This window comes from Vombatus ursinus, unplaced genomic scaffold (assembly GCF_900497805.2).
Source record: "Vombatus ursinus unplaced genomic scaffold, bare-nosed wombat genome assembly UNPS02014894.1, whole genome shotgun sequence".
Lineage (NCBI taxonomy): Eukaryota > Metazoa > Chordata > Mammalia > Diprotodontia > Vombatidae > Vombatus > Vombatus ursinus.
In genome coordinates, this window is record NW_020954672.1 from 1,297,584 (window position 1) to 1,362,037 (window position 64,454).

General features: G+C 45.9%; 3 protein-coding genes and 1 long non-coding RNA gene across 11 annotated transcripts; 3 read left to right on the forward strand and 1 right to left on the reverse strand.

The window, feature by feature from the left end:
* Nucleotides 1–17,466: 17,466 nt before the first annotated feature.
* ARHGEF40 (Rho guanine nucleotide exchange factor 40) lies at nt 17,467–43,197 on the forward strand. Of its 2 annotated transcripts, none has more exons than XM_027843148.1 (24): nt 17,467–17,534; nt 20,359–20,556; nt 21,118–22,366; nt 22,506–22,670; nt 22,851–22,971; nt 23,394–23,490; nt 23,577–23,657; nt 23,780–23,896; nt 25,156–25,251; nt 25,413–25,528; nt 25,775–25,901; nt 31,873–31,995; nt 32,132–32,275; nt 35,463–36,073; nt 36,281–36,515; nt 36,982–37,068; nt 37,854–38,066; nt 38,860–39,030; nt 39,748–39,925; nt 40,077–40,181; nt 40,431–40,574; nt 41,094–41,236; nt 41,832–41,888; nt 42,013–43,197. In XM_027843148.1, exons 1-23 carry the CDS (start codon nt 17,532–17,534, stop codon nt 41,871–41,873), a joined length of 4,566 nt encoding a protein of 1,521 aa, XP_027698949.1. In that variant the 5' UTR covers nt 17,467–17,531; the 3' UTR covers nt 41,874–41,888; nt 42,013–43,197. The 2 variants fall into 2 exon arrangements, with proteins under 2 accessions (XP_027698949.1, XP_027698950.1); XM_027843149.1 differs by having other exon boundaries at nt 41,106–41,236.
* A 93-nt stretch (nt 43,198–43,290) lies between these two features.
* Nucleotides 43,291–57,262, reverse strand: ZNF219 (zinc finger protein 219). 4 transcript variants are annotated; one of them, XM_027843151.1, is made up of 6 exons: nt 57,210–57,262; nt 56,737–56,895; nt 46,835–46,920; nt 45,103–46,534; nt 44,706–44,837; nt 43,291–44,344 (listed from the first exon to the last, which is right to left on the reverse strand). In XM_027843151.1, the coding sequence occupies exons 3-6, from the start codon at nt 46,838–46,840 to the stop codon at nt 43,731–43,733; spliced, it is 2,184 nt and encodes a 727-aa protein (XP_027698952.1). In that variant the 5' UTR covers nt 46,841–46,920; nt 56,737–56,895; nt 57,210–57,262; the 3' UTR covers nt 43,291–43,730. The 4 variants fall into 4 exon arrangements, with proteins under 4 accessions (XP_027698952.1, XP_027698953.1, XP_027698955.1 ...); XM_027843152.1 differs by lacking the exons at nt 56,737–56,895; nt 57,210–57,262 and adding an exon at nt 51,657–51,690; XM_027843154.1 differs by lacking the exons at nt 56,737–56,895; nt 57,210–57,262 and adding an exon at nt 51,407–51,479.
* On the forward strand, nt 45,969–49,094 carry LOC114028829. The gene is made up of 2 exons (XR_003567412.1): nt 45,969–46,056; nt 47,694–49,094. It is a non-coding gene; the product is annotated as an uncharacterized LOC114028829 (long non-coding RNA).
* Nucleotides 53,677–57,729, forward strand: TMEM253 (transmembrane protein 253). Of its 4 annotated transcripts, none has more exons than XM_027843155.1 (8): nt 53,677–53,971; nt 54,192–54,313; nt 54,787–54,897; nt 54,990–55,046; nt 55,290–55,400; nt 55,531–55,677; nt 56,011–56,038; nt 57,494–57,729. In XM_027843155.1, exons 2-8 carry the CDS (start codon nt 54,206–54,208, stop codon nt 57,556–57,558), a joined length of 627 nt encoding a protein of 208 aa, XP_027698956.1. In that variant the 5' UTR covers nt 53,677–53,971; nt 54,192–54,205; the 3' UTR covers nt 57,559–57,729. The 4 variants fall into 4 exon arrangements, with proteins under 4 accessions (XP_027698956.1, XP_027698958.1, XP_027698957.1 ...); XM_027843158.1 differs by lacking the exon at nt 53,677–53,971 and adding an exon at nt 54,461–54,647 and having other exon boundaries at nt 54,265–54,313; XM_027843157.1 differs by lacking the exon at nt 55,290–55,400.
* Nucleotides 57,730–64,454: the final 6,725 nt, after the last annotated feature.

The following is a 64,454-nucleotide window of genomic DNA, read 5'->3' on the forward strand; positions in this document are numbered from 1 at the left end:
GGAGGAGGGGAGAGAATTTGGAACTCAAAGCTTTAAAAACAAATGTTAAAAATTGTCTTTTCTTGGAACATTAATGCATTGTTGGTGGAGTTGTGAAATGACCCTACCATTTTGGAGAGCAATTTAGAACTATGCCCAAAGGGCTATAAAAATGTGCATACACTTTGACCCAGCAATAGTATTTCTAGGGCTGTATCCCAAAGAGATCAAAAAAATGGGAAAAGGACCCATAGGTACAAAAATATTTATAGCAGCTCTTTTTGTGGTGGCAAAGAATTGGAAATTGAGGGGATGCCCATCAATGGGGGAGTGGCTGAACAAGTTGTGGTATATGAATGTAATGGAATACTATTGTGCTATAACAAATGATGAGCAGGTGGACTTCAGAAAAACCTGGAAAGATTTGTATGGACTGATGCTGAGTGAAGTGAGCAGAACCAGGAGAACATTGTTCACAGTAACAGCCACATTGTGTGATGACTAACATTGATAGACTTGGAGCTTCTCAGCAATGCAAGGATCTAAGACATCTCCAAAGGTCTCATGATGGAAAATGCTATCCACAGCCAGAGAAAGAACTATGGAGTTTGAATGAATATCAAAGCATACTATTTGCTCTTTTTTTTTTTTTAACTTTTGTTTTGCTTCTTTTATCTTATGGTTCCTCCTATTGGTTTGAATTCTTTACAACATGACTAATATGAAAATTTTTGACAATTGTCTTTTCCTATAACTAGGGGAAAATAAAATATTAAATAAAAGCTAAAAAAAGGTAAAAGAGAAAAAATACGGTATAGTGAACAGAAGAAGGCCAGCCTTGGAGTTGGGAAGAAGGATCCAAATTCTGTTTCTGACATGCTTTAGCTATTTGTCCATAAGCAAATCCTCTAACTTTTAAGTGCCCCAGGCAGCTCTCCACGATGATCATTTGGAGACAAGTTAGATCCAAGGAAGGGAAGGAAGTTCCCACACTGATAAAGTTATAGAAGTGCATATACTTACACATGTGCATGCACAGAAACAAACATACACCTACACATACACACACAACAAAAACAACAACAAGAAGAGGAGGAGGAAGAAGAGGACCTGGGTAATTATGAACCAGTAAGTTTTTTTTTTTTTAATATAGTCAGCAAATTATTTTACAAATTATTCTAGACAAACTAGAAGAAGGGAAATGTGTGAACATTGTCCATCTTGAACAAGCTGGTTTCAGAAGGAGACAATGAACAGACAGATCATTGTATAACTCTCCATTTCTTAGCACAACAAATATCTCTATGCCCTTATTTTTGAGGGGCAGAGGTGCTCCAACAGCACCTTTTGATTTGATCAATAAAAAGAGGATCTGGTAGGGATTAGTCAGCATTATGATTATGATTATTTTAAGATCTGGCACATAGTAGGTGCTATATAAGTACTAGCTATTAAATTGTTATTATTATTATTATATTTACAGTCGACAAAAAGAGACTCACAAATATTACTAGACATCAATTCTTCCTGCTTCAGAATCTGGCAGAAGAGAAGAAAGGGCAGAAGGTATTTAATATAGTAATAAGCTATTATAACAAAAGCTAGAATATGATAGATACAAAGGAATCTTCTATTAGAGTTTAATATGAAGGAAGGAGAGATCATTTCTAATTGAGGTGGCTATGGGGAATGGAATTAGGGAAGACTCTGTGAATAAGGTAGACTTCTAGCTGAATCTTGAAAGAAAAGAAGTGTTGCAACAGGTAGAGATAAGTGGGAGGGAGTCCATTCTAGGCATGGGAGATGGCTTTCAAAAATAGAGGGAGATGGAGTGGAACCAAAATGGTGGAGTAGCAGGAGAAGTATAACAAACTCTCCACCTCGAAGAAAAAAAGACCTCAAACAGATCTAGAAAATGCATCAGAATGAATCATGATTAGGAAATCCAAGAAAAAAAAAGTGAGTCATTTTTCCAGCTCAGGTTAGCATAGATAGACAGACAGACAGACACTAGGAAAGGTGTTTGGCCAGGAGCACACCATGGGAATATTCCAGTGCAGGAGAGGTTATTTAGCAGATGAAGTGAAGGTGTCAGATCCAACACAGAGGGACTTAACCTTGTGCACAGTGCAGGAACAAATGTCATGCTGCTCACGACCCAGTTCTAAGTCATAGAGCTGACTTAGGAGGTAACCTGTCCCAAGCTGTCATTTCAACAAGAGGAATAGTTGCAGACCCTAAGTTGTGCACCGAGAAGAGAAAGTTCAGAAGCAAGCAGCTACTATATAACTTGGACCCCAAAAGTAGAAGGATCTCAGTTCCAGCCTCCAGCCCAGTCTGAAGCCTACAGAGAAATAACCAGGACAGGAATCCCAAACCAAAGGGAAGCCTAAAGTTCTATTACTATGAATAAGAAGAGTTTTCCAGCTGGCTGCCAGTGGCAGAGTCCCGCAGCAGTCTACTGGAACTCTAAATGTGGTATGTCCACAGGCCTGTTGCTCAGACTCAAGTCAAGGATTTGCAGAACTCAAACCAGGGGAGCATCAACTAGATTTTGTCCTAGATAAAACCATGTTGGGAGCTTTGAAAACCTGCAGGACTCCAGCCTGAGCTATCCTTGAGATACTGTAACAACACAACACTCAACGGGCCCCCCCCCCCCAAAAGGAAGAAATAGAAATCCCAGTCAGACATTCCCTCCTGAAGTATGCAGAACCTAGCCCTTATGTAAAGTCCAAAGTCAGAAAGTAGGCAGGAAGAATGAGCAAACAAAAAAGAATCCCACTATGAAAAGCTATTACGGTAACAAGAACACTCAAGACACAAACCTAGAAGAGAACGACTCCTAAATCTCTAAGCGTCTCTAAGCAAGCTGCATATTTAACTGGAATTCCTAGAAACTGTGAGACAAGAATTTGGGGAAAAAAGAGTTTAAATTTTTTTTATCAATTAAGTGAGAGTAGTAGAAGAAAAAAAGTTAAAAAAAAAAAGAAATGTCAGTTAAGGAAGAAAAAAAATTAGAAAAAGAATAAGCATCTTGGCACAAGAATTACAGAACCTTTTCCAAGTAACAAACTATCTAATGAAACAAATAGAAATTAATGACTCCATAAGAAAATAGATATTAAAACATGTGAGGGACTGTCTGATGTTGGCAGTTGCCAGTTGGGCGCTGTGGCAAGAGTAGGGTAAGATCTGGGTATTTTTGGAAGTCGAGGCAGGGGCTATGGTAGGCGGAGTCGTGGTGAACTGGGATGGGCTGGGTACGGAGAAGCCCTGAGGCAGTGGGTAGTGCTATGTGAGATAAGCTGGGTGCAAGGAAGTAGCTGGAGCTTGTGCTCCTGAGGCAAGGGGCGGTGCCATGTGGGAGTGGGACAGCAGAGGACTGAGTTCCCTTTGCTTAGTCCCCTCCCTATATGCAATGTCAACCCCAGACGCCTCCATCTTGTGACCTTCCTGACTTCCTGGGTCCCTTTGTGTAGCACTAACCCCAGACCCCTCCTCCCAGTATCTGAGTCTGACTTCCTAGGTCACGTACTCTGTCTATGCACTAATCCCAGATGCCTCCTCCCTGTATCCGGTCCTAGCCTCCTACGTCACTCCCTCCCCCTTGGTGTGCTAAACTCAGACAGCCCCTTCCGGTATCTGACCCTACAATCATTGGCTAGTAAGCGGGCTGGGGAGGAGGGGCTAAGTAGGTACTTAGGAACGAGTGTGGTCAGATCACACTCTCTCTCTCGGCTCCTGCTCTGTTGCTCTGGCCTTGCTGCTTGGGCTTGCTGTGATGGCTTGCTGTGATGGCCTCTGAATAAAGCTCTGGTGTTGGCGCCTCCCGATGGCTCGTCTCTGTGTGTTTATCCGGCTGAGCACCGAAGACTCGGAAGTGAATATGACTCTGGTAGCCTGCTCCTTATAGGAGGAGAGGGTCGGCGCGGCCGGTACAAAAACAAATGTAAAAGACTGAAAAAAAATAGAGGAAAATGTGAGGTATCTCATAGCAAAAACAAGTCCTGGGAAACAGACCAAGAAAACAAAAAGTAAGAATCATTGGACTACCTGAAAGCGATGATCAAAATAAAAAGTCTTGACATCATATTTCAAGAAATCTTAAAAGGAAACTGCCCAGATCTCTTAGAACCAGCAAAAATCCACTTAGGACTTAGAAATAGAAAGAATCCATTTGGTCACTTCCTACAGAAACCCCACTAAAACTCCCAGGAACATTACAGCCAAAATCCAGAGCTTCCACATCACAGAAAAAATATTGCAGTCAGAAAGAAAGAATTCAAATACTAAGGAGCTACAGTCAACATAATATACAATTTAACAGCCACCACCATAAAAGAGCAGAAAGTTTAGAATATTATATTCCAGAAGACAAAAGATGATTAAGAATATGATTAATATGATTAAGAATAATTTACCCTCCAAAAAACTAAGTATAATCATATAAGGGAATGAAATATAGTACATTCAAGCATTCTATGAATAGACCAACTCTGCATTCACAAGTACAGAGTAGTGAAAAGAAACATAAAAAAGTAAACATGAACAATCATAAGAGAATAGACAAGGATGAACTGTTTACATTCCACTATGGGAAGATGATACCTGTGTTCCCTCTGAACTCTACTATCATCAAAGGTCACAGGTCATAGAGGTATTCTAATTAGATGGAAGGACTGGGACTGGTTCTATTATGTCCTGATGATCTTAAAAGAAGAGAGGAGAAAAGGAATACATTAGGGAAAGAAAGCGAGAGAAAGATTAGGGGAAATCATCTCACATAATCATGTACGAGTAGACATCTACACAAACAAGGAGGAAGGAGTGGAAGAGGCTGGTCAAAGCAAGGAAGAATATACATATACACACATATTTAAGTACCAAAACACATTTTACTCCCCAAGAAAAGAGGAAAGAAAGGGGAAAAGGGAGGAGGAAGAATTTAAAAGAGGGTAGATTAAGGGAGGGATTAGTCCTAGGCAGAGTTTTGCTGATTGAAAAAAACTAAAATTTATTTTTTTAAAAATAGAGGGAGATGGAGCTTTCTACCCAGAAGGCCACCTCAGCAGAAGGCAAGCTAACTAACTGCCATCTATTTAGATCAGCACAATCCTGAAGTTCACACTAAGCCACATAATGATCAAGAAATACAATGAGAACTTACAGTAAGTTGTTACTTCTACCCCAGAACTGTACAAAAATTCATCCAAAAGCCTACAGGCCATAGTAAATGGAAACCTTCCAGCAAAGTATGTCAGCATGATCAGAAACAGGACACATATGGCCTGCAAGGTGTGTCTAGAGACAAAAAATATTGAGGGTTCCCTTGAGGAAACCTCGGGGTGGTCAGAAAGCTAGAGAGTAATCAAAAAGTTCCAGGGTGGGGAACTTAGAAGGTCTGAGGGACAGCAGCAACTGACAAACAGCATGGGTGCCATCCGGTGTGGAGCCAAAGTGTTCAGATCAGGATAGCCTAGACCCAGGGGTCTGAGGTCCCTCACACTCTGTCCTAAGATGCCAGAAAGGTCTCCGAGTATCTAACACCCCAAACCTGAAAGATCCAGAGAGGCCTAACCATGAGAGATAGAGGTCAGCATAAGAACTCAGGTAACCCTAGAACAAAAACAACCCACCCAAAAGTGTAGAAGAGGGTGGAAACTGACCCTGGTGTAAAGCCTCAATCCAACCACCACAGTATAATTGGCCAGGTCAGAAGCCCAGTTTATCTTGACTTTCTTCTACTGAAGAGAGGCAGCTGCCAGATAGGAAGAAAGAAGTGGAGATGAGGCCTTTATTAAAGCAATTGGCAGGAGTGAAAGACCCCATTCAAGGTTCCAGAAGGCAAATAGTTGCACCCAAAGCCTACCAATGAAAGCCCCCTGTTCAATTCAACAAGCATTTATTAAGCACTCACTGTAATGCAAGGCATTGTACTAGAGGCTGCAAGTGCAAAGGGAAAAACACAATAGACTTGGCCTTCAAATAACTCACAGTCTGGCAGAGAGTCTGTTTAATAGGACAACATTTGCCCAACTAAGTAAATACAAAGCAATAAAAGTAATTTCAAAAGAAAGAGAGTGCAAATAGCTAGGGATATTAGGAAAGGCCACTTAGGTGGTGGCACCTGAGCTGTGCTTTGAAGGGAGCTAGGGATTCTGTAATGCAGAGCTGAAGAGGGATAGCAGAGCTTATGCTAAAGCCAGGTAGTGTTCAATTTTCAGGATGAGTGTTCAACACCTTGGAAGCTGGCGAATGCTACATTTGTTATAGAAACATTCAACAAGATTAATCAGTCTTGTTTATTGTCTAGACTTAAGAAAGTGATGGGGAAAATGTTAATAGTGCAGATTAAATTTAGAAGTGAATGAAAAGTTGAATGCACTTTTTTTTAAGGGTTTATTGTTAAACATTTACCAGCACACCTCTGAAGATGGCAGACCACTTGTGCATATAGAATGTCATAGGGGTAGAATGTGAAGATGTAGGGTTCCTAAGTCAAGAGAAGATTCTAGATCTAATGAGGAATAGATTCCACTGGGCCCAAATGATTACTGAGGTATAGTGGGAGAATTGTTCCAGGAGTGTTCAAAGGAATAACCCACTTGAACAACTTGCCTGGAGTGCTCCCATGTTAAGAAATGTTGGGTGTTGGTATGCTTAAACCTCAAATCTTTTTCAAGGAAATCAGAGGAACATGAGAAACAGTCTAGGAGTGACTCACCACTTTACCCAATATGCCCTAGCCAGACTGGAATGAGAACCTTTATGGTACCTAAAGTCTTGTGGGAGAAATATTTCTCAGTCTCTTGCTTCCCTACCAGGATCTAGTATGATCAATGTTGAAACTTTGAAAGAAACTGATTTGGTGAAGTATCAATCTGGAAGGAATTACAAAATATAAAACTACACCTCACCACTGCCAAGGAAATCTCAAATATGACATTTCTATTACATGTCAGGTAAGAATCCTGCTACATTTTGGCTTATTCTCTCTAGGGCCGGAGGATGGAGGAGATTTAGAGATTTAGAATTATTTTGTCACATAATTAAAAAGAATTGTAGAGAAAGATCTACCACCTAGCTACGAGTTCAAAAGGAAAGAAAGCTGAGAGGAACAAACAGCATTACAATGTTTGAGTTTACGGTCAGGAATTCTATCTAGGAGATAAGAGTCCTGCTATACTCTTGATGTCACTGGAAACACAAGAAACATAATCAATAGAGAGTCAAACCTTATGAAGGAATTGAGAGAACAAGAACTCTACCCAACCATAAAATAACTTTGGAAAATAAGCTAGAGTTATGATTCTGAGGAAGGTGAGTCTGAATCTAGGCACAACATTAGGGAATGTCAACTGCCGTGACCTACAGCAAACAACTGCTGTGGTAGAGGAGGCAGCTTACTTCTGTTACACGTCTCCGCTCTCAAGGAAACGGAGGCTGCACAGCTCTTCCCCACGTAAGGGCAGCAGATGGCCCTGAGAGCCTTCTGTTCTCCTTGGACCCACATCTTAGGCTACGAGCTAGTAGGTAACTTGTCCTCCATAAATAATATAAAGACAAAACATCCGCAAGTGGCCGTCAGTTACAACATAAGCTCCCAGACTATCTGAATGGGAAGTTAGGTAAGGTAAAAGTATGGCACATCAAGGAAAATGAGTAAGGATGTCATCCATACAGTCTACAGGTGCCTCTGGCACAATCCATCATCCTGAAGTCTAGGAAGGATAGCAAGCAAATGAAGGAGCATACATGAAGTATACTTTATCTGAATGTATTATTCATGAACATTACATATTGTATATAATCGTATATAATGGCCTAGATGCAAATATGTCCAAGGAGAACAAATATTTTGTATGAATGTAGTAGGGAATCTGGAATAACTTATGGACAATGGAATCAGGAGGTTATCTTCCCTCTTTTTGCATCAGAGGGATGGCAGGGTTGTACAGGGCATTCACAGAGATGACCTTTCTGCTTCTGACTACACATGCCTAATTGAGGGAACATGGACCTTTGAAATGAGATGAAGTGAGTCTCCTCATTGGCTACAGAGCAGGAAGAGCTGATGACTCAGTGGATATTTTAAAATGAGTAATCAGACCCTCAGTGCACTTTTCTCTTCTTTCTATAAATCACATTGGGATTGCCTTAAGTTATATCCTGTAAGGAGTGGAGAATAAGGCAAAGTTTCCTGTCCTATACTCCTCTCAGGAAATAATTTGTCTTGTGCCCTGTCCTGACGACCATGTGACCACGAACACATGGCTGCTAAAGTACATGTCCTTGCTAGGCAAGTCTAAGCCTAAGTCTTGCACTGTTTCTCTTGTGTTTGTTCTTTCCCAGTCTTAAGTGAATGATTCTTTTTCCTCAAATAGACATATCCAAGCTTACAGGTAGGTTACCTTGTAAGTTGGAGAGGTCTGGAGATACTGAGTCCTTTCCATCAGAGCTAATTAGAGTCAAGAACAAGAGTCCTCAGAAATTACTCTAGTGCTCTTGAAGAAGATGACCACCGGGAGCAGCTAGGTAGCACAGTAGATAGAGCACCAGCCCTGGAGTCAGGAGAACCTGAGTTCAAATCCGATCTCAGACCAGACATTTGACACTTACTAACTATGTAACCCTGGGCATGTCACTTAACCCCAATTGACTCGCCAAAAAAAAATTAAATTAAATTAAAAAAAACCAAGATGACCATCAACAAGAAGATAGGGCCAAGACTTGCCCATTTAATCAGAAGACATGGACCAAGAGTTGTTTGAACAGTGCAGAACTGAGATAAAATGTAATAAATGCCTATTCAGCAATTCCAAAACTGTTTTATATACTGATGAGGTTGAAATATCAGCTTCTCAAGAGAGTATCACTATAGTTATAAGAGTTACTAAATCATATTTTAAGTCTTTCTGTCAATACGTATGTGTCCTTTTGTGTCTCCCCACAGTCCTTTGTAAACCCTGTATAGTATTTCTTTTGTATGTCAAGAGTAAATACCTGTTTCATACCTGATTCATACATGTATTATACATTGAGAACTTTTTTACTTACTGTTTTGGGGAAGCGTACACATGATCTCAAATCTAAGTTTTAAATAAATCTTGCCCAGATCAACAGGATGGGAGAATATAATAAACCAAGAGTATGTGATAGGGAGATCAGACCCTTCTCATTAGGTCAGCTTCCCCCAAGAATCCCTATCAATATCATACCCATATCACTTGCAAGGGTCAAGAGTATAGAAGAACCTCTTAATGGAGAAGGAAAGGGGCAAAGTGCTAAAAACCCTGGGACCCAACAGTGATTCTTATTGTTAGAGAAAGATTGAAGGATTCTGTGAAGAACTGCTGACTTATATAATGATGATAGGGTGAACATGTCACTGGCACATGAGAAATGAGAGAAAAAGGAGGTGGGGTAGAAGAAGACACCTACCATACCATCCCACTCCTAGAATTTAAGAACTTCGTAAAGGGCTGTCCTCCCCACATGTAACATAGGGTATCACTGTATGGCTTGAAGGGAGGCAGAACAGACATCTCTAGCCTCTTCTCCCTCCACTTTTCTCCAAGGGAGACTTTAATTCCTGCCAGGAGGAGAAGCAGGAGACTGAGGAAATGTGTATACCCTTTGACCCAGCAATAGCATTTCTAGGGCTGTATCCCAAAGAGATCATAGAAATGGGTGAAGGACGCACATGTACAAAAATATTTATAGCAGCTCTTTCTGTGGTGGCAAAGAATTGGAAATTGAGAGGATGTCCATCAATTGGGGAATGGCTGAGCAAGTTGTGGTATATGAATGTAATGGAATACTATTGTGCTATAAAAAATGATGAACAGGCTGACTTCACAAAAACCTGGAAAGACTTGTATGGACTGATGCTGAGTGAAGTGAGCAGAACCAAGAGAATGTTATATACAATAACAGCCACGTTGTGCGATGACTAATAGTGGTAAACTTAACCCTTCCCAGCAATACAAGGATCTAAGACATCTCCAGAGGCCTCGTGATGGAAAATGCTATCCACATCCAAAGAAAGCACTATGGAAGTTGAATTGCTATTTTTTTTCTCTTCTGTTAAGTTTTGTTTCCTCTTTCTGATGGTTCCTCCTATTGGTTTTAATTTTTACTTACAACATCACTAATGTGAAAATATGTTTAATAAGAATGTAAATGTATAGCCTATATCAGATTGTGCTCTGTCTTGGGGTGGGTGGTGGGAAGGAAGGGGGAGAAAAATTTTAAACTCAAAAGCATATGGAAGCGATTATTGATAAATCAAAATAAATTAATATAAAAATTTTTTTAAAGTCCTCCAGAGTTGTCTTGGATTGTTCTATTACTGAGAATGGCTAAGTCACTCATGGTTGATCATCTTAAAATATTACTGTTACTTTATACACAGTACATTTTATTTTGCATCAGCCCATGCAAGTCTTTTTAGTTTTTTTTCTAAGAACACTAATGCATTGTTGGTGGAGTTGTGAAATGATCCTATCATTTTGGAGAACAGTTTAGAACTATGCCCAAAGGGCTATAAAAATGTGCATATGCTTTGACCCAGCAATAGTAGGGCTGTATCCCAAAGAGATCATAAAAATGGGAAAAGGACCCATATGTACAAAAATATTTATAGCAGCTCTTTTTGTGGTGGCAAAGAATTGGAAATTGAGGGGATGCCCATCAATTGGGGAGTGGCTGAACAAGTTGTGGTATAGGAATGTAATGGAATACTATTGTGCTATAAGAAATGATGAGCAAGCAGACTTCAGAAAAACCTAGAAAGACTTGCATGGACTGAGGCTGAGTGAAGTGAGCAGAACCACGAGAACGTTGTACACAGTAACAGCCACATTGTGCAATGACTAATATTGCAAGATGTAGCCCTTCTCAGCAATGCAAGGATCTAAGACACCTCCAAAGGTCTCATGATGGAAAATGCTATCCACATCCAAAGAAAGAACTATGGAGTTAGAATGCAGATCACAGCATACTATTTGCTATTTTTTTTTCTTCTGTTGTGTTTTGTTTTCTCTTTCTGGTGGTTCCTCCTATTGGTTCTAATTCTTACTTACAACATGACTAATATGAAAATATGTTTAATAGGAATGTATATGTAAAGCCTATATCAGATTTCGAGCCATCTTGGGGAGGGTTGGGGGAGGGAAGGGGAGAAAAATTTAAAACTCAGAAGCTCATGAAAGTGATTGTGAATAAATCAAAATAAATTTTTAAAAAGAAAGAGTCCCAGATCTCACCCAAAGGGGAAATTCCCCCAAAGTCTCTAGCATATGGGTGGGTAACCTGCAGCCTTGAGGTCACATGTGGCCTTCTAGGTCCTCAAGTGCAGCCCTTTGACTGAACCCAAACTTCACAGAACAAATCCTCCTTTGTTCTGTAAAACTTAGACTCAGTCAAAAGGCCACACCCAAGGATCTAGAAGGCGACATGTGACCTCTAGGCTATAGCTTCCCCACACCTGCTAGTGTAACAAACTAAGGATAAGGATATGATAGAGACTGCCAGCTTTTCTCATGTTGGCTTCTTCCCAGAATCTTTCCCTTCAGCAATCTCAAGTGGAGTTGGTATCACACATCTTCTCTCTTGAAACTGGAAGCCAGAATAACCTGAAGTGACTGTACAGCCTGAAGAGTCTGGTGTTCTCTTCTCTCCTGTTCTGATCAACTCTGCCCTGCCCCTCATGCTGGCATGGAGCATTGATCTCCACCAATGAGGAGAGAGTCTTTGGGACCTGAGTCACAACATATTTGTCCTTATTCAACAGAAAAATGAGTCATGACAGGACCTGAAGGGAAGAACATTTGCCAGAGAAGTATGAACTCAGCACTAAGTAAGTGATTAAAGATTAACATAGGTTTTGGGAACTAATGACTATTCATTCTGGGACTTCTTTTTTCCTCCTTTTAATAAAGCATCCCTCCATACTGTGAGTTGGAAGTTGGCTTCAGTACCTTCCTGGGTGGGGTCTATGAGCCCAGAGGATAAGAAAATTCTCCAAAGTGTACCTGGGTCTTCAAGTCATGAGAATCTTTGACATGCAACTTTTGTGACTAGATTGCTGACCACAGGATTGCTACCCCTCCCCTGCCACTATTCCTAGTTCTATCTGGAAGCATCTCTGAACCTCAAGGGTACTTTGCATGGTGGGAATAGTGGGAGAATGATAGGAGTTGGAAAGGCTAATGGAAAGAGGTGTGAGTATTTTTCCCTAGCTTCAAAAGATTCAATAAGTGTTGACAGTATAGAAACAAAATGCCTGAGCCCAGATGGTGAAGAGGTAAATGGAAGCAAGTCATTCTAATTCTGATAAGAGTGAAAACCAGTAGCTCTAATTGAGAAAAAAAATGAGAAAGGGGGTCTTCTCAGTCACATAAAGGGCCCATTTGTTGGCAAGGTATAGTCGTGGGCCCAACAAGGTTTATAGATGTAAACAGAACGGTGGTAAAGTGGTCCTCTGGCATGCTGCCTTACGTGTTTTCTCTTTACTCCCAATCGGCCTTTGAGACAAGAATTCATTCCTCACCATGTAAAGAAATGGAGGCACTTGGCCACTGAGCACTGAAGGGCAAGGGCAGCTGACTGCCAGGAATATTGGTACCAACTAACTTTGGAGAATCAGATCTGTTAGTAGTGCCACTGAGAGAGATTTCCTTGCAGCTATTCAGGCCTAGGACCAGAGAAAGCTGCAGCCATCAAGCTGGGATTTCCCAGACCACAGAGACAGGGAAATTGGATCCCAGTAGCAGCCAGAGCAGCCAAGCAGGAAGAGGTGTAGTCTAGACTGGTTAGTGAGCCAGGAATCCTCACTGCTTAGTGGCGTTTATATTCATCAACCCTGAGAAAGGGGTCTCTTCCTCAATCCTTCCATGACCTGTGGAAGCAGAGAGAACAAAACTGTTACCCCAGCTGCCCCAAAGATATGGGACAGTGTTTAGGGAAAAGTTTTAGAGGAGATTGAGCAAAGCACTCACAAGTGCTTTGCTTGACACTTTAGGATTTGGGGGGAGGTGTTAAGGATGAAGGAGGGGTTTTAATTTTTTGTTTTTTTATAAATTCAGAGACATTTTTAAAATTAAAATAATTTAAAAATTAATTTTATTTTACTATGTTTAACGATCCTTGTTGCCCCAGAAAAGTTCATTGCCTGAACTTGAGAATTAGTGAGGGACAGAGTTAGTTTTAAAAAAAATAATAAATTCAGGATTAATTGTAAAAATTAACAAGGAAGTGTCTTTTGTGAAATGTGTCAAAAGTTGTGAGCAAGACTGAGACAAAGGATGGGCTAGCACGCCACCTGGTGAGCAAAATGATGAATTACTCTCTCCTTCTACTTAATGGTAAAGGAACACCTTACCTTTCTGAAGAAAGTGGGATAGTAGAGGGGTGTGGAATGCATTCATTATTGTCGCACCCCAAGTGTCACCTAGGATAGCCACCAAAAGTGCACAAAGCCTGCACCAATTTCATACTATCACCCAGCTTATATTGATGCCTTCTGTTTCATTTCCATAATGTCCTTACCCTCCCTGGTAATAACTTAGTTTTTTAGGTACAGCAAAAACAAAATAGCATATTGACAGTGTCTAACAACACATGTCTCATTCCTTACTTCTCCAATGAAAGAAGGAAGGAATATTTTCTCTCTCTTCTTTGGGACCAAGCTTAGCCATTATAATTATATGGTTTTCCATTTTGCTTTATTTTTCTTTCCATTTCCCCTGTTAAAATCATTGTGCATAGTTTTCTTGGTTCTGCTTATTTCACTTTATATGTTAGCCTGTTTCCTGAGTTTTTCTAAATTCTTCATCTTTGTAATTTCTTATGCTTCAGTAACACTTCATTCCATTTATTTATGTACCACAGTCTGTCCATTTTCTAGTCGATGGGCACTCATTTCGTTTCCAGTTATTTGCTACCACAGAGTGCCATATGGAATATTTTGGCATATGATGGGACTTCTTTTTGTCTTTGACTTGTTTGGGTTATATGCCTAGCAGTGAGATACTGGGTCAAAGGGCATGGATATTTTAGTCATATTTTTTAGCATAATTACAAATTGTTTTGCAAAGTTGTTGAAACACCAACAGTTTGATCAGAGTTCATAAGTCTTTCAAAGTCATTTTTCTTCAGTGTTATTATTGTATAAATTGTTCTCCTGGTTCTGTCCACTTCACTTTGCATCACTTCATACAAGTTTTCCCAGATCTTTTCTCTAAACATCCTTTTCATCTTTTACCACAAATTGTTCAACTTTTCCTTAACTGATGGGTAAACCCTTTGTTTCTAAGTCTTTGCAATAACGAAAAAAGATGCTATAAATATTTTTGTAAGTATGAGTCCTTTTCCCCATCCTTTGATCTCTTTGGAGGTAAAGGCCTGGTAATGATTTCATTAGATCAACGGGTATGTATACACAGTTTAGCAACTTTGGGGCATGGTTCCAAATTGCTTTCCAGAATGGCTGGGCCTATCTATACCTCCAACAACAATGTATATCTGTGGTTTGTCAACCTTTCCAGCAATTGTCATTTTCCTTTTTTTTCTATCTCTTACAATCTGTTGAGTGTGAAGGAGAAATTTTGAGCTACTTTAATTAGCGTTTTTCTAATTATTAATAACTTGAAGGGTTTTTCATATGGTTGTTGATAGCTTGGATTTCTTCCTTTGAAAACTTCCTGTTCATATCCTTTGACCAATTACATATTAGGGAGCAGTTGTTGTTCTTAGGCATTTTAATCAGTTTTTATGGATCTTGGAAATGAAATATTTATCAGATAAACTTGCAGCAAAGATTTTTTTTTCCTCCAGGTAATTGTTTCCTTACTAATTTTAACTGCATTTATTTTATTTATTCAAAATATTTTTATTTTATGTAGTTGAAATTGCCTATTTTGTCTTCTCTGATCTTCTCTATTCCTTGTTTGTTAATTAAATTATCCCCTATCCATATTGTGAAAGGTATTTTCTTCCTTGCTCTTCTAATTAGTGCATGACATGACCTTTATATCTCAGTCATGTATTTATTTCGAGCTTTTCTTAGTATATAATTTCTATATTTGATTTCTCCTGTGATAGAATATAAGCGAGAAACCCTTGAGGGCAGGATCTGTTTCATTTCAGATTTTGTACTCTCTACTTTGTCTAGCACAGAGCATAGCACTGAGAAGGTACTTAATACAATTTATTGAGTTGGGCATTGCAGGAAACTTGAAGGAACTAGGTGGGAGAGGAGTCTATCTCAGAGTACAGACACTTTGTTAGGGACAGGCAAGCTAATAGGTAGTGAAGTGTAATCTACTTGAAAGATACATGAAGGAAACTAATATGAGATAAGGCTAGATTTAGATTAGAAACAAGATTTCTCAAAGCATTGAGTGGCAAGACAGTGGCATTAACAGAATGGCCACCAGGGGCAGCAAGATATTTCTTTCCTGGGCGCCCTTGGCAGTCTCTGGGGTGTGTTGGAGGCCTTTGTATTTCCTGGCATTAGAGGATGACTGACCATCAGAAGACCCAAAGATTACTGGAAAGGAATCTAAATACTATCAGGAGTCAGTCATTGTAAGGGGAACCTAAGGATTCTCCCTCTACATTCACCCTACAGAGTACAAAGAAAAAAGCTATTTTTTTCTCTAAGATAAAATAGTTGTCCCCATGACTACTTCTCCTATGGGACATAGGGGACCAGGATCTCTGAAACCTAGCATTTGAGGTACCTGGGTTCTATAGATGTTTGTTCTATACAGTGAAAAGGAAAAGGGTAGCTACTTCTGCCCCTTTACCCACAGCTGGAGGAAAACATCCAGAGAGTAAACCAAGGGAATGGATGAGGGAATTCCCCTACCGCCAGTAACTACAGGAATCTGGAACTGGTTTATTAGGTCAGAGAGCAGCATAACTTCCAGCCTTGGGCCTCAGCCCCAGTGAAGCCTCTATGTCTCCCTCCCTCTTCCATGCCTCTCCTCTTTAAAACTTGGAACCCAGCCTAAGAACCATTCACAGAGATCTGCCTTTTTCCTGAATAGATGAGAGGATGATACGGTCAATGCTTCCCTAAATGTGTCCAGCAAGCAATACACACTGGGTCGTCCTAATAGTGGCTTTCTCATCCCACCCCCACCCCCAGTCCCTCACCTTATAAAGAGAGCAACTGGATGAAAGGACGAGGATGATGTGCGACAGATGGGTTGGTGACAAAACATGCTTTAGCTTTTTGCTTCTTCTACCCCCCCATCCCCAAACCAAATCTGGACTGCCCTTGTAGATATCAGATATCTGCTGAATCCCCAATTTCCCTCCCCTCCACCATCATAAAACATTTAGTCTGGAAGAGGCCCTTCAGCCCAAGACTGGAAATCAGAAAGACGTCCAAATGAGGGGAAAATTTGGCCCAGGGTAGAATTTCAAGATAGAATGTTTCCTACTTCCTGCCTCCTCTTGAAATAAGCAAGGAGTGTGCAAAGCCCTAAGAATTCTCTACCAGCTCTTTCCTCTCTGAGCTTCATTCAGCCCTGACTGATGGCCCCTCTGGGCAAAGGACCAAAATGGGGTGGAGGAAAGTAAGGTGAATAATGAATAGAGGCAGCCTTAGAAGAATTAGAAGTGACTACAGAAGAAACCTTGAACTAGAGTCCCCAGCCCCCCTTAACCACAGTCCCCTATCCCAACAACCCTTTAGCCCTCCCTTCTCCCCTGATCCACACCCACGCACCTCGTCATTCTCGGACACAGGAACCTCATTGTCCAAGCTGTGCTGCCAGAGGCCTGAGCATGGTGGGCGAGAGAGAAGGGGGATGGGGGAGCTGGAATTGTCCGGACAGTGGCTGTCGAGTCCCCTAATTTCCCTCTGTCCATCACCACGAGATGTTCAGTTGATGAGAAGAGAAGGAGGCGCTTAGCCCAAGTTTGGACATTAGAAATCGAGGTCCAAATGAGGGAAGAACATGGCCCAGGGTAGAGTTTCGAGATAGGCGGTCTCCAGCCCTGAGCCTGACCGGAGAAGAGGGAACGGGAAAGATTCACCCCAAGTCCCAGAAAGATTCATTGGAGGGTCAGATCCTAGACAGATCCCGACGGAAGAACACCAGTCAGCAGGCAAAGAGGGGATTCCCTGGGAGAGTCTGGCTGTCCGATGGGTCAAGGTCCTGAGTAAATTAATTGGGGTCTGGGATGGATGAGGATCTAGGGTACGTGAGTGGATGTTCTGGTTGGATGGGCGGGGTGAGGGTGGAGTGTCCCAAGGAGTTGTACTCTCCCGTTAGACTAAGTCGCGGAGAAGGGAGTCTGGGGAGCTGGGGGGAGGTGGGGGTGTGCGCTTAGGGGCGGGGCGGCCGTCTCGGTCCCCCTTGGTGGAGCCCCGCAGCCTGGGAGCCAGAGCCCGGGCTTAGCTTCTGCTATTGCCGCCGGGGCTGGAGCTGTCCCCCAGCCAGACGAAGTGAGAGCCGCCCGAGGGAGGGAAGCCGTGCGCCCCAGCCCCGCCTGGACGCAGCCGCGGACTGGGGCCCTGGCGCCCCTGAGCCATGGTGAGTCCTACACCTCAGCCTAAACCCTCTCCCTCTCCCAGCTCTTTGCCTCTGGCCCCCACCCCCTCCTCTGGGCCTCTGGATCCCCAGCCCCAGCCCCGCCGCCTCCTCTGATTGCCCTTGATCTCGCTTCTACTTTGACTCTAGTTTCCCATCTCGGAAAAGAACAGTCTTTCCTTCCCTCTCCTTTCTGTCTCTCTCTGTCTCTGGGTCTGGAGTTGCCTGGCTCTCCCTGTTGGTTCCTTTCCCTCCATTCAGCCCCCTCACTGCTCTTATTCTTTATCCCTTTATCTGGACTTTGCCACCCCACCCCCATCCTCCTTTCTTCAGTGCTCAAATTTGTGCTTTCCGTATCCCTTGCCTTCTCTTTCTTTCCTTTCTTACTCTGTTCTCCTTGCCTCTGACTTACCCTACTTGTACAGCGCCCCTTCCCTTCCCTTCCCTTCCCAATTACCTCGCTTATCCCACCCAGGGACCCTGGGAGCAGGTCCTGGCAATGGCCGTGGAAGGGGTCGGCCAGGCCATGAGAACGGACCTGCCTGCAATCACCATTTTCCATCTCAGTCCCCGGTCCTGTGAGGGGAGGCCCACCCATCCGGTCCCAAGAGGACCAGTCACAGCTGTAACTGGGGCAGGGGCATGGAAGAGTAAACAGAGTAGAAGAGATGCAGAGGAACTAAGGCTGCAGGGAGTACTAACCCAGGTGGCACACCTGCGAGAGGAAAGAAGCATCATCTGGGGAAGCTCACACAGCCCTTTGTTCCACTCCTCTAATTGCTCTTACATTTAAGATTGTATATTATAGTTCTCTGTCCTTAGGTCAATTCTCTCTCCAAAACTGAAAGCTCCAAGAGGAGAGATTACATTTGATTTAAACTTTGTATTTATCCTAATAGGTTGTATGGGGCTGTGCACACTGTAGGGGATTGATATGTTTGGTGAGTTGAATGGCATAGGGAGAAAGGGACGCTGCCAGGGGAGCTCCTACCGCAGTGGCAAGGGTGACACTGCCTTGAGGGAAACTCACTCCCAGAGTTCACACTGCAAGGGAGATGAAGGCATTTGGAGAAGTGAGGCAGGTAAACACTACAGGGGAGAAGAGGTGCTCAACGGTCACTGCCCCTTGGAGAACTCACTGCAGGGATACTTTCAGAAGAAGACCTCACTACTGAGAGAAAGAGGGCACTGCCAGGGGGAGCTCCTACCGCAGGAATGGGGGAGGGGCACTGCCAGAAGGAGAACTTCAGGGAAGAAGGGGGATACTGCCATTGGGGAAGCTCCCACTCCACAGAGGAAGGGCATAAACTGTCCGGGAGGGAAGAGGGAAGCCATGCCCAGGGTTATTGACTCAGTCACTTTAGTCTCCTCTCTTGTCCCAGCCCTGTCGCTTCCCTCCCAAACCCTCCCAAACTCCCCACTCCCAGTCCCCTCTCTTCAAACTGCTCCTCCCCCCCCCCCCCGCTGCTGCTTCCCGTGGCTGGGGCCCCCCCCCCCCCCCCCGCCCCCCCCCCCCCCCGGGGGGCCCCCCCCCCCCCCCCGGGGGGCCCCCCCCCCCCCCCCCCCCCCCGCCCCTCCTGGCCTCTGAGCCTATGGCCCGCTTGGCCCCACCCCCACCCCATTCTCAACTACCACCATCCCTTCTCCTACACACAACTATTCATTCTGCTAGACACTGGGGTCTAGTTCTTCCACATGCTTGCAGGCCCAGGTCTGTCTAGGTGCGTCTCTTTGTCAGGTCTAGGTATTCTTCCTCTATTCCTAAGCCATCTGTCAGTATGTAAATGCCAAAAATCTGTGGCACCTCTTTCCTCTGGACTAGGGTTATTTGGGGGTTGGAGGAGCATTTCAATCACACTGAAAACTCTTGCTCCATTACACACACACACACACACACACACACATATACACACACACACTTTTTTTAAACATTAAATCAGGTTCCTTAGAACTTCAAGGAAGGAAAAGATGGGCATAGTGCATATAGGAAGGGGCTTGATGATAGAGGTCAGAGAAGAGCTACTAAGGGTGCCTGGAATCAGAGTTGTCCATGGTGTCACAGGTGTGTGGGGAAGATTGAGGGGCAGAGGTCAAGAAGGGGGGATGGTTCAGGGAAGGGCTATGGCTAGGAAGAGAAAGGGACTCAGCCAGCTGATGCTAAAAGGTCATCAGGCTCAACTCATGAGCATCCTATACACATTCATACAAGGTAAAGCCCTTTTCTGATTTCCTTTCCCTCATACCCCTTTTGCGACCTCTTTCCTCCTACAAAATGACCCCCAAATGTTCATTTTAACCTGATTTCACCTACTTAAAATGTGTTTCATTTGTTTTTGGCTAGGCAATGGGGCTGACTTGCCCAAGGTCACACAGCTGGTAAGCATCAAGTGTTTGAGGCCAGATTTGAACTTAGGTCCTCCTGATTCCAGGGCTAGTGTTCTATCTACTGCGCCACCTAGCTGCCCCAATGTGTTTCATTTGTGGAGGAGGTGGGGGACTGGTACAAAGCATAATTTGTCCTGGTTTACATCCCTTCACTGATAGGTACTGAAGGTCTTACTTAAGCAATTTCTGCCACATCATTCTCTCCCCTGACCAGCCACTGCCTAGCCTCTTAGAGCTATTGATCTGATTTCCTTGTAATCTAGCAAAAAGTCTGACCGGACAAATCTGCTCCTTCAATCTGAAGAGCCAACAGAGAGGCCTGTGGATAGATCATCCACCTACCCCAGGCATCTTTACCCCTTCCCCCAATTCTACCTAGTGTCCTCTGATCTCTAGACCGGTCCCCCTGCCATCTCCTCTGATTTCCCCTTTCTTCTTCCAGGAACCAGAGCCAGTAGAAGATTGTGTGCAGAGCACCCTGGCTGCACTGTATCCACCTTTTGAAGCAACTGCACCCACACTGCTGGGCCAGGTATTCCAGGTGGTAGAGCGTACCTACCGAGAAGACGCGCTGCGCTATGCCCTGGATTTCTTGGTGCCCGCTAAACACCTTCTTGCCCGGGTCCAACAGGAGGCCTGTGTGAGTTACTAGCCTGCCTGCATGCATGCATGCCTACTCACTGGGCCCTAAACTGACTGCCTCATTGCCTCACCCCAGGGACCAGCCCCTACAGAATGAACTCCCAGACACCCCCCAGAAAAACTGACCTCCCCTTCAGAGACATCGACCCCTTCAGAGACTGACTCCCTAAAGAGAGCAACTAGCTGTCTTTCTTCATCTATATAATAAGGAGGTTGGACTATGTGATCTCAGAGTTTCCCTCCAAGGCTAACATTCTGTGATTGTTATACTAACCATCTCTGTGAACCCTCACTACTAATCTTGCCCCCGTGCATAAACTAACTACTTAACATGACTTTCTTGAATACTGAACAGTACTCACCCTGACTACCCTGCCATAGTGAATTCCCTGTCTAAGGCTCAGCGTACATTTTGTGATAATGGCCAACCAAGTGATATGGACTGCCCTTCTCCTGACTGTCCTTACCCTGTCTGTCCCTGTTCTCATGCACTCTGCCTCCACAGCCTGCTAACCAGGTTTGGGGTTCCTTGACCTCCAGCTCCCCCCTCTCTCTCCAGGCCCAGTACAGCGGCTTCCTCTTTCTTCATGAGGGCTGGCCACTCTGTCTGCATGAGCAGGTAGTAGTACAGCTGGCTGCACTACCCTGGCAGCTGCTTCGCCCTGGAGACTTCTACCTACAAGTAGTGCCCTCAGTGGCCCGAGCCCCTCACCTGGCACTCAAGTGCCTAGCCCCAGGGGGTGGACGGGTGCAGGAACTTCCAGTATCCACAGAAGCCTGTGCCTACCTTTTCACTCCTGAGTGGCTGCAGGGTATCAACAAAGACCGTCCAGCAGGGCGCCTCACCACATGCCTCCTGGCATCACCCACAGGTGTCCAGCGGTTGCCTTGGGCTGAACTCATCTGCCCACGCTTTGTGCACAAAGGCAGTCTCATGGTAGGACAGCGCCCAGTTTCTCTGCCCCCAGAGCTTCCCCCAGGAGCCCCTGGGCTCTCTAGCCCCCCATTGCCTGAGGAGGCCCTGGGCACTCGAAGCCCTGGGGATGGGCACAATGCCCCAGCAGAAGCCCCTGAGGGCGAATATGTGGAGCTGTTAGAAGTGACCCTACCAGCCCAAGGGTGTCCTGGGGAAGCAGCAAGCTCCCCTGGCCTCTCCAGGACTCAAACCGTACCTGCCAGAAAAAGTGCAGGAGGGAAGGGACGACACAGAAGACACCGGGCATGGCTGCACCAGAAGGGAACGGTGCTCCGGGGTCAAGATGGGGCTCGGCCCCCTGGAGAAGGGAGCAGCACTGGAATTAATACTGGCTCTCCCCCACGAGCCGAATCCCCTCAGGAAGAAAGAACACTTGATACTCCTGAGCTCCCAGCTGAGACACTGGGAGGCGAGGCTGGTTCTTTCCCTCTAAGACCAAATGAGGGTGGGGACGGGCCAGGCCAGGGGGATGAGGGACTGGCTGGGACACCTCGGAAATTAGGCAAAGGAAACAGAAGGAAAAAGCGTGGGGGAGGCAGAGGAGCCGCTGGGCAGGGAGCAGAAAGTGTACCATCAAGCCCCAGGAGCAAAGAAGAGACTGGTTGTCCCGAGGCCCTCACTAGTCTGGCCCCCCCAAATAAGAATGAGCCCTCAGGAGTCAACCTGGTACAAGATGAAGAACCTGAATGTACAGGAAAGACTGAGTCAGAGCTGGACCTAGAGCCGGAGCAAGTCAAGGAAAGAGAGCCCATTCCCTCTTCTGCCTATGAGTCCACGGAGGAGGGAACAGGAGAAGTAGAGCCAACAGGGCACAGCAAGGCTGCTGCAGAAGGTAAGAGTACATGGAGGCCAGTGGGGAACAAAGGTGGGAGTGGTCTCAGCAGTAGAAAAAGGAATATGGTAGTGGTCTCAATCTGGGGAGCAGCCTCTAATTCAGACCTCAGTTCAACCATCCTTCCTGTCCTCTTTAGTATCCACAGACCCAGAGGAACTCCCATCTAGCCCCCTAATACCACCGTCTGAAGCTGGAAAGGACAAGGAAGGCAGTAGCCCCGAAGGGTGTGCCCCAACTTTGGTTGACGATGATTCCAATATGACTTGGGATTTGATGGCATCTGGATTTTTCATGCTGACTGGTGAGTGTTTGGAGTGGAGGAATAGGAAAGGATAACAAACAGAAAGTGGGAGGAGGTAAAAGTGAGGGAAAAGGAAGCCATGTTGCTGGGGAGAGCCAAGGGATGTAAAGACTGATCACACCTTCACTGAAAGCAGGCTATCATCCCTGACCCCTTTTCATAGTCACCTCATGTCCATAGGTGGGGTGGACCAGAGTGGCCGGGCCTTGTTGACCATCACTCCACCATGCCCTTCTATTGAGCCTCCACCCACACAAGCAGAGATGAGCACCGTTCTTTGTTACCTTCATTCACTGCTCAGGTAAATGTGGGCCAAGTGCTGACCTCCCTGAGTCCTTAAGATGATGACCTCGTGACTTCTGGGACAATGACATAATCCCAACCCACATCCTCAATCCACTGACTTTTAGTTCAATGACCCTTCTGAATTCTGAGGACTCTGACATTATATATAGGACACTGATTAAATTTTCCATACTTTGGCTCCTTCACCATAGGGACTATGAACACTGACCTCCCCAGAGTCTCAAGAAACTTGACTCCATAATCTTCAAGACACTTTCTCCTAGAGACAAATTTTCCACCTCAGATACTGGTTATTTACATTCTGTCTCCCTAACCTACAAGGAATTGACTTTTTCCCATGGACTAAAATCAGAGCCTCAGACTCCACTGTGCCCTAACCTCGAGATGAGATTTTATTAACCTTCCCTCCCCACACAGGTCTGACCTGAAGATGTTGGGGTTGTCTGTCCTTCTAGACCTCCGGTGTGCTCCCTTTCTTCCCCCAGGACTAATCCCTGTTCTAAATGACCTTCAGGTACCTATTCTAGACCTATAATTCCATTGTGCCCTTCCTATACTCCCTGACTCCCAGGGCTTGATCTGATCCACCTCTCCCCTTAGGATTCCAAAGGACACCCTGTGATACAGCGACTGATGATTTTAACTGAGAATGAGTCCCACATTGAGCTCAGTGATCTTCAGGTATGGTCTATTAAAGCCCTATCTGTGGGTGAAAGAGAAGAGAGATGGCTAAGTCCCACACTGGCTTACTTGGTTGGCTATGAATCTGGCCAGAACTCCACCTGATCCCAGCATTTCCACAGGGTGCTGAGTTGCTATCTGAGAGTGACCTCACAACTGTGGCCAAGCCTGAAGAGCTACAGAAAGACCTAGGAGGTCACAGGGACCTTTCTCCACGGCGCTGGACAGAAACTCATCAGGTGAGGTTGCCTTTTCTCCCTACCTCAGCCAAAGAAAAGCACTATAGTCATGAGCCCATGGCCAGGAAATCCACATTCAGGGCAGCCTGAAGTAGAGGGCCAGATCCAAGCCATGGCCACAAGACTGTAAAAGATGGTGCTGTCAACTCAATTCAACTCAACAGTATTTATTGACCACTTAACTAAGTTATTTCAAGGGAATCTAAAGCTCTGGAAACAATCAAGTATGTTATAGTAGAAGGAGAATTGGAGTTGGAGTCAGACGACCCAGATTCTGGTCCTGGCTCTGACACTACCAAGCTATAGAACCCTAAGCAAGTTACTTGATGTCTCTAAATATCAGTTTCTTCAACCGTAAAATGAGGATATTTGCATGACCTACTTTATGAAGTTGTTATGATGAAAGTGCTTTGTAAACCCTTAACAGCTATGTCAGTGTAAGCTGTTATCATTCAAAAAGATTATAATATTGGGGAGGATACCTAAAAACAATTAAAGAATAACGCAAAATAGTACAAAAAAGTCCTATGTTAAGTAACAAGTTCCAAAAAAGTATGAAGAGAAGGAGGCAGTATGGGAAAGTGAAAGGAGACAGAGTGGTTTCTAATCTAGGCTCTGTCACTACCTAAGTAGGTGACCTCAGATGAGTCATTTCTCCTATCTGGATGCCAGTTTCCTGGTGAGCAGGGGAGGGCAGGGTTAACCTCTGCTGTCTCTAAGATCCCTTCCATGATCGAATATTTCTATATTTCTATGACTCTTAGTGATGCAAATGGTTAAACAATGTACTACACTAACAGTTAAAAAGTGGAGTGTACCCTACAATTATTAGGGAGGACCCCCCTTAGCAGTTGTAGGATTTGATCTGGGCCTTGAAAGATGGGTAGGATTTGAGTAGGTAGAAAGGATGACTATTCTAGGTGAAAGGACTATGTGAGCAAAGCCCTGGACTGAGAAAAGTTGTATTTGAGACCTTGCTCTACCATTAACTAGCTATGTGACCTTGGACAAATTATTTCACCTCTTTGAGCCTCAGTTTCCTCATATATAAAAACAAATCTGGCTAAGACTCTATAAGCTTTCCTTCAGTTCTGATATTCTGATGTTCAGATCCCCCTGTAGGAGTTAGGAGAGGGTATCTCTTGGGATTGGGCTACCCTATGTTAGCATTTGGGTTCTTCATCACAAATGCCTTCTGTCTGCAATGTCTCTGACCCTTCTGTGCTCTGTGTGTGTGTGTGTGTGTGTGTATTTTCCAGGAAGTAGCAAGACTGTCCCAGTTGTGCCATGATGTTCTATACTCTGTACGAGAAGCCATTGAGGAGCTCGAAGGAGCTGCGGAGCTTGAGGGAGAGGTACAGACTGGGTGAAAAGAGGAGAGGAGACAGGCAAGAAATCCCAAGGCAGAAGAATGGATGGGACCCCTTAGCACAGGGGAGAAGGGAAGCTTGTGGGACTGGGGTGAAAAAGAATGGGGGTTGGGCTGGTGTTCTTTCAGGGCTCCTACTCTCTGCAGGTGGAGGTGGGAACTCCAGAGCCCCTGCGGAAGGTGTTAGCAGATCCCCGGCTGGCAGAACTGCAGAGGGATGGAGGAGCCATTCTCATGAGGCTTCGTATAGCCCACAGCAGCAGGTGAGAGAAAAGGCCTAAGCAGGGCAGGGGAGGAGACTAGGGAACCGAGGAAAGGAATGGAATTGATTGAGGATTATGAAAGGTAGGAGATGAATTGGCAGATGGGCTGCCAGAGGTGGCAGTTATATCCCTATGAGGTGGACCCCATGGGATCCTGAATGAATGGGGCTAAGGAAGTATGTATGGGTCAAAGCTAGAGTCTGGCCAAGGAAAGTCTATTCCTCACATTGCCACTTTTACTCTCAGGTTGGAGGGCCCAGGCCCTGCCATTCTGTACCAGGAAGTGGATGAAGCAATTCACCAGCTTGTTCGCCTGTCCAACCTCTACCTACAGCGACAGGAGAATCACCGACGTCAACACAAACTCCTCCAGGTGAGCTAGAGTCCTCATATCTCCAACCACTCCTAGCTTTTGACACTGACATGAAACATTCTGCTAATTGAAGACTTTGCCTTTGGCCCCCAGGACTTTCACTTTTCCTTACTTTCAAAATCTCCTTGATAATTGAAACTCAGCTCAAGGCACTGAGTCTCCTGGGCCTTGAGTGGACTTCGTTTCCTAAGTCCTGAGATCTGCCTCGTCAAAGCTCTAACTACTTGTTCCCCTTTTGCTGATGACCCTTTTTGGAGATTCCTGATTCTATCAATCAATTAACAATGATCATTAAGAACCTATTACGTGCCAGGCACCAGGTTACCTTCTGGGGTTATAAAAACAAAAATGAAACCATCCCTGCCCTCAAGGAGTTTACATTCTATAGGAAGCAACATGTATAAAAATGAATTAGACTAGATGGCAGCTGAAGGGCACTTCCAGTTCTAAATAGATATAAAACATATATGAAATAAAGACAAGGTAAACACAAAGAAATTTCAAAGAGGAGGCACTAATAACCGGGAGAATTGGCAAAGGCCAAATCATATAACAGCTTTGAACAAGTTAGGTTTGCTCAGAGCTGAAAAGGAGGAGGAGGGAGTGCATGAAAGGCATAGGTGATTGCCTATGAAAAGGCAAGTGGACAGGGAATGTGATATTTTATTGTAAGGGTCAGCAAATAGGCCAATTTGATTGGACTACAGAGTGCACAAAGAGGAGTCATGTGTAATAAGTCTGGAAAGGTAGGTTGAGATCACATTGTGAAAGGCTTTAAACGCTGAACAGAAGAGTTTCTAGTTGAACCTAGAGAAGGGGTTCTTAACCTGGGGTCCACTGACCCCCCCCACAAAGGGATCTAATGGATAGATGAGTGTCTGTGAACTTGGATGGGGAAAAAAATTACACTTACAGTTACCCTTTCCACATCGAGGGGGTTAGGGGTATGGCACCCCCCTACCCCGTAATCTGGAAAATCAACATAAAATTTTTTGGCCCTCCCTTCATACCAGAGAAGTCTGAATTTTTTCTTTTTCTTTTATTCAGTGTTTACAGTACCTTATTGTAAAATTTGGGTCGATATTATACAACAGTATACATATATTTTATGCATTTCTGAATTTCTAAACTTTTTCTGTGTGATCTGCTGGCTTTCACATGTCATCTGCAGCTTCCACAAAACTCCCAAAAAATTCCTATTTAATTTCTTATGCCAACCCAAGATATATTGAAACCACTACTGGGGAAAGACATAATGTGGAAGGGATAACTGTATATTTTCACTATCCTTTGAATGAAATTTATTATTTCCTTCAATTATGAATATTGGCAACAAACCATAATAGTGTGGGGCTTCATTAAATTGCTAAAGGGGTCCATGACCAAAAAAAAAGTTTAAGAAACTCCGTGCTAGAGGCAATGGAGACCTTCCTGAGGAATGACATGGTCAGACATGTGCTTTAAGATTATCCTAGTATGCATTTCTCTCTTATTCAATACCCCTAGTCACGACATACTTCAGACAAGAGTAGTTCACTTTTTAGGGTTTATTTCCAAGACAAAAGAGAATGTGTGTATATGTATGTGTGTGTGTATATATTGCATATATGTATGTGTATGTGCATGTGTATATGTGTGTGCATGTGCATATGTGCCTATATATAGATACATATATGTATATAGAAATATATATATTCAAGAATAATACAACAGAGTATAGAATTATACATAAAAGAAATCTATACATTTCCAGACTGGAATATACCTAAATTTTCTATCCTAATTCTTGTCCAAAATTTCCCAGGCCAAGAATGAGCCATGTTCCTCTTTGGTTGGGAGACTCATGACACGGAGCCAGATCCTTCATGATTCTAAATGAGAATGTCACCTTCTATCCCAGAACACCTCCATTCTAACTTTGGGATGTGCCACCTGGACCTCATGGTCCAGCATTTCTCATTAATTTCTGAGTAAAACTGTTTGAACTTGATTAAATGTCAGGTTCTTCATGGGACAGCTACATGGTACAGTGAATTGAGTGGTGGACTGGGAGTCAGGAAGACCTAAATTCAAATCCCACCTCAGATGCTTACTAGATGTGTGACTCTGGGCAAGTTACTTAACCTCAGTCTCCTCATCTATAAAGGGAAGCTAAAAATAGCACCCACCTTCCAGGACTGTCATGAGGATAAAATGAGACAATATTTATAAAGGACTTAGCATAGTGCCTGGTACATAGTAGGTATTATATAAATTTAATTATTTTTATGTTCTGCCCTTACTGCTTTGTAATCATAGGATCCGCGATTTCAAGCTGGAAAAGGCCTTAGAGGTCATTTCAGATGACCTCAAATGAAGAAACTAAGGCCCAGAAAGGTTAAGTCATTTGTCTTAGGTTACACAAGTTGTAATCACTTAACCAGTAAATTTCCCTTCTCTTTACCCAATGTAAGGAGGGAAACAAAACTACCACACACTTTTCTGATCACATCATAAGTCAGAATGATTCAGCCCGGGGTATGCCAAAGCCAGCTCAAATCAGCCTGAGAGAATTGATTGTTAAATTTTCAATGTGAGCATTTACACCTCAGATATCAGTAAATGCTACAAAACAGAGTTTGACTTGTTTTGTTAATTGTTTAGACTTGAGAGAGTAATGGAAAAAATGTTAATAATGCAGATTAAATTTTAAAAGGTGTCCTGCGAATATTTTTTCCCAGAGATCCAGTTGTTAAACATTTACCAGCACACCATTGGAATTATTCTAATACACAAAACATTCTCAAAATTTATAAAAGACAGAAGTAATATAGTATAGTGGAGAGAGCGTCAGACTTGGAGATAGGAAGCCATAGGTTCAAATTCAGCCGCAAACATTTACTAGTTATATAACCCTTGGCTAATCACTTATTCTTTCTGGGCATCAGTTTCTTCTTTTTTAAAACAAGGGAATTGAACTCAATGACCTCTGAGGTACTTTCCATCTTGAAATCTATGTTGTCATTTTCCTTATAAGCAAACCTGAGGCATCTCTCCTGGAGTTCCCATGGTGTTCCCCTCCCACACCCTACCCAAATTGTCTCTCAACTGCTCCCCAAGGCTAGCCTCTTGTTTCTGTAGTCCAGAATCCTCCCCTTCCATAGGGAGAAAGCTTCTTCCCCTCTGATACTGGCAAACTTTCTTCCACCTTGACTTGCCTTCCAATCCCAAGGGGCTATTTCAAAAACTCTGTCCTCCCCCTCTCTCTATGCTTCCTGGCATCCAGCTTTCTTTGATGAACCAAGTCCTCCCTGATATGGGATGGGAACATCAGTCCCACCACTCTCTCCTTCCACCTAGGCTGAATCTAAGACCTTGTAAGATCCTGATGCTAATAATGCTATTATCAGCTCATATTTATATAGTTCTTTCTGATTTGCAAAACGCCTTTCTCACAACTCTGTAAGGTAGGTAGTGCATTTTTTATTATCCACATATTCAAGAAATAGACACGTGGAGATTAGATAATTTGTTCACAGTTCCACAGCTAGAAGAAACGACGAGCCAGGAATCCAATATGTCTTATGACTCAAATCTAGTTCCAATGAATTTTCCACTCTACCAAACTGTCTCCTGTGGTCTGAGAGTCAGATATCCTAGTAGATTCTGGTAGATCTGAGAGAGCCTACGGACTCAGTGGAAGCCCTGCTGATGCCTGAAAACTTCCCAGTTACTGCCTTCTTCTACCCAATGTCAACTCTAAACCTAGGAGCCATAAAAAATTGTAATACCTCAAACTCCAACGGAAGAAGTCACGAAGATCCTAGAGGGCAAAGGGTCTTGAAAAATATTAATCTTCTTTTTAAGAGAACTCCTCAGAAATGTTTTCCTCCTTCCTTGATCATTAACCTTCTGGGGCCAAGAGCCCTGCAGAGGACTCTAGCTGTACTACTAAAGGGAGGTACAATGAGCTTGGAACCTTGGCCTTGGTTTCCATTCCATAGTCCCGGGCTCAGTGACTGAACAGCCACCTAGACCTATCATGGAAGTAACTCTTTCCATGCAGATAAGGTCAGGATGCTGAGGAACTTTTAATGGCTGATACCAAGAAAGTGACCCTGGGCTCCCTATGTGCCAAAGTTGAAATCTAAGCACCACTGGTGCTTAGACTTGGTGACATTGAGCAAGTCACCTCCCATTTCCTTATTTGAAAATAAGAATAATAATCCTTGTACTAATTACTTCCCAGAGTTGTCTGCATCAGATGAGATAATTTATGAAAGGCATTTTGTAACCATGAAGTATTATATGAATGTCAGATAAAATAATGATAATAACAATAATAATACTATATTTATATAGCACTTTAATGTTTATAACCCTCTGAATGCCAAAGTCAGGATGGAGGTTTTCTGGGATAGAAGGTAACATTCTCACTTAGAATCATGAAGGATCTGGCTGCCATGTTATAAGTCTCCCAACCAAAGAGAAACATGGCTCATTCTTGGCCTAGGAAATTTTGGACAAGAATTAGGATGGAAAACTTAGGTGTATCCCAGTCTGGGAATGTATAGATTTCTTTTATGTATAATTCTATACCCTGTTGTATTATTCTTGAATACATGTATTTCTCTTTAATGCAACAACCCTGTGAGATAAGAAACCTGTTTTACAGATGAGATTAAGTACCTTACCCAGGGTCTCATAGTTATTAAGTGATAGAGCAGGATCTTAAATCTTAGTTCTCTGTCTCCAAGTCCAAACCTTATTCCATTACACTGTGCTGGTAATATTCTAATTTTTATTATTATTAGGGTATCTGTTTATTGTCCTCCTTACACAGAGTCCATGTAAACTAGGATCCAGAGAGTTATACTTCCAAACTAGTCAGCACCCTCCTCAAAAAGAGCCTGACATAAGTGTACCTACACACATACACACACACACACACACACGCATGCGCACACACACAAACTATTCTTTTCTTCTCTAGGCTAAAAAAGCACAAACAAAACCAAAAAATTCCATTAGTCTTTCTTTATAAGATAGGGTTATAGTACCTTTCATTGGGGCAGCTAGGTAATGCAATGGATTGAGTACTGGGTTGGGAGTCAGGAAGACCTGAGTTCAGGTCTGGCTTTAGACCCCTGGTAGCTGTGTGACCCTAGGCAAGTCATTTAACCTATTTGCCTCAGTTTCCTTATCCACCAAATGAGGATAATAATAGCACCTACCTCCAAGGGTTGTTTTGAGGATTAAATAAGATAACAATTATAAAACACTTTGCTCAGTGCTTCACATATAATAAGCACTATATGCATGTAAGCTATTATTTACCTTTTTGGTCAACCTCAGCCTCTCTGTATTTTTAGAATAACAATACTCAAACCACACATGCACACATGTGCATGCTCTAACCACAGTGCTACCTCCCACCCTTACTTCACCTCCCCTCATGCTCTCTTCAGTTACTGGAGAGTCAGCCAATTCAAGTCAAGCCCTCAACACCACCTTTTACATTGCTTTCTCCTGGATGAGGGTTCTCTAAAGAGCTTCCTTCTGGTTTCCTTTTATCCCCCTCCACCCCAACAACCCTTAGCTCGGCCTGCCTCCAGGACCTATCAGGCTTCCCTTCTCACTCTCCCCTTGTCTCTCCTTGATCAATGCCAAGTTCTTCTCAGCCCCAGTTATATATCCTGCCTACCCCAGGTCTTCTTAATAACCCAGGGATTTTGTATAACACATTTCAAAATGTTTCCATGTCCATTAGCTCATCTGATTTACAACCCTTTAATTATGATTATTATTATCCCCATTTTGCAGATGAGGAAACTGAGCCTTAGAGAGATATCCAAGATCTCCCGGCCAGCTAGTAGCAGAGCTAGAATCAGTCAGAACCTACCCCTCCTTACTTCTGGCTTCAGTGATCTTACCATGATGCAATGATGTTTCTTTGACTGGTGCCTCCTCTCTCCAATCTGTTTGCCTCCAGGTGTTGCAGTGGCTTTCTGGCCCAGGAGAAGAGCAGTTGATGAACTTTTCTGAGCTTGGAGACTCCCTGCCTGCCCTGCAGGAGATGGAGATGCGTTTCCAAGCCTTCAGTACTGAAGCCCAGGTAAGACAAGGGGGACCAGTTGAGGAGCCTATAAATAAGGGACAGCAGAGGAGAAGGGAAGATCTGGTGGCAGAGGCAAGAGGAAAAGCTCTTGAAAGGCCAGGGCAGAGACTGTGTACCACCCAACCTTCTGCAGGAGCAGCTAGCCCAGGCTCGGGAGGCCCTGACCCTGGAGGAGGACCCCACCACGCAGCAGTCCCTGGATGACTTTGAGCAGCGACTGGAGCAAGTAGAGAGCAGCCTCCATCGGGCCCTCCGGCTACACCGTTTCTTTCAGCAGGTACCCTTGCTCCTTCCCCTTCTTTTTCTTCCTTTCTCCTCTCCCCTCTCCTCTTCCTTCTCTTTCTATATCCCTTTCTGGAGGAAAGCAAGCTGGATTGGGGGTTCAGGAAATCTAGGTTCATATTAAGTGTCTGCGAGGTGCCAGGCTATACTCTGCTAAGCAATGGTAAATATACAACAGTTCCTGCCCCTAGGGAGCTTATATTCTATCAAGTGAAAACAATGTCATGTACACAGATAAGTCAATACAAAATATACACAAAGGAAATACAAAGTTAATTTCAGGAGGGGGCTTCAGAAGGGAACTAATAACTGAGTTATCACAAAAGGACCCTTACAGGAGGTGGCACTTGAGCTGAGTCTTGAAAAGAACCAGAGAATCCAAGAACCCAATATAAGGAGGATATGCATTATAGGCTAGAAGACAGTTTATACAAAGTCACAGAAACAAGAAATGGAATGTCACTCAAAAATGAAAAATAGGCCAACTTGACTGGAATGTAGGGTCAGTCAGTTAGCAAGAATTTATTAAGCACCTACTATGTGCCAGGCACTATGAATTGGAGAGGGGAAAGACCAGAAACTAGACCAATTAGAAGGTTATTACAATAGTTAAGAAAAGAAGTAACAAGAGCCAGAACTAGGGTAGTGATCATGTGAGAGGAGAGAGGAAGACAGGGAGAAATGTTTTGGAAATATAATCAAGACAACTTGATGATTGATTAGGTATGGGGGGTGAGATTGAGTGAAGAATCTAGCATGATTCCAATGTTATGAGCCTGGATGACTGGAGGGAGAGTGGTGTTCTCAGAAGAAAAGAGGGAAGTTTGGAAAATGGGTAGCTTTGAGCAGAAAGATAATATGTTCCATTTTGAGCACATCGAGTTTAAAATATCTATGGGACATCCACTCAGAGATGTTCAGTAGGCATTTCATAATGCTGAAGCCCAGCAGAGAGATGAGGTCTAGATATATAGATATGGGAATCATTTGCACAGAGATTGTAATTGAAGTTATGAGAGCTGATGAAGTCACTGAGAGAGTATGTAGAGAAAGAAAAGAAGGTCCAGGACAAAATATTGGGATACACCCACATTTGGAGATGTGATAATCCAGAAAAGAAGCCTGAGGTATGGTCAGACTGGTAGAAGGAGAATGAAAAGAGAGCAGTTTCATCCCAATTCAAGGAAGATAAAACAATCAGGAAGAAATGATAGTCAACCATACCAACAATGTCAAGAAGAATGACACCTAACCACATCGCACCTATCAGATTGGCTAACATGACAAAACAGGAAAATGATAAATGTTGGAGAACATGTGCATTGTTAGTGGAGTTGTGAAATGATCCAACCATTTTGGAGAGCAATTTGGAACTATGCCCAAAGGACTACAGAACTGTGCACACCCTTTGGCCCAGCAATACCACTTCTAGGGGTATATCCCAAAGAGATCATAAAAAGGGGAACGGACCCACATGTACAAAAATATTTACAGCAACCCTTTTTGTGGTGGCCAAAAATTGGAAATTGAGGGGATGCCTTTGGGGAACGGCTGAACAAGTTGTGGTATATGAATGTAATGATGAGCAAGCCAACTTCAGAAAAACCTGGTAAGACTTATATGAAATGATGCTGAGTGAAGTGAGCAGAACCAGGAGAACATTGTACACAATCACAGCAATGACAACCTTTGATAGACTTAGATCTTTCAGCAATGCAAGGATTTAAGACAACTCCAAAACATTCATGATGGAAAATGCTATGTACATTCGGAGATAGAACTACGGAGTCTGAATGCAGATCGAGGCCTACTATTTGCTCTCTTTTTTTGTTTTGTTTTGTTTTGTTTCTTCTTTCTCGTGGTTCTTCGCAGTGGTTCTAATTCTTCTTCATAATATGGCTAATGTGAAAATATGTTTAATATGAGTGTATGTGTAAAGCCTGTATCAGATTGCACGCTGTCTTGGGGAGGGGAGGGAAGGGAAGGGGAGAAAATTCAAAACTCAAATTCTTCTGGAAGTGAATGTTGAAAACTAAAAATTCATTAATTAACTAAAAAAAGAAGAATGACACCTAAGAAAAGATCTTTGGGATTTAGTAATTAAAAGATCTTTATCTACCTTGAAAAAAGTAGTTTCAGTTGAGTAATGAGGTCACAAGGCAGACTGAAAGAGTCTAAGAGGGGCTAGTTAGAGCACAGGCCCTCAAGTCAGGAATATCTGAATTCAAATCCAGCCTCAGACACTTACTAGCTGTGTGACCCTTGGCAAGTCACTTAACTTTGATTGCCTTTAAATAAATTTAAAAAAAAAAAAGGCTGAGAAATGAGTAAGAGGGAAAGTGAGTTTGGCTATTAAGGAAAGCTGTAGGATGGTAACTTGAGAAGATAGTGGAGTCCAATTTAAGCAAGGAGAAGACCTGGGTCTGTTTATAGGCAGAGAAGGATCCGGTAGATAAGGAGCAATTGAAGAATAGAGAGAGGACATTTCCTGCCTCTGACACTTATAAGCCCTCTGACTGTGGAGGAGTCATTTCACTGCTGAGTGTCACCTCTTTTGAGGAGAGAGAGAGATAATAATTCTTGCATCCCTACCTTATAGAATTGGCTGGATCAAACAGGAGAATTTTAACTCCTACTTTTATGGAGTTTTAAGGTTTGCAAAGTGCTTTTCTCAAAGCCACTCTATGTGGCCATTAGTATTCCCCCCCCCTTTTTTTTTCAGACAAGGGACACAAAGAAAGTAAGAGACTTTCCACTGATCAGTCAGATAGTAAGTGGCAGAACAGGGATTTGAACTCAGGTCTCCTAATGCCAAGACCAATACTCTTCCCACTATCCCCTACTGTGTCTCAGAGATAATGTATCCAAATCAAACAATGTATATAATACATTTTGTAAACCCCAAAATTTTGTATAGGTGTAAACTATTAATTACTTTTCTTTATATCTCTGGGGGCCCTTTGCCTAGAGACGAGAAAGAAGAGCACTGGTACTGGGACTCTGAGGTAGAGTGTTTCCAGGGGATGCTTTACCTTGGGCCACACTCTTGCGGGAGCCCTGGAGTAAAGGTGGAGGGGCATTAAGCAGAGAAGAAATAAGTTGTTGTAAGCCTAACCTCTCATCCCCTTTTCTCTGTCTTTCATTGGTTCCTCCTCTCCCATTCTGTTCCGTCGTCCTTACAGGCACACGAGTGGGTGGATGAAGGAACGGCAAAGTTAGCAGGAGCAGCACCAGGTCAGGAGGCTGTACTAGCAGCGCTGGCCCCAGTGCCTAGTGCAGGCACCTTCCAAGAAATGCGGGCTCTGGCCCTGGAACTGGGCAGCCCAGCAGCGCTCCAAGAGTGGGGCCGCTGTCACACCCGATGCCTGGAGCTAGAAAGAAGGGTTCAGGAGTTTCTTGGGGATGAAACAAGTCCACAAGGCCGGTGCCGGCGTCGGGCAGACAGTGCCAGCAGTGGAAGAGTCAAACAGGACCCGCTCAGCCCTTCTCGAAGTCTCAGCGTGTTACTGCTCTCCAATAGCCCTGGACCCCGACCAGCACCTTCCCACTGCTCCCTAGCGCCCTGCGGAGAAGACAGTGAGGAAGAAACACAAGAACTTGCTCCTGAGGCCCAGGGGAAGCCACGGCCTGGGACCACACGAGCTGTACTGATCCGTGGCCTAGAGGTCAGCAGCACTGAGGTGGTAGACAGGACCTGCAGCCCCAGGGAACATGTACTGCTAGGCCGAGCTGGAGTCCCTGAAGGGCCCTGGGGGGTTGGCACCCCTCGGATGGAGCGCAAGAGAAGCATCAGGTGAGTGCTGAAATCACCTTTAGATATTAATGAACCCAACCCTATTCATCAATACTCTTCCCCTCCCCTTCCAGCTCCAGTGAAGTTAGTACATACCAGGCTAGGGAGAGGAGAAGAGAGGGAGGGGTTTCCTATCACACCCACTCAGGGCCCCTGCTCTTCCCATGCTCTGGAGTGACATCCCCTGCCCCCGTCCTGTGTTTACAGCGCCCAGCAGCGGTTGGTGTCAGAGTTGATCTCCTGTGAGCAAGAGTATGTAGCAGTATTGGGTGAACCACTGCCACCACCGGGGCCCGAACTGACAGCAGAGCTTCGGGTAGACTGGGCTACAGTCCTGGCTGCTCGGGAGCGACTCCGAAACTTCCATCGGGTGCATTTCCTTCGGGAGCTGCAAGGCTGTGCTACACACCCTCTCCGAGTGGGGGCTTGTTTCCTGAGGCATGTAAGTAACCAACCAGGGCCTTTCCTTTCCCTGAGCCCCTTTCCCTACTGGCCTGCTGCTACAAGCCTCATTTCCCCTAAATTTATTTTCTCCCAAGTCCTATACTTGGAAGAAACCATTTTGCACATTTTTACATCCCATCCTCTAAAGCTTTGCATCCCCAAGTGCCTCTAAAGATACCTCTCACATCTCCCTCAAGCTATTTCTTCATCCTTTTCTGGAGTGCTATGTAAATAACATCTCCAGTGAGACATTGTATTTGTATTTTGTGGGGAGTCTCTCCATAAAGTTGGTCCTTTTCTTTTGACCAAGTGTCTCCTGATCTTCCCCACTCTCCTTTGGGGGCAGTGAAAAGTAAAGAGCATCTCACTCTGCATCACCCAGTTCTTCAAGGGCTACTGTTAACAGCCTTCCTCCTGATGCAGGGAGGCCAGTTTAATCATTGCCCACTTTCTTCCTGACATAGGGGGACCAGTTCAATCTGTATGCTCAGTATTTGAAACACCGGCACAAACTGGAAGCTGGCCTGGCTGCACTCAACCCCCCTAACAAAGTAAGAGGACCCCTTTTGGATACATGACAGAGAATGGGATAGAGAGATGCAGAACACACCACTTCCACACCCTATCCCTATGTCCCAGGGGTGGAAGCTAGGGAATAGAGTCTTTCTAGTGGCATATAGATGTGTAGGGTGTCTGTAACTTGTCTGAGTCACACGGCGTAGTGGAAAGGGCTCTGGAAGTGGATACCCAGCAGCATGTCCAATGCCTGGAATTCAAGTAAGGGCTAGAGAGTTTCTGGGGGATGAAACAAGTCCACAAGGCCAATGCTGGCATTGGGCAGACAGAAGTATGGATATCTGTGTTCTAGCCCCAGGTCTTCTACTGAATAATTAGTTGGTTATGTGAACATAAATAAACTACTTCTCTTATTCTGTTTCCTCATCTCAGTGAATATGGAGAATTCCTATACTGCCTATCTCATAAGGCTATAGCCAGGATCAAATAAGATCACAGACATGGAGTCACCTTTAAAAAATACAAATGCTATAGAAATATAGTAGGTGATCATCATAATTAATTCCATTCCTCATCCTTTTCTCCTCAGATTAGGGAGGGCAAAATAATCTTCTAAATATCCTCTCTCCCTAACTCTTCTCCAGGATATTACACGGAGAAGCCCAGTACCTGGGCAGGAGGGGGAGTCCTCTGGTTCCATCTACATATGTTGTTCTTGGGTGGCACCCCTCAGTTCTCCAGAGTATAACTGCCACACACTCATTGAATGAATGCCTCAAACCCTCACCATGAACCCCTTTTGTCTCCTCCCCCACCCAAGGGTTCCACAGAAGGCCTCTACTCGCCCCGCTTCCTACAGCAACCCCTGGAACAGTTAGCTCGATACGGGAAACTCTTGGAGGAGTTGCTGAAAGAGACAGGGACTGAGCTGAGTTCTGAACGCCAGGCTCTGGCAGCTGCCCTGCAGCTGCTAAGGGACCAAGAGGACAGAGGCCGGGATCTGCTGGCTGTGGAGGCTGTACGTGGCTGTGAGGTAAGAGCAACCAACGCCATCCACTTGGCACCGCCACCTCCAAAAGAGATTTTGGGTTCGAGTCTCACTCCTGCTGTTTGGCCTTAGCCAAGTCACCTCCTCAATTCTCAGTTTATTCAGCTGCAAGATGAATTAGACTTAAATCATTTCTAAGACCTCTTCCAGCTCAAAATCCTATGACCCTATGACTCCTTTCCTGTCCCTTCTACTTGACTTTCCAATTCCATGCTTTTTCCCCATCTACCTTACTAGCTTTAAGTCAATCCCAAATGCCCATTCAATTTTCCTCTTCCTTTTTGTCTTTTCTCCACCCTGAGATCCAGTTCCACCACAGTTTCAGCCCTGCCCTCTCCTTTGGGGAACAGCTCCTTCTAATTCTTTGCTACCTTTTTTTACATGAATAGCCACATAGAGTGCTAGAGTTCTCAGCCCTGAACCCAAGTTTGGGGATTCTAAGCCAGAAGCTTCACTGCTTCCTAGGCTCTGCCTGAAGGACTCGACACAATGCCCCCCCCCAAAAAAGTATCTCTGAGCTTCCATCCTGCTGCTGTGTCCTGCTTCCTCCTGCGAGGCCAATCAACCTTCATCTCCAGGTAGAGAAAAAGGAAAAAGGAAGAGGCAAATAGACTGGGCATTCAGGATGGAACTAAGCAAGGTAGGACCAGTAAGGCAGATGGAAAAAAGGCACTGAATTGAAAAATCAAGTAGAAGGAATAGGAAAGGAGTCATGAGGTCATAAAATTTTGAGCTAGAACCAAGGACAGGCCAGCCTTTCCTCTTTGTCTTTCAACAGGTGGATCTGAAAGAACAAGGGCAGTTACTACACCGAGATCCTTTCACTGTCTTCTGTGGGAGGAGGAAATGCCTACGTCATGTCTTCCTCTTTGAACATCTCCTCCTCTTCAGCAAACTCAAGAGCCCAGAGGGTGGGCCTGAGGTTTTTGTTTACAAGCAGGCCTTTAAGGTACAACCCCATGGGGGCATCCTTCCTTCCTTGGATATTAAGAGTCCTCTGGAACCTCACCCTAGTCCAGAGACTTGGATAATCTAGAAACAGGCCTTAGCCTGGAGTCAACCAATGGATCAAGATCTCAAGTTCTCATCATGAACCAAGCTCAGGAGGTTTCCTTTTCTCTAGTGCAGTAGCCACAACCGGACAATCCAAGGATAAAATGGGAATGGTAGTATGTGATCTACAACTTTGGGATCAAACTCAAATAAAAAGATATCTCTGCAAGCCATATATTGACTTAGAAAACCACAAATTAACATTATCTATGTTGTATTATATTTTTATTTATTTTCTTAAACATTTCCCAATTACATTTTAACCTGGTTTGGCTGCACTCGTGAGTTTTGCCAGTGGTGAGTTTGACACCTCTGATCTAGAATACACAGGCATTGCAAATAATACTTCTGGATCAGAATGAATAACCAAAGAGAATGACCCAAAAGACTTGCCCATTTGAAGATACCTTGGTACCAGGTGCCACCAGGATTCCTATTTTCCACAGCCAATAGTTTTGCTCCAAGACCTGCATCAGTAGATCTAGAATCATTTTCTATGACTCCAGTATTTATTCTTAGGCTATATTCTGGATCTTGGGGATCTAATTGGGATGAGATGCACCACCTGCTCATTTATTCACTCTCCACCCTTCTCCCTTTTTTATCCCCCCAGACTGCTGACATGGGGCTGACAGAGAACATTGGGGACAGCGGGCTCTGCTTTGAGCTGTGGTTCCGAAGACGGCGTTCCCGGGAAGCATACACACTTCAGGCCACCTCATCTGAGATTAAACACAAGTGGACAAGCTCCATTGCCCAGTTGCTTTGGAGACAGGCAGCTCACAACAAGGGTACAGGAAGAGAACTTGGGAGTTTGAGCAGACTGAAGGAGGGGTGGTGATGGAGAAGGAGCAAAAGGAGGGGTGGACAACAAGCTAGCATTCCTGCAGAAGCAGAGGTAAGAAGGAACAGGGGGAAGTGACAGTGTTTCTGTTTCCCCAGAGCTTCGAGTGCAACAAATGGTATCCATGGGCATTGGAAACAAACCCTTTTTGGACATCAAGGCCCTTGGGGAGAGGACCCTGAGTGCCCTGCTCACAGGGAGAGGTGAGGGTTATGGTGTGGAAAGTTTTCCTCTCCCCTCTTCCCCAAGAAGTGCTCAGAACCTTAAAGATGAGGGCACAATTCGAGAATAGGGGTTGGTGGGTAAGTAGAGATAAAGAGGAGTGGTAAACTCTTTCTAGGAATTGTGGGACTAGGGGACATTCCATGGGACCAAGGAACATTATGGGGAGGTAGAAGAGCTTTCCCATGACAACATCTGCCCCTCCCTCCCACACACCCCACTTTCTACAGCTGCCCGAACCCGGGCCTCCGTGGCTGTCTCTTCTTTTGAGCATGTCGGCCCCTCCCTACCCTGTCTCTCCCCGGGAGCCTGCTCCCTGCCCGCCCGCGTCGAGGAGGAGGCCTGGGACCTGGACATCAAGCAGATCTCCCTGGGTGAGGCACCATGAGTGGCAGTGTCCCTGCACCCTGGTGATGCCCCTAACTGGATGTTCCTAACAGCTAGTTCACCATGGCAATGCTTAGGGTTACCTGTAACTCAGAAATTTTTCTGCCTTAGCCAAGCAGCCTTGTTGCCATGATTTTGTACACTTTTCCAATACTGAAGCACCTTCTACCCCATTGCTAGGATAATGCTTACAGCAGACTGTTTTAAAGGAGCATTTCCTTTATGCCCCTCTCTCTAGCTCTCCCTTGGTCGCTATGGAAACTGCCTCAGCTTCCTGTTGTGTCCTCCCGGTTCACCATGGCAATACTTACAGCTTCCTGTTGCTTCTTCCCTGGTTGTTCTAATGATGCTGCTGACAATTTCCTGCCTCTTACTGGGGGGGGTTCCCCTGCAACTGGGTTGCTATGGTGACTCACAGCTTCCTGTTGCTAGGGAGTTTTTCCTGCTCCTGCAGCCTGGTTGCTTAAGGTAATCTGGAGGGGTTCTATACACTGCTCTTATCCCAGCTTCCCCTCCAGCACCTGAATCACCTGACTCTTCTGGAGAAGTGTCCCCAGGAGCAAGGAGCAGCCCCAGCCTACAGCCCCCCAACCTTGGGAGCAGCACCCCTATCCTGCCTAGTGGAGGGATCTTGGGGTATGCCCGTCCGGTAAGTTCCTATAATGGGGCTAGGTCTGGGGACGATCTCTGACTATTTTATATGTGACTTCTCTCATTCATACAGTTCATTAATCAGGAATGTTGTCCTTCCAATTTAAACCAGGGATCAAAATATCCCTAGGGTAGGGGAGAACATTTAATAAGCACATTAGGGTGGAAGAAAAGAGGGGACGACAGATAGGCTAAGGCTTAAACTAAACTGAAAAAAATCCAGAAATACTAGGGAGACAGCTTTGGTGTAGTATACACAATAAGTTCCAGACGTCTAGTTAGAAGAACCATGTTGAAGTCCAGACTAGCTCTCAGGAGTGATTTGGACTGCCATTTACTAGCTGTGTAACCTTAGGCAACATTTAATCCTCCCTGAGCCTCAGTTTCTTCATTTATAAAATGGGGGATGGTAACATCTAGCTACTTCACAGAGATATTGTGAGGATCAATTGAGATCATATATAGGAAGGGTTCTATAGTTATAAAGAACTATCTTAAATGTCAGCTAATATTATTGTACAGGGTTGATGGGGGAACAAGTAAAAAGAGGTAGTTATTATCTTTCCAGCTCACTGTAGTTTCTCTTTCCTCAGAGCCATACTCGAGCCCCAAGTGATCCTACCACCCCTCTGTGACCCTGGAGTTCTGAGGTGAGTCACACACAGTATCCTCTTTCTCACCCCACATTTCCTTCCACTTAGATGTTCCCCCAGCTCCCAGGAATCAATGTCAATTCTTCCTCTACTCAACTCCTTTCACTCTTCTCTCTTACAGAGTAGGTCCAGAACTCAACAGGAACACCACCTCTGAAACACATGATGGGTTGGGGTAGAGGAGTAATATAGGCATGAAAGAATGTCATGCTTCTTCCTTTCATTTTATTTTCTGGGAAAGAGGGGTCGAGGGACCAGTGCATTATTATACTGCCTCCCCATCCCCTGCTCTTCCTAGCTTGGTGCCTTTGCCTGCAGGACCTAAGGTGACCACGTCTGCTCACCACTGAAACCCTGCAATAGGAGAAATTCTCCCTCTTCCCTTCCTTCCCCAATCCTAACCCATCATTCCCTAGGAAACACATCACTGCACATGCCCAGTACTCCTCTACCCACAATTTTCATTTCTCTTCCACCCCTGACTCCTCCCTAAAGGAACTCATCTCTGCGGGCAAATTGGAGTATTCTGGGAACTGGACCATCACAGATAGAACTATGCAAACTGTTGTGGGAGGGAGGGATTGGGAAACGTGAAGATGTCTTCTATGTAATTACTGTTATTATAATTACTATTGCCACATTAAATGTATTTACTGGAGTTATCTCCTGGAAACAGGAAGCCTTCTTAGTCTCTTGGAGTGATTGAGACAACACTTTAATTTGGACACTTCCCCAGAACTAGTCTCATGGCCAGAATACATAAAAAACTGAATTTTAAGTAAAAAGGACTTTTATGTGACCTTGGACTTCATTCTTCTAATCTGGAAAATTAAGGGCTCTAACTATAAGACCTCTACAGTCTAAATCTATGACCAAAGCTTTGTTCCTATCACTAACTGCATGTCTCAATGAGGCCAGCTAAATTTAGGGAGGCTCATCACAAGAAGATGGGCTACTGGGTAATGATTTTTTTGGGGAGGAGAGGGTCACTGCAATTCATGAAGTACCTACTTACTAAAGCATGAAAATGATTACAATCTCCTTGTGAAGGTACTACCCACAATGAAAAAATCACAACTCTTGAATTATTTAAGTAGGCCAGGTGCCATCCACATTCCATCACAAATCAAAAGCTGTTGGTGCAAGAAACCTGATTCTGCAGGTGCCTTCCATTCTGCCTCCCCTCCGAAACTTATTATAGACTGGCAGTGAGGCTACCAACGGTGAGGTGCTACCTCTTATGTCTCCTTCTACCCACCCACCTCTGTTGGGAGTCCTGGCTGCTTCCAGGGAGCTCTGGGTCCAATGGACAGCGTCTGAGGAAACTGACTGCCTTATGGAGTTGACTGACAAAGAACAGTAGGACATAGGCCGACAGAAGGACACAGTGCCCAGTGCCTTAAGACACCTGTTTATTGGGGTAAACCGGATCTGTGGGGATCGTACCAAAAATAGCGACGTCTACAGGACCCCTGCTAGGGACAGGAGGAGGGTGGGACGGTCCCCCTCGTACAAAAATAAACTCTCACGGCTATGGACCAGCAAGGACTGGTGGGGTAGCTCCCTCTACCGGGCCCCCTTTCCCGCCCTAGGACTCTGCTCTCTGCCCCCACCTCCGCCACTCTAAGGCACTGTGACTCTCCCCAGGACAGGGTGGACACCACCCTCCAACCCACACATCCCAGGCTGACTTCTCCCGGCTCTGCCCAGATCTGCCCGAGGACTGGATGTGGGTTCCGAGCTGCCCCCTGCTGGCTGCCCTACCCAACTACCTCTAGTGATTTCCCGCTCCCTCAAGGCGAGCGCTCTCTCTATGCTACCTGCCCCTAAATGGGCTCCCTACCGTTCCTGCCCTCCCACCCCAGCCCCTGCCGCCTCTCCCGGTTGGGACAACCCTGGGCTCCCATCCCCATCCTGCGGAGGGCTGGGGGTCAACTCCCCTGACAGAACGCAAGCGGAGGAGGGAGGGGAGGGAGCGGCCTGGGGTGGCCTGCGACCCCGAGCCCGACGGCTGTGATGCACTTGCAAATGCAAAGCCATGAGCTCGGGAGCTCCAGTGGCAAAAGGGCAGAAGAGGCAGCGGTGCAGGGAGCCCCCGGCCCCGGCCTCACCTCCGGTCCCCGCCCGCAGGGACAGGTCCAGAGGCTCGGCTTCACCACCTCGCCCATTGCGCAGGGTCCTCCCAGGGCTCACAGGTTTACGACGGGAAGGGGCAGTGGCGCTGGAAGGGAGGCGGGAGCCTATGGCGCCCTCCGCCCAAGTTGGGGGCGCAGGATTGGGTTTGGCCCCTTGGGATGGAGCTGAGCCCCGTTGAGGTGGGGGCGGAGGCTCTGGGGGCGGCCCCGGTCCTGCTCCGCTCCTTTGCTCTCGATGGTGACGCTGCAGGTGATATTTGAGGGAGCCAGACTGGGTACCAGCGTAATCACAGTGGGGACACTTGTAGGGGCGCTCACCTGCAGAGAGCAGACAACTCAGTTGGGGAGAAGGGCAGTGCCCACTGGAGTCCCTTACCCCTTCCCTAACTCCCTTCCTCTTTCATAGATTTGCAGGCCAGAAAATGTGCAGGGTGACCCCCCTCCTCTGAGTTCTATGGCTTAAAAATTCAGGACTGCCCCCAAACCAGTGACCCCACCCATTCACAGGTCCTCCTATGACCTGTGAACCCCTCATAAAATGTCTGCCACACACATCACCAGTTCTGGGCAAGAGAGGCCCCTCATTCTCCCAAACCCACGTGCTTCTCCTCTTCTTCTCAAAAACCTACATCATTTCCAACCCCTTGCAGCCCTCTGAGATACCTTCCCCCCATCTCACCTGTATGCACCCGCAGATGCACTTTGAGGTGGTGTGCAGAACGGAAGGATTTCCCACAGAAGGGGCAGTCCTTGCCCGAGGCTCCTCGGCCCCCTTCAGGCCGAGTTCCCCCTACTAACAGCCCGTTCTCTTCTGCAACACATGTTAAAGAGTTGAGTTAAGAGGCTAAGATCCCAGCTGTGTCCTCTCTACTCTCCCTCCAAACTGCAAACTGGGGCTCTACAAGACCAGAGTGGAAAGGCAGTGAGTAAGGAATGAGGGCAGACAGTGGGGAATCAATGCTGTCCGTGCCGTAGGAAGATAAATGGGCATGTGGGAAATAAAGGAAAGGACAAATGAAGGATGAAGAACCGCAGACACGGAGGTGTTACACAGACTCCTAGTTGCATATACATACCCTGGGAGGCTGCAGGCCGGGGCTGGCCCCCTGCAGGAGGGGCGGGATGACCCGAGCCCTCCCCTGGCCTTCTATGAAGTGAAGCCAGCGCTCCAAGGGCCCTGCTCCGAGTCCAGCTGTCCTCCTCTGCTTCCACCACCACCTCCTCTTCGTCTTCATCTTGCTCCTCCAGGCGGGGACGACGCTCCCGAGCCGGGAGCGGGCGGAACCCCCCGAAGCCCCGGCCAGCCCCGGGCTCAGTGCCCTCCCCGTTGGGCCTGGCTTTCCCAGCTCTCAAGCTCAAGTAGCCCAGAAGGCCCGGGGGCTCGCCTCGATCCCCCTGTGGCGGCGCTGGGGCCAACAGTAGCGCGGGGCCCAGGGGCTCGTAAGCCAGCAAGCCCAGGTCTGGAGGAGGAGGGGCCCGAGGAGGGCCTGAGCCGGGGCCGGGCGCACGCAGGGCCCCCAGCTTGCTGGCGTGCACCTTCATGTGGTTTTTGAGGAACCAGGGCTCCTTGAAGCAGCGGCCGCAGACGGGGCACGCGTGGTCGAAGGAGGCCTTATGCTTGCGCATGTGGCCTTTGAGGAACCAGGACTGAGTGAAACTCTGGCCGCAGACTTGACAACGGAACTCTGGGGGCGCTGGAGGCTCCTCGGGGGCGGTGGCTGGAGCTGGGGCAGGCTCCGGCTCCGGCTCCGGCTCGGGTTCGAGCTCCGGGGCCGACTCGGATTCTGGCTGGGGCAGGGGCAGGGGCAGGGGCAGAGGCAAGGGCAGGGGCTGCGTGCCAGCCGAGGCGGCCGCCAGGGGGCGCTCGGGAGCGCCATGAGCTGTCAGGCTGTGGCGCAGCAGCTCCTCCTCCTGGCTGGACCCGAAGCTGCACAGGTTGCATTTCCAAGGCCGGTGGAGGATGTGCAGGTGGCGTTCACGCTCCGCGGCCGTGCGGAACTTGCCTTTGCAGAAGGGACAACGAAAGGCAGGTAGAGCTGGGACCGGGGCCGGGGCCGGAGCCGGAGGGGGGAGCTCTGTGGAGGGCATAGATTGCAGGAGCACCCCGGGCGCACTGCCCAGCCGGGCCTCCCGCAACAGGGCGCGCTCCTCTAGCTCCAACAGCAAGCGCGCGGCGGGGCTGCGCGGGCGCTCTGGCTGGTGCGTGCGCAAGTGCAAGCGCAGTAAGGCCCTTTGAGCCGTGCGGTGGCCGCAGTGCGGGCACTGGAAGGGCTGGGCGCCCGGGTGGGCCCGCAGATGCAGCGCCAGTATCGAATTGAAGCGAAAGCGCTTCCCGCATACTGGGCACGGGAAGCGCCGCCCGCTCCCTCGGCTCTCGGGCCAGCCAGCTGCTCCCATTCCCGCCGGCCCCCCGCTTACGCCCGGCCCGTTGGAGTAACGCTGCAGGTCCAGCTCGCCGTCGAAGGCTGGCAGGGCAAGGGGGCCGCCCGGGGAGCGAGGACGTGAGCCCTGCCAAGACAGGAGTGGAGGAGTCGGGTCAAGAGAGGATACAAGGAAGAGGGAAGTGGGGAACCGGAAGATAAGAACTATGGGGGCGGGAAAAGGGAGGATCAAGGGACAGCAGAGCCCCAAGGGGGGAAGACGGTGGTAGGAAATTAGAGAAGCAAAGTAACATACCTTCTCCACCCAAACCAACCAACCACCGTCTCCACACACACCCCCAACCCCCAACTCTGCTTCCTGCCTCAGGCAAGCAATGGGGGCAAAGGATGGTGGAGTGCTCTGGGAGGGGGCAACTGTATCACTCACCTCCATGGACTCACTTCACATTCTTTGGTGCCAGGGATTGTAGGGAGGAGGGAAAGCCTCTGGTGGAAGCGTCTGGGGCAAGGGGGCTAGAGAGAGAAAGCCAGATTCCCAATATGAGATCACAGGTTTCCAGGTGGAAGAGATGAACCTTGCTCACCCACAATGATCTCCCACTCCAAAACTCAATATAGATGTCCTTTCTTTTCTCCTGAACTGTGGGGGCAGAGGGGGGAGGAAAGGGGAAAGAAGGGAGGCCGAAGAGATTTTCTTTAATTCCTCAGAAACTGAAACGCTTGATCCCCTAGCCCCATAGTGAGAATTTCCAAACTCATGACTCTTCCCTTGCTGACTTTTGCCAGTTATCCTGGAGTCTATCCCATGTACCAATTCTTCTATTATGGATGGGGAGGGAGTGGATCTCATGATTTCCCCATATCTTCCAAGTTGGGCCAGGCATTTCCCTCTCTCAATCAAGTGAAATTACCTAGCTTCCTGGTTATCCATTCCCTCACTTTAGCCATTGCCTATCATGCTGGCCAAGTCTACCCTTCCTTTTGCCTGAACCCTGTCTTTCTGCCTTTCCCCCTCATTCCCCCTCCCTCTGCCTGGATTCCTGCTCCATTCATTTCCATTCATTACAGAGACTCATTCATGCATGGGAGAGAAACACCTCCCAGCAGCAGTAGCAGCAAGTCTGGAGACAGACAGGGGGGAGGGGCATGAGGGGGGGAAAGACAGAAACAGAGAAGGGATGGGAAAACAGTTGGGGAAGAATGAGAGCAAAGGGCTTCTTTTGGCCTGGGAAAAGGAATCAAAAGTGGAAAATCCTGATTGATAAAAACCGTTCCCTTGCTTTTAGCACCCTGGAGACTGAGACCTGATGGTACTTCACAGCCCCTTTGTCCAGAGCTACTCCAAGCCAGGCTTTCCTTATCTCTGCAGGGGAGAGGTTCCCCCACACAAGAGGAGGATTACACTGGCTCTGAGCTCCACAGCCTGGAGTGTGGGGCAGAGAGGCGGGGCTAGAGCCATCTGCACAGACAAGAGGCTCTGCACAGACAAGAGGCCCAGCACATGGTCTGGAAAGGAAAGGGTTAAAGTTTTCCAGGATAAGACTTCAAGGCCTGGTCATCCTTGCTGGAGTGTTCAGGGAAGCTTTCTGCACAGAAAGGAAAAGTCGGGGGCACTCTAGCCTACAAAGGAGGTCAGCGTTGGGGATCAGAGATTGAATACAGAATCTCCAAACTGATGGGGAACCTAAAGATCACCTAGTCCAACCTCCTTATTTTACACATAGGGAAACTGAGTCTCAGAGGGGTGAAGGGATTTGTCTAAGGTCACAAAATTAATCTTTATAACCCAGGTCTATATTCCTAGGCCAAATCTCTCTCTGCTATATCATGCTGACTGACCACACCAAAATACAGAATTACCCAAATAGGCAGGAGAGATAACCTAAGATTACCCACTGTCTTCCTGCCTTTACACAGAACTGTACTTAACCTGGAACACATTATAAAAAAACTTCCTTATAGTGTGAGGGTTGTGGATCTGAAATGTGTTACTAATGAAGATTGAGCCATGTTCTTCCCTTTGACCTTTAATAACAGGAAAGACTATCTGAGCCAGGGGAAGATCATCCTTGCTTTGAGGTGGAGATATAATGACCTCTGGAGGACCCTCCATGTCCAAAGATTCTATATGGAATGTGCTGAGCCTCCAACTGTTATCTGGGATCTATGACCCTTTAGGCTGTGGGAGCTTTATTATAGTGTAATGTGGGACAAAGGAGTCCCCTGTCTGTGGGTCACTGAGCCCATAAACAAATGTGTCTCACTCCTAACATTAACATCTCTTCCCTCACCCAATTCTGGAACCACCGGGAAAAAAAAAAACATTTTTTCTTGGGACCAAGAACCTGAAAGAACCTAAAGAGAGTTATGGTTAGTATCTTTTGGGTTTGGGACAGCAAACAGAACAAGTGATTGCAAGATTCAGTACCATGGAGAGTACAATGGACTACCAGAGGGGTACCTTTGACCACCTCAGCACCACTAAAAAGAAAATGGTATACATCAGAGGGGCCATGTTTGTCCTGTCAACACCAAGAGAGGGCACTGGGAACCAGAAAGAGGACAATTTCTCATCTATATACCAAAGAAAAAGTGAGATAGTAGAGGGGCTCTTCTGTACTTCTAAATGTCACTGAAAATTTTTTTAAATGTCATGGAAATAAATGGAACAGGATTAATTTACTAGATATGAGGAACAATGTCCCATCAATTACAGTTTGTACATCCTGGAATCAGTAACTGAAGAATCTATTTCTTAAAGCTGTCTCATTCTGGAGCTCTCTTGGGGATTCCAGAACATCCTAGTATACAACCAATCTTGTATATTCAGAGAAACCAGATGATTAGGGGTGGTAATCCTGAATGTCCAGAACCCATCAACTACTAGACGTTTCATGAACTTCCGTCCCATGCCTCCTAGGCCCTGAAAAGGTTCTAAAGTTCTTGTCAAGGTCCAAGAAAAGCAGAAGCTCAACAGGCCTGGAAGAAATTCACTTTTAAGAAGCAGAAAGTATCACAGAAGGTAGTCTTCAAGGTGGTGAGGGGAATATAATCTCCAAGTGTAATAATATTTCAAAAGCCCTTAGACATGTGAAAGGGCCCTAAATATTAAACACCTAAATGATCTAAAATTAGAATTCACTGAGGATTTTCCTAAGTAGATCAAATTCTCCTAGAAAATAATGACCTGGAACGAACCTCAGAAGCCAACTTAGTTCCACTTTGATACCATGAGTTATCACTATACTCTGGTCCTCTGGATTTATCCCAATCTAAAACTGTATTAGAGGAGTCCTAGATTGTTTGAAATAGAGCCTGAAGTCCCATAGAAGACTCATGGATGTATCCCCTAGGTATAACAAAGCAGTGTATTCCCCATAAAGTCTGGACTTATTCAAGGCTCAAAGGTCATGACTGATACAATGCTGATCTAGAAAAGCAACTTTCCATTCCCACTCCCCACCCCTTTCCCCATATACACACATATACCTTTTCTGTCTGTGACAACCCATAAATGTTTTTTTCCCCCACTCATATAACTCTAAAGAGGTCATTTGACTTAAGACAGGAATCAGTAACTTTAAATTGTATGCCATACTAGTGGCTCCCAAGTCTACTAGAGTGAGAGAATTGGAGATTTAGAAGGACAGGGACCTCCAACTATAGATGGGTAGAAAGGGGCAGATATAGAGAGATAGCAGGTAGATTGAGGCAATGACCAACTGGAATGCCACTCAAGATTAGCTCTCATAGCATCGTGTACTATTTGGGCTATGGATTGCCAACCAGTGACCTAGGATCAAAGTGCACTCTAAGTTAATACTTTTAGGGTCTAGTGACACATATACTTCAAACTCTTCATGTTATAAACTTGAACTCTCTGTAGAGAGTCCAGACCCCAAATCTGCCTGAGAGGCATTGCTAAGGCTAAACTGCCCAGAATAGGGCTTATAAGGAAGGAGAGGTGGAGGAAGTATCAGCCCAGGGCCTTGATGACTACCCTAATCCACCAGCTGCTCAGATACCATGGTTCCCCCTCAAGACCATCTAAATATGCATGGCTAAAGAGACCCAATGAACCAAGGTTTTGGTACCCATCCTGATAGGGATATTCAGCTTCAGTATCCCTAAGCATAGAGTAAAGCTACTCTCTTTCCAGATTCACTGCTCTGGGGGGTGGTCCTCATTCTGGGACCTAAACAGTACTGGAGGGAGTAAGGTATGCTTACTTGCCCAACTAATTTCAGGCCACAATCAGTGGAACTGTCCCAGAGTCTTGGCTTTCACCCAAACCCCAACCTGACCCTCTTCTAAGGTGTTTTCACAAGGCCTCCTGACTGAGCAGGGAATGAGACTAGTGAAATCCGAAGGTTCCTACAGCCAAAGCTGACTATATCCAGGTTGGAATCCCCCCACTAGATGGGAGCCCCCTGCCCCTAGATGGGAGTCTGAACAGCCTTTGGGGGGAAGAACCCCTAGCTGTCCTGCCAGTACTTGGATTGGCAAATTAGTCTGGACTCACATAGTGTTCTCCCCACCCCGCCCCAAACCCATACGGATGAGAAGAGGTGGGCAAAATGATTGGGAACAGAGTCCTGGAGGGAGCAGCTAGGGGCTCGACTACCCCATCTCAGGAGAACAAAAGCGGAGCTTCAGCCGCTGCCTCGGCTGCCGGCGGGCCGAGCTCTTTGTGACACTTTGTTTGGGACTCAGAGAGAAACAGTCCTTCCCCCACCCCCATCTCTTCCCTCCCACCCCCACACCCCGGAGCGGAGAGGTCGGATCCTCACCCCCTCCCTAACCCCAGGCCCTACCTACCTGTGCCCCGGATCGCCCACCAACCCCCGGCTCCCCAACCTCGCCAGCCCCGCGCCCCCGGCTCTTCTCCACTCCTCTTCCCTCCCCGCCCCTCCGGGCCCCTACAAAGACGCTCGCTCCTCCTCGCCTGGCCCTTCCTCCTGGGTCCCCGCTCCCCGCGCCGCCCGGACCTGGACCCCACCTCTCTCTGGGCCCCCAGCTTCCCGGGCCTCCCCGGCCGGCCCCCGCTCTGGGAGCTCTGGGCGAAGTTTGCTCGGGGCCGAGCCGGCGCCCCTCCCCCGCCCCCGCCCCCTGCACCTGCTCCGAGCTGGGCGCGGGGAGCGCCCCCCCCCCGGGGCTGGGGGGTAAGGAGGGGGCCTGGGGCGGGAGCCGGGATGGCGGATGAGGTGGGGGGGGAGAGTGAGAACGGGAAGGGGGGAGAGGCTACTCACGAGCCCGGGGCGGCGGCAGAGCGGGCGGGCGGGCGGCGGGCCGGCGGCGCGGGCGTCAGCGTTACGTGGGGCCGGGGGAGATGCGCTGGGCCCCGGCCCCCCCGCCCCCGGCCGGGCCCGGCCCCCGCCCCCTCCCCCTCCTTCGGTCCCCCCGCCCCCGCCCCTGGCCCGCATTGTGTGGGGCAGGAGGCGGCCCCGGCCATTAGCATGCGGGGGGCGGCGCGGCCGAGCTGGGAGCGGAGCGGGAATAAGAGCGGGGTCCCAGGGACTGGGGAGACAGGGCTAGGCACCTCGGTGCTGGGCAAAGAGAGCCAGGAGCAAACGAGATGGAGTGAGGTTGGAAGATGGGGGCGCTTTTCTGGGGACAGACCAGGTGATAAGGCTCAGAGGATGAGGTTTTTTTAAAAGGTCATCAGCCTCTTCCCCCCACCCTCCCCGTCCCCGTCCCCCCCCCCCCCCGCCCTATATCTCGGCATGACTGCCCCTTACCAGGCATTTAGTTTCTCATCATTTATCTGCATAGTGTATAAGTGTGTGTGTGCGCGCGCGTGTCTAATCTAGTCCCTCTTGAACTACGTTTTAGTTGATTTTGTACCCGTCACCCACCTCCAACCCACACCTTAGTATCATCTTCAAAGTTAAAGAATATAATAGCTAGTTTACGGTTATATTTATAAAGCTATTATTAAATGCTGTAATAATGGCAGTCGTCCCGGCATTGGCCCTAGTGTGATTCCCCCTTTATACCACAATTCTAGGCCGTTGAGGAGCTGTACACAGCCTTACATACGACCTTGCAGGCAGTTGTGCATCCTTTCTCCACCCTCTCCCACCCCCCAACAACCCCCTACACAGCCCCACAAGCAGGTACCTGCTCCCAATCATAATCTTTCCAGCATGTTGGACTACAAGGAAAACATCACACTGAATTACAGAAAGCACAGGAGAGCCTAAGATGTGGTATAAGGAGGTGGTTGTCCCAATACTAGGGAGTGGGAGAACAAGGAAAAAGGAAAGAAGGTAAGAGGAGGAGAGAGGAGAAGAGAAAGGACCTGATGGAAAGAACTGATGAGAAATGACAAATATAGGCCATAATGTGGATACTGCCTTCGGCTTCTGTTTTCACAGCTTGGAAGGGGTAAGATTCAGCAGGTGAAAACAGAAAATATGGGAGTAAGAACTAGAAGTAAAGCACCGGAGATAAACAAAGAAAGGTTAGATTGGGGAGAGATGGCAATGGAGAGAAAAGATAATAGAAGCAGCAGGTTGTTGTGGAAATAAATAGCATCGGACTGGGAGCCAGGAGTACTGGGTTCTAGTTTTTACTCTGTTACTTCCTTTCTATGTGGCCTTGGGAAAGTGAATTAACTTTTCTGCCCCTCAGATTTTTTTATCTGCAGAATTAGAAGGGTTGGGCAGGCAGTGGAATTAGATGATCTTTAAGGTCTATTCTAGCTCTAACATTTTATTGTAATAGGATTTTGGAGCTGGGAGGAGCCTGGGATTCTTTCTAATCAAATCCCCTCATTTTGCAGATGAGCAATCTGGGAGCTTGAAAGGTCAAGGAATTTTATTCAGGGTCATACAGGTCACAAGTGGTGGAATGATAACATGAACCAAGATCTTCTTGACTCCAAATCTAGTACTCATTCCACTCCACTATGCAGAGAGATGAGGATACTAACTAGAGAATCATTTCCTCTCATTTCAGCTCAGATTATTAAGTACTAGAAAAGGCAGGAACAGAAAGTACACAAATACAAAATCTGGGTTTGAGCAGACTGGCCTGGAACCAATATGGGGCACCTACTAAAGTCATGTTCCTGAAAGAATCTGGAGTGTGAAGAAAACTTCTTTCTTTCCCACTTACTTCAGTGAGGTAGATAGAAAGCCAGGAAATAGTGGGGAAAAGGGAAAGAACAAGTATATTAGTTGTGAGATGGAATTCTAGTCTGGTTCATGGAGAGTGGATTTGGTGGAGATAGGTGGTCATATATCTGGAGGTCTAGGAAAATGGGGATTGAGGAAATGGAGATGAAGAGGGACTGTGATTAGAGAGGTAAATATATAGAAAATAAAAATGGAAGCATATTGGACCTCCAGTGCCAGGGAAGTCTGTTGAATACTGGTGACTTCTGATCCCTGGTTATCTCCCTTCAACCCAGCAAGTCACAAGGACTTTTGCCCTTGCCGCACCCTACCCTTGACGACACTCTCTTGAAGGGACAAAAGTGTCCTTCAAGCTTTTCATTCCCTGTGGTCTACATTACCAGTCAACTGTTTCCTGCCCATCTGAAGAAGTCACCAGAGATTTGGTATGTTTGAGTCACAGATCTTAAGCTCCCAGGAGGGAGCATAGGTTGGGGGTAAATAGATGGGTGGCTGGGGCTGTAAGCTAAGGGGAGGGACAGCAGCACATTTCTTTTTCAAAGCTAAGCCTAGAAAAAAGGTAACTTCTCTGGTCTAGGTGACCCAGGGCTTCCTAGAGTGGGAGAGTGTCATATCCCTGAAGCTAATGCTGTGAGGTCCGTCTAGGTTCCAGCAAAGTCATGCAGGAGAGAAGGATCCAGCCTGTAGAAGAAAGGCAAGCAGTCGGGGAAGAGAAACTGAGGCATTGGGCCCAACACAGAGAAAGTGGGCGTCTCCTGGTCTTAGCGGTGAGATTGGACTTCCTCAACCCTTAGATCCCCTCCACTACATCCAGCATAGTGCCCCTGCCCCCAGAGAATCTCTCCACCCCTCCTTTCCTTTTCTCCATTACCTTCGCCACAATACTCTTCCCCCTTTTTCCACCTGCACCTCAGAAATGAGAGGAGGGGCAGGACTTGGTACAGTGGAAAGAGAGCCCAGTGGAAAGAGATGTGGGTTCAAAGCCTGGCTCCAACACAGCTGTGTGACATTGAGTAAGTCACTTCCCTTCCAAGAGCTTCAGCTCCCTCATCTATAAAACGGAGATAAAAATATTTGAACTACCTGTTTCACAGGAATATTGTAAGTAAAGTGCTTGGCAAACCTCAACTACTATGTAAATGTGAGCTGTTATTATGAAGAGCTTGAAGGAAGACAAAAGTGAGAACTACCACCTGTTATCACCCTATCTGTTCTACCTCTTCTCACCCTCCCAAATCAGGTGAGCCAGCTCTGGATGGCAGTGGCTTCTGTACCCTTTGCTGTTACCATTTCTTGCCTGGAATCAAACTGCCACATGAATATAGCACTACCCCTCTGGCCAGGAGCTTCGGTGAGACCCAGGGCGTATGTGGGGAGAGTTCAGGGAGTCATCCCTCCCACCCACCAGGCAACAACCTAACAATAACCCCTCTTCACCTTCAGGGTCTGCTTACTGGGATCTTGACACTAGAACTTCGAAGAACACCCCGCCTCTGGAAGGTGAGTAGGGGTCCTGAACTCAGAATTCCCCAGACACCACTGGGCTGATGACTAAGCTGATGAGATCCATGGAATCAATGTTTTCACTTCTTAGTAGAGATGACTATGAGGGATAAATGGAACAGATTGCTGGGGTGAAGGCTTAAAGTTAAAGATGGGGAGAAACTGGGGGGACAGACAGTCTGGGCCAGGTGATCTGCTCTTTGTCTTGGACAGAACAGGATCTAATTCACTCTCTGGCAGGTGAGAGCCATGATGACATTCAACTTATTTGGGATGATCCTGGGACTTATTGTTGTTGTGGTCCAGGGAATGAAGCTAGCCTTGAGTCCAGTACAGTCAGCCTCCTACCAGGTACCATGAAAGGGGAAAGGGAATGAGGGAGAGTGATTAGAAGAGAGGCTGGGAGGAGTAGGGGGCAGGGAGAGTCATTCAGTGGAAAAGGGAGACTGCAAGTCCCATCCCAGGTTCCATTTGCCTGCAGTGGGTTGGCTTGCTGGTCCTGGAATTGAGTGCAGAGGCCTTCACCCTAAGCGGAGCTCTGGCCTCTGCCTTTGCCCTCCTCCTGCTGAACCAAAGAAAGCAAGGATGCTGTGGTGCTCGGAGACTACGCTACCAGGAGCTACAGGAGGTACTAGAATGGGGAAAGATGATGTGGCAGCTGAATGCCTTTCCTATGCAGTGACACTTAAATGGAGAGGATAGGCTCCTTGACAGAGCCTTGATGAAGGATAACAAAGCCTGGGGCAGGGAAAGTCTGGGCTCGCCAGTCCTAATCCATGACTTTTTGCCTATCTATTTCCAGCTATGATGTATCTAACTTGGGAGAGGGTTGGAAATAGCCAAGATTTCTGAGGAAGAAATAGAGAAAATAGGAGGGCCTCTCACTCCCACTTCTTAATCCATCCTTCTCCCCACAGTAGCTGCTTTATCCTGACCGTTCACAATTGTGTCTGCCTTTCAGGGCCTCTCAGAAATGGAAGAAATTCAAGGTACTGAAAATATTCACTCTGAGACTTTCGAAGCAAATGAATGAGCCAGGAAAGGGGAACAGAGGAGTACTCCTAGAATGCTTTTTGAGGATAGACCCAATGGTTCCTGTATCACCCTGTGCAGACACTTATGCCCAGGGGAAGGGAGCAGGAATAGTTCCTCTAATCCACACAGCTGAGATGCTTGCTCCCTGCATTCTCCTCCAGCAACCTCTATTGCCTGGGAGGTTGGAATCCAACCAGATATGTAGGAATGCCAACTAGGGAGGTGACCACTTCTTCAATTTGGCTCAACCACGGACATGGGATTTTCCCTTTCCCCTGCCCAAGCAGATTTATGCTTGCGACTGAATCCTCCTCCCTCAGGGGGATGCTAACTGCCCCAATTCGTAAACCTGTGAAAGTTCCCCTACTGCATCCTGAATTTCCCTGACACCTGTTGCTATTCCATTTTGTTATCTATCCCTCCCCCAACCATAGTCTGATTCATTCAGCTTTCAATCCATCCCTCTCCCTCCTTCCATTCCCTTCTATCCTCATCCATTCTTCTACCCAATTCCTCCCATCGGGCTCCATTATCCCATCCGTCACATTCCAACCCTCCACAATTCAACACCATCCCCCATCAGCCGCAACTTGCCCAACCCTTGTGCTAAGGAAGGAGGCAAAAAACTACAAATCCCAGCAGATGCCCTTACCGCTTTGCATGCTGGGAAATAAAGGTCCTTCTCAGTGCAGCTGGGGGCGATATGGATACCTTGAGTGACGCGCTGCGCTAGAGATCTGCCCATCGCGGTCCATCCACTTGGTTCGCGCAGACTTCGCTCGGGTCCGGGCAACCAATAGGCCGGAAGAAGCTGGGCGAGGCGGGGGGAGGGGGGTAAGAGGTGTGGGGCGAGGAGGAGCTGACGTGGATCCGACCTGCATCTGGGCGGAGAAGTGGCCGCATCCCAAAGGGGCGCTGCAGCGAGAGGCAGCTCGGCCGCCAAGGCGCGGGGAGCATGTCTGCCCGCGAAGCGGCGGGAGGAGGAGCGTTTTCGTTGCGGCCACGGAACTGGGGTTTCCTCTGCGGATTCACCCCTACCCCACCCGAACCCTCCTCCATTTGCAAGGCATAAAGCCCCCCGAGATGCGCGAGGAAAAGGGATTAAGGATGTCTCAAGCAGCGTACCTGGCTCAAAATGGGGCTGTCTTGGAACGAGGAGAAGGAGATGGACGGGGCGAGGAGGAGGAGGGGATGGACGGGGCGATACAAGGGGAGCGATCTCATAGCCCCACATATCTGATAGTAATAACACTTACGTAGAACTTTCTTCACAACCCTATGAGGCAGGTAGTGCAAATATTTTTAATCTACATTTTTACAGATGAGGAAACTGAGAAAGGTTTCCTGCTAAGTTGCTTAGACACTCTTATCTAAAGCTTAACACCACCCCCATCCACTTCTCTTTCCAGCCTTTTCCCCTCCCCCCTCCTCCTGCAGGAACGAAATTACGCCTGGCTCTGGTTGGCCGCCTTAATCGACCTTTGATCCAGACGTTCCAAGCGCCAGGCTTTTGAATCCCCTGTGCCTATCACAGTCAAAGCACACAGCATCTCCCGCCTCCCGGCATTCAGGAAGGCCGTCATCCTGTCCTCTGGAATGCACTCCCTCATCTCTGCTTTTCAGATTCGTTATCTTCCTTCCAGGTTCAGCTCAGATGCTACCCTCTTATCTTGCTTTCCTTAACACCCCGCGCCCCACCCACCCCCAAGCTTTGAGTGTTCTCTCCCTGATCGAATGCTCTTTAAACTCTGATTTCTACTCCTTCTACCCTCATCCCTACCTTGTCTTATATTTTTACCTCTGTACACGTATCTGCTAGAGAAGGAAATGGCAAACCACTCCATTATCTTTGCCACGAAAACCCAAAATAGGGTCAAGAAGGGTTTGAGGCGACCGAAACGACTGAACAAAAATATACATCTCCCCTGCACTGCCCCACCCATAAAAGGTAAACCTGATAAGTACAACTCAGGACCGTGAACCCAAAAGCCCTGGGAATAGTGACATTAAATAATGATATTAAAGAGGTTTTACCATCTGCTTCACCTCTGCATCCTAAGGGCCATGTGACTTTTTCGATTTGACTCGCCGCTGGAACTTCCTGTATGTATTGTTTCCCATATTAGAATGTGAGCTCTTTGAGAACCGGGACTTATTTTTCTATTGGTACCCACTGCATTTAACACAGTGCTTTGCACATAATAAGCGCTTATTAAGTGTTTTATTCATTCATTCATTCATTCTTGAGATCAGTTACCATTTCTGTTTTTTTGCATTTAGACCCAGTATGCAGTGTTCTGCCTTGCGCGGGGTAGGCACTGAATGAATGTTTGTCCAATTTAGAACAGGATGTTATAAAGATCTATAAAGCTGACAGGCAAATGATTGGGGAGCACAGATGAATTTTGAAAAATACAAAGTTCACAATGCGAAAAATCTAAAGTAAACAGAACTTGGATAATAGTTCACATAGTACTTTATTTTCATAATAAATGCATTACGAAAGTTATCTCATTTTCATCCTTGCAAATTTCAGCCAAGTCCAATCATCAACCTAGGTAACATTGTGGGTAGTGTGGCAATCAGGACTGAAACAACTGGAGAGAGTCATATCAGCTAGAAAGGAAACACTCCAAATTTATGCAGTGCTCAGGCAATCACAGAGTTACCCTCACTCTGTCTCATTTATTATTAAAAGAGAGTCAGAACAGAATTCTCTTGAGGACTTACCAAGAAAATAGCTAAAGCCCAGTCATATGTCATAATGTGCCAGAGTTCCAGTGATAAAACAGTTGAGACTCCCTTTTCATGGCACCCGGTTAGTAGCAGTGCTCTCCTGGCCAGTATTGGAATCATCTTCATTTAGTTCCATTACACAGCAAACAATTGAGCACTTCCTATTTGCAAGGCACTTTGCTAGACTGCTGGGGCAGAAAGACAAAAACAAAACCATTTCTGTCCCCAAGGAGCTTACATTCTGCTGAGCAGGACACAAGCATGTACATATCCCTTTTACAGGAAGGATGGTGAATAAGAAAAGCTGGGGAGGGGGAGGGGGAGCAGAGGGCAAGCCCTTAAGGCCAAGCTTGAATATAGAGAAAATAGTGTTTGTTTTCTGAGATCTCTGGCCCTGGGAGTCTAGAGAGGTACTGTCTGTATAGGGCTATATCATCAGCAATAAAAAAAAAAAGAACTGGAAAAGATAATTTCTACAATGTTAAATGGTAGCCAAGAAAACCAAGAATGATAGTGCAGAAAATTCTCTTAAACAAGAGCTACAGCTCTTGATTAGATAAAGAATTAGTAAAGCTCAGGCTCAAGCCAGGAAAATATGCAATGAGCATCACAATACTGGGATGAAGTGATTCTAAATGTACTTCAGGGAAAACAAAGAGTTAATCACTTGCTGTGAGCAGATGAGCAATTGGAGCTCATTCATTCTTATGGTTATACTCCCATCTGCTTCTACTGTGGTTTAGTTGTGGTTCAGTCACACGAACCGCTGAATTAAATTTTAGAAAGTAACTTTGCCCATACCTATTAAAAGAGCACTGATCTGGGAGTCACTTAGACATAGGTCCACTGTTGGACATTCAAAGCCCTTCACAGTCTGGCTGCAGCTCGTCTTTCTTGGCTTATATCACACATTGCTCCTTTTCACAAACTACATTCCAGCTAGACCAGACTGCTTGCTGTTCCTCATATACAGCATTCAGCCTCCCATCTTATGCCTTTGTACAAATCCTTCGTTCCTGGGGTGAAGCTCAACCTACCTTCAAAGCTCAGTTTAAGTATCACATCTCACCTGAAGCCTTTCCTCATCCCCACAGCTGTTTGTGCCCTTCCCCCCAATCCCAGGGACAAATTACTTTAGATTCATTCTGTGTAGTATATTATTTCCTTCAAAGAATACAAGCTCCGTAAAGCAGGTACTCTTATTTTTGACTTTTCATTCCCATCACTTCACAAAGTGCTTGGCTCATAGTATATACTTAATGAATGCCTGTTGATTGTTTGATTAACTGACAGAGGAACCAGTTCTAGTTAAGATTTCATCACTATCAGGTCACATGCTTGATCTTGGTTTCCTCATATGGCAAATGGTGTCAGTTAGTCAACAGGCATTTATTAAAAATAGACTTTGTATAGACACTGTGCAATTATCTCATTTGATCCTCACAACAACTCTAGGAGGTAGGTGCTATTACTATGCCCCATTTTACAGATGAGGAAACTGAGACAAATAGCGTTAAGTGACTTGCCCAGGGTCATACATCCAGTGAGTATCTGAGGTCAGATTCGAACCCAGGTTTTCTTAAGTGCAGGCCTAGCATTCTATCCACTACACCATTTAACTGAAAGGCAAAAAAAAAAAAAGGTGTCTGCTCCTGAGGAGCTCACAGTCTAATGTAGGAGACAATCTGAAAACAACTATATACCAACAAGATATGTTCAAGAAAAATTGGAGATAGTCAGCAGAGGGAAGGGCTATCAGGAAAGGCTTTTTGTAAAAGATGGGATTTTAACTGAGACTTGAACAAAGGCAGAGAGGTCAGGAGATATTGATGAGAAGGGAGAGAGTTCCAGTTATGGGGACAGCCAGTGAAAATGCCTGGAGTTGAGAGACTGAGTATCTTGTGGAAGGAACAACAAAGAGGTCATTGTTACTGGATGGTGGAGAACTTGGGGGGAGTAAGGTAAAATGGCTAGGTTAGGAAGGGCTTTGGATCACAGAGGATTTCATATTTTATCCTAGAGGTAATAGGGAACCACTGGAGTGAATTGAATAGCTGAGTAACATGGTAAGAACTAGGGCTAGGTGTCAAAGTAGATAGATTCACTGAACTTGGAGTTTGGAAGAACTGTGGCCTCAGACACTCACTAGCTGTATGACCCCTGGGCAACTCACTTAACCCTGTTTGCCTCAGTTTCCTCATCTGTGAAATGAGCTAGAGAAAGAAATGGCAAACTACTCCAGTATTTTTGCCAAGAAAATTCCAAATGGGGTCATGAAGAGTCAGGCATGACTGAACAACAACAACAAAATGGTCAGAATTGCAACTTTAGGGAGATGACTTTGACAGCTGAGTGGAAGATGGATTAGAGTGAAGAGAGACTTGAGGTGGATAGAACAACCAGAAGTTTATTCTAACAGTCCATGCATAAGGTGATAAGAGCATGTACCAGGGTGGTGGCAGTATCAGAGGAGAGAAGGGGGCACAAACAAGAGACGTTGGAAAGGTAGGACCAACAGGACTTACCAACAGATTGGATTTGGGGCAGGGATGAGAAGAGAGAGAGGCAGGAATCAAGGATGACCTCTAGGCTGTGATCCTGGGTGATTGGGAGGATGGGGGCACCCTCAATAATAATAGGAAAGTTGAAAAGAAGGAAGGACTTAGGGGAAAAGATACTCAATTTGGTTTTAGACATGCTGAGTTATGGTGTTAATAATACTTTCTCTTTCAACCACAGTGGGGTTCTGTGAAGACGAAATGAGACAATATATGTGAAAGAACTTCAAAAATTTAAGTGCTATACAATTGTACTGTGGGCACTGGAAACTACAAGGAATATGGAAAACTGGGTCCTTTTGCCTTGATAGCTTCATGCTAGCTGCAGGACTTTGTAAGTTCATCTCAGCCTCTCTGTTACCTTCTGAATAGTTCACTTGCATCCATTTTTTTGCTCCCATATACCACATTGCTCCCTTTCTTCCCTAGAAAACCCTGACCTTTAAAAACTCTTTGGTGTCTTCTTTTTCATGGTCCTCTACTATCTTATGTTCTTTCCCATCATCCATTGCAACAACCTTCTTAATACAGTAGGCTCTGTGAAGATCACTGATATTTTGTTCTATTTGCTGACCAACTGGGATCTCACCGGAAGGAATGACTATGAATGAAGGCCCCAGTGATGTCAGATATTTATCTTCACTAACTTCTTTCTCTTGCTCCAACCTCTGGGAAGATTTCCAAGAAATGACATATGATCAAGAGCTTATACAAGTCTAGATTTGATCTGGATTCAGTCACAGTGTGTTGTAATAGAAAGAACTCTAGAATCAGGAGACTGAGGCTCTAGTCCCATTCTCAATAACTACCTGTGCAAATCTGGACAAGCCACTTAAATTCTCTGGGCCTTAGTTTTCTCACCTGTAAAATAAGAGGATGAACTAGAGAACCTCTAAGGTCCGCTAAGGTCCTACATTTTTAGGAATTATCCCACTAATTAATATTATTCATTTATTATGAGTTCATTAACCTTTCCTGATTGTAATGAACACTTCTGAACTATGGAAAATCAGCTCTCAAAGCTTGCTTCATAGACTAAGGGTGATCCTATTGCCTTCTGGGGAAGGATTTTATTGGAAATAGCTTACTCACTTCAGAAAAGTATGGTTCACAATTTCATTGCCTTCGGTCCCCAGGCTGTGTCCTCTGCTGCCATCTTGTGGCCTCTGGGCTGTCCAGACCCAGGTGTATCCAGGGGGTCTTCAGTCCAGGTATAGGTGTTCAGTAGCTCACTCTTTTACCTTCTTCTATCCATCAATAGGAAGTGCTGTTTCCCATACTGTGAGGCACTCTGGCAATATGTTTGTGACATGGTTATAATGTGGCCAGAAACCTGATACCCAAGTGGAGTTTACACTAGGTTCTCTTTTCTATTTCCCAAAGTCTTCCTTCCATCTAAGCAGTCATTTATTGGCTATGTTTACATTTTAATACTTTAATGCTCCAAGGACCCAGGATTCTTTGGTATGGGTGATCCCTCCTCTCATGCAGATCACGTATCCTATATACCTCAATACATGATCTTCATTAATTGCTCTCCTTGCCCTTCAATTCTGGCCTGGTGGTCAATTTGGAGATGAATCTGTACTCATCTAGGCTGGTCCTTAGATGATAGAAAAATGGTCCATCTCCAGGCCTCTGCTTGAAATTGCTACACTTTGAAAGGCCCTGCCAAAGTTTGTGTTGAACTAACATAGCCTTCAAGAACCAAGGGTCATCTTAATGCTGCAAGCAATGAAGTATTGTAATAGGTTTTTGCCCAGTATAGCATAAGCAATTCTCACCTCCTGTGCTGCAGGGTGGCTGATGCTTTCCAGTGATATCATTGCACTGTTCCATCTGGGCCTGCTCCCAATTGGTTTCACATGGCATGCAATCTCTACAAAGTGTGTAGTCTCTGCTGGCATGTGGGCATGGCACAAAGTCTCTGCCAAGCATGGCTTTTTACTGGTCTTGAAAGGGTGATCTCTGAAAAGTGCAACACTAATGCTGGGGTCACTACTGGCACTGACTCTTCCATAGTCTTCACCAGACACATAATCTCTTTTGAACATTTGTCTTGGCCAAAGTTATAATCCTCCCAATGCAGAGAGTCTTGAGACCAGATCCTATTCTCCTCTGGCCTCACATTGCTGTTGCTCAGCAGAGCTGACTACTGCCAGATTATGGAACCTCACTATTTTCTGTTTCAGGTTTCTTAACCAGGCTGTTCTTAACTAGGGTGCCATTTCTTCCTCATAGGAAGAGTAGGCTCTACGTGCTTTTTCCATTTAAATCTGAGTGACTTCTTTTTGGTATAGTTCTTTCAAAGAAAAAGGTAGCAACCCTAACATAATCATCTCTTGAAGGAAAAATCAAGGAAGGGATTTTTTCCCCAAGGAGTGATGTATCTGTTTCTTCCATAGCCTGGGCTAAAAAAAGCTTCTCATCTCCACAAGGAGATTCTTTGCCCTAGGTGCCAAGCTCCTTAGAATATAGAGTAAAGCCATTGCTTAGCTAGCTGGTGCTGGCAAGCTTAATTCTGCCTCTGAGCTATTATTTCTTTTTTTAAAATAGCATTTTATTTTTTCTAATTACATGTGAAGATAATTTTAATATTCATTTAAAAAATTTTTTGGTTCCAAATTTTTTCCCTCCCCTAAGGTGGTAAGCAATTCAATATAGGTTATATATGTGCAATCATGTAAAACATATTTCCATATTAGTCATGTTGTGAAAGAAGAAATATACCAAAAGAGAAAAAAAAACACAAAAAAGTGAAAATTGTATGCATCAATCTGTATTCAGATTTCATCAGTTCTTTCTCTGAATGTGGATAATATTTTCCATCATGAGTCCTTTGGAATTGGCTTAGATCATTGTATTGTTGAGAAGAGCTAAGTTATTCATAGTTGATCTTTGCACAATGTTGCTGTTAATTGTATACAGTGCTCTCCTGATTCTTTTCACTTCACTTTGTATCAGTTCATATAAGTCTTTCCAGGTTTTTTCGAATCATCCTGCTTGTCATTTCTTTCTTTCTTCTTCTTCTTCTCCTTCTCCTTCTCCTTCTCCTTCTCCTTCTCCTTCTCCTTCT

What these genes read in the sequence shown, in the direction of transcription:
- ARHGEF40 (XM_027843148.1), top strand. An exon ending in TTGAGCTCAGTGATCTTCAG is followed by an intron (nt 23,658 to 23,779) that starts GTATGGTCTATT and finishes GCATTTCCACAG; the next exon opens with GGTGCTGAGTTGCTATCTGA. An exon ending in GAGCGCAAGAGAAGCATCAG is followed by an intron (nt 36,074 to 36,280) that starts GTGAGTGCTGAA and finishes CTGTGTTTACAG; the next exon opens with CGCCCAGCAGCGGTTGGTGT.
- ZNF219 (XM_027843151.1), bottom strand. An exon ending in CCGGCCTGCAGCCTCCCAGG is followed by an intron (nt 44,838 to 45,102) that starts GTATGTATATGC and finishes CATGTGTTGCAG; the next exon opens with AAGAGAACGGGCTGTTAGTA. An exon ending in GCATCTGCGGGTGCATACAG is followed by an intron (nt 44,345 to 44,705) that starts GTGAGATGGGGG and finishes TGCTCTCTGCAG; the next exon opens with GTGAGCGCCCCTACAAGTGT.
- TMEM253 (XM_027843155.1), top strand. Translation starts at nt 54,206, where the DNA reads ATGCAGGAGAGAAGGATCCAGCCTGTAGAAGAAAGGCAAGCAGTCGGG. An exon ending in GAACACCCCGCCTCTGGAAG is followed by an intron (nt 55,047 to 55,289) that starts GTGAGTAGGGGT and finishes ACTCTCTGGCAG; the next exon opens with GTGAGAGCCATGATGACATT. An exon ending in TACAGTCAGCCTCCTACCAG is followed by an intron (nt 55,401 to 55,530) that starts GTACCATGAAAG and finishes ATTTGCCTGCAG; the next exon opens with TGGGTTGGCTTGCTGGTCCT.